The sequence below is a fragment of the Castanea sativa genome, chromosome 9 (genome assembly GCF_040712315.1).
Source record: "Castanea sativa cultivar Marrone di Chiusa Pesio chromosome 9, ASM4071231v1".
In the NCBI taxonomy this organism is placed as follows: domain Eukaryota; kingdom Viridiplantae; phylum Streptophyta; class Magnoliopsida; order Fagales; family Fagaceae; genus Castanea; species Castanea sativa.
The window spans coordinates 36766943-36839031 of NC_134021.1; the positions used below are offsets into that span (position 1 = coordinate 36766943).

Consider the following 72089-nt stretch of genomic DNA (forward strand, 5'->3'; position numbering starts at 1 on the left):
TGAGCAACCAAATGAAATCCTCAAGCCTAACATAATTGACATTTTGAGATGGCAGATAAAACACACACAGACGCATAAAGACAGAACTATCTGCTAAATAACAGTAGGGAGTTTCACGGAATCTAAGCATCTAAAATCTCAGTAACTTGATAAAAGAAAAGGAAAAAAGAGAAGATAATTTTAAATCTTTCATAGTACCTTCAATATTGTGATCAGGAAGTAACGATTTGAGATCTGAAGGGCACAACGCCAAATCAATACATATCTGGCGAAGTCGTAGGAGTATACTAAGTACAGCTGAGTAATTGGGCATCTGTCGACCAGCATTAAAATAATTCCGGAAAACACTCTTAGCTTCCCCTTCCATATTGTCGTACAATTCACGTTCTTCTTTAGAAAGTTCCACATAACAAATCTCTATAGTTTTAGGTGGCAACCCAACCAGTCCCTTGTCTTTTGTTCTTCGCAAAGAAATGGTTGCCATTAGAACCTGAAATTGTAACCAATTAAATTCAATAAACTGCATACATATGAATCAATCTGCAGAAGACAACGAAATGAAATAAAAAAGCAGAAAATAGAACAATTCAAATTAATCAAGACCACAAGACACTGTAAAAATTTCTATGAAGGAAAAAGAAAAAGGCAGAGCATTCTCTAAATTAGAAGTGTTACAGCTTTTCATTACAACAATGAGCCTTGGCTCAAATGGCACTTCCTCCCACAAGTGTGCATGGAGGGTGTTGTAGTGAGTTCAAAACCACTAGGTGAGCGTATCACTAACAAATCTAAAAAATAGAAATATAACTTTCATTACCTTTTGATCAAACCTAAATACCTAATAGGCTTCTTATTAATCCATGTTACCCACTTCATGCTATTAATCAGATATATTCACTGTTATTTACTTTTCCAATGAAATCAATTTGCTCTTCTCCAAACCTTTCATATAATCATTTTAAAAAATCTAATGCAGAAAACCTAGTCCATGCATTGCAAATTCTGCATATAAAAGTTCATAACATGTACTTCCTTATTAATCAAAAAGGTTCTCTTTCATCAACATGCGACAATGAAACAACTAATTAGTCGTGCAGAGGTATGCTTGCAAGACTACCTGCGCTTTGGCTCAGGTGGTAAAGGATGTGGTAGGGTTGGAGTTGGAATAGGTATTCTGTTCAAATCCTACCATTCAATCAAATATTAAAGAAAGAAATAATCCATTGCCCCACTTTGCCTTTTGTGCAAGGTGGTGAAAGACAAGTTGATGGACAACTCATCCAATAATGACCTCAAATTTTACTTATAAATATATAAACAAATAAAGACCTGAACTCTGCCAAGATACAATTGTAACAAAAATGGATTTTCAGACAGAAAACCTTCTATGTTCTATATTGCTGTACAATACATAGATTTCATAATCTATAGCCAATAATCTTAATAATTTACTTAAATTTAACCGCTTAAATAGATACTCCTCACATCCCAGTAAGAGTCCTCCTTCTGATTTTGATCTGCTGCAGGATATTGGTCAATTTCAAAAAGTGAAGATGTAATTTCTCTTCATTTCCTCAACAAACCCTCCATCCAACAAGTTCTCTTCATAGTTCGCATGACATGTTCCAATCAATTAGAAGCAAATTGGACTTATTTGGGATTTTATATCAGAATACATTTTTCTATTAAGAAACCGAAACCAAAAACAAAGGACTCTTGTGGCAACGAAAATTTAGATTCCAATAGCTGAAATTAAAGAGAAAGAGATTGAATTAAACCTGTTAGGAACTGTTCTCTGAAAACAGATTTCTGTTTATAAACAAAAGACTCCTTTTTTCCTTAAATATATATCTATAAAAATAAAAAGACTCCTTTTGCAAGGATAAATTGTTTCCAAGTCATGGGAAACATTAAAAGAAAATCTCAAATAACCAAAGAAATTGAAATCTTCAGAATGGAAATGCCAAAAACTATTGTCATTCACTTCTATACAGGTCCCATTATTCTAAGTAGAAAGTGCAACAGAAGTCCCAAAGAAAAAATCATTTAATCTTTGCAATTATGTTTAAAATACACAACTGTTGTGGCAAAGAGCCAAAAACCATATACTATCAAGCAATTGACTAAGCAAAGAAACAAAGTACTATGGAAGATCAGAAAACCTTTCACAATAAAAGTAAAGCATTTAGCCATATAGAACAATGATTTCCAACCTCAAAGAACGCATAATTCAGTAACACAACACTAACATCCCTTTTTAGTAAAAAGTAAACAAAATCTGTAACATGAAATTACCTGTAGACGTGAGAGGCCCTTTTGGTCCCCCTGAGAAAGTGGACGCTGTACCAAGCTTTGCCAATAGCTCTTAATTGAAAATGGCTCAAACCGCAAGAATGACATCAAAGAAAACAAATCAAATGAGCCATTCTGAATTGGTGTTCCCGTAACAACCCACCTCCGCTTGGCTTTCAAATCAGTGACAGCTTCACTTTGTCGAGCATTCACATTCTTTATCACATGTGCCTCATCCAAAATGACCCGCCACCACTCAATCTTACTCACAGGGGACCATGGCCGTTGAACTTCAGCAGCCAGAGTACTATACGTCGTCAATACTATATCATACTTCTTAAGCTCCTCAACATCACTTGTTCTCTCCCCATAATACATATACACTTTCAACTTTCCTCGCCAAGTATGCTCTTGTAGCTGTGTTACCCACGTCGAAAATACAGAAGGTGGGCAGACAATTAAAGTTGTCTTGATAACAAAATTACTAGAAGAGCCCTCACAAACATTAGCAGACTTCCGTATTACATTGGCATCTAATCTTGCATCATTAATTTTACGTTTCTTCCGTGACAAAGTACCCTTCTTACTTACTCTACCTCTCTTACCCTTCTTGCTACTATCCCCATCCTCCTCACCTATTTCATCTAAGTTTTCTAAATCTACACTACCACTACTAATTTCATTAACAGAAGCACTATCGAATTTATCGAATGCAATCAAAGACAGCAAAGTTAGAGTCTTACCCAACCCCATATCATCCGCGAAAATCCCACCACGCAAAGGCTCGGGCCGCACTTCAGTACTAAAATTCGTCAATATATTGACATAACTTCCATCTTTCTCCTCCCAAAACGGAGGCAATTCGTTCGAATTCTCTCTATTAACCAACCAACCCAACCCCTCTTTCTGATGCTTAAAGAGCTTCGATTTGATCACATTCGCGGGCGGTTCCAAAGCTTCCAAACGACCTTTCTTGCTCGCATTCTCATCCACAAGCTTGAAAATTTCATCCACGCTCTTGAATTCCTCAACACCCTTCTTCTTCTCCTTCACCACCGCCGCCTCCGACAGAGTAAAAGACTGATCAGAATCCGAAATCAAGGTCAGCCCACCTCGCGAAATAGCCGATTTCACGGTCTGAAACGCGTCGGCCCTCGCGAAAACGTGGACTTGGCAGGGAATCTTGTACCTATTCCCAGGCACGCGAGTGTTGGGCACAATGCCTTCGACGTGAATCGCAAGAGAGTCGATCAAAGGCGCCAAGACCGAGGCGACGTTGCGTTCGATGTGGCCGACTTGGACGGTGCGAGTGTTGAGAACCTTGATAGCGTTCGAATCGTAAGGATTGAGAGGCTCGCGAACCAAACCCACCATTTCTCGACCGCTTATAGTCCCCGAGTAGTGTTGGATTCCAACGATATTAGCCATTATGAAACCCACCATGAAAGTCTCCGGCGGAGGCTGTGACGGTGGAAAGTCCTGCAGAAGTGAAAACTCATCTGGGTCTTGCCACTGTTCTAGACTCAAGAAAAGTGATACTGGGTCCACTTCGTCTTCCATGGAGAAACAACAACACACAGACAGACAAAGCTTTGTTTTCAACTTCTGGGTTTTTAGAGAGAGAGAAAGTTATAGAGAGAGAGATGGGGTTTTGGGGGTTTGATGTATAGTATATAGGTCGCTGTTGGTACCGTTTCAGATGGGTTTGTTTAGTTTAGTTTTTTCTTTTTTAGTTTTTTTTTTTAACTTTGAATGAAAACCGAAAGGCGCGTTTAGAGAGAGAAACAAAGAGTAAAGAAGAATAGAAGGGACTCTCTCTCTTTCTCTCCCTGCGTCATTCTCCATCTACATCATTTTTTTATTCCACTTTCTTCGAGGTAATTCGACAGTTACCATTGGAGAAGGTGATTTGAATCTTTAAACTCAGAAGAAACCTGTAAATGACTCTCTAAATATGTCATTATTTCTTTTTTCTTTTTGGATAATTTGACGGTTTTAAAAAAATATTAAAATTTAAGACATCTTCTTTTTTTTATTATGGAATATTAAGACATGTTTTTTTAAAATAAAATAATAAAAAAGATTAAGACATATCTATTAAACTATATATAAAAATCTCCGTCTATATCATAAATGATTAAGACATGTCTATTAAGACAGTATATATCATGAGTCCATTATCCATAGTTCCCATATGACATATAGGAGAGCGTGTATTTTGAAGTGTAAAAACAGTAATTTTTAGTTTAAAAAAATATTGTTATCTAAATCTTTCCATTCTTGAATTTTAAAGGATCACATTTAATCTCTAATATAAAGTAATCCTCAATATTTTTTTTTAAAAAAATATATTGATCCCAAACTTTCAATTCTTGAATTTTAAAGGATTGCTTTTAGTCCTTTAACATAGAGTGATTGATTTTAATCTCTAGTATATTTTAAATAAATAACATATCAATTTTGAATTCAGTCACATTATCTATTAAAAGTGATTAGTTTAACAATATAGATTAAAATTTCTAATCTAAATAAATAAACAGGAATTAGAATTACTCATGGCTAAATTTTAGGTATTTACCACATATTTGAGACCTAATTTTCTTTTGGATTTTTTTTTATAAAAAAAATTTGAAGAATCCTTTAGAAAATGTAAATACTGTCTAATTGTCTATACGTGTTTGTCTGTGACTCTATGTGTCGCTGTTTGCTAATTTGAGCCGAATTCAAAAGTAAAAATATAATCAGAAGATGATGGAGGTGGACTCAGCACTCAACAGCACATGTAAGGCATGCGTTCTTGAGAAAGTGCTAGAAAATAAATAAATAAGAATTCTTGGGAAAGTGAAACTTTTTTTATGAAGGGAAAGTGGAAGTTTTTATAACAATGGAATTTTCCGATCAGGTTGGAATAAAAAAGATTTTGACTTATTTTTGCTATTTTTTTAATTGAAGATATTTTTTGTTTTAAATACATCATAATAAATAAGAATAGGTTTTAATTTTTACATTCTATTTACTTAATTAGTGATGTGACAATTTCTCATTTTAAAAAAAATATTCTAGTAAAAAAAAGCACCGGAAGAATCTGAACCCAATAAATAATTAGTGCATATTTTTATTTTTATGTTAGCTTTGTTTTTTTTTTAGTGAAGCATATTCTAGTTTGTAAGCTATTGAAATAGGCATGAAAGAAAGGTGGGTAGGGAGAGCAAAAGTTGCAAAAAGACATAGCAGCTAGCACACTAGTGCAAAGTCAAAAAGCTCCCAACCAGCAAAACCTCACTAGCTGATGATAGAAGTTGAAACTTGAAACAATTGGAAACTCCTAGGAACTCACTCTAACACTATAACACATACATTTATTCAACTACCATTTTAGATTCGTTTTTTAAAATAAAAAAAATCATTTGGCGACAACAAAGGAAAATGAAGAGGAAATTCTCCTCAATTTGCATGAACTTGTGAGGCTTGCTTCTTTATAATATCAACTTCTTCTTTTTACCAATTTTTGTTGTAGAGAATTTTTAATTTATAGCATCTGCTCTTAATAATAACTTTTTATCATTAAACTAAAATACTGATCAATTTTTAATATAAACAAAAATTAGACTCTCAAATTTCTTATTAGCTGTTGGAAAAAAAAAATTTATAAATAAAAAAACTACTTATTGTTTTACTTTAGTGGAACTTTGGAGGTGTGAAACCTGTTTTTTTTTTTTTAATATAGGGAAGTGTGAAACCTTAAATGATGTTGACGTCACTATGGTAGTTCCCATCATTAATAAGTTGGATTTTTTTTTTTAAAGTAGACGTTGGATTTTGAATTTGTGCCGTTATTTACAAGTATTAAAAAATAAAAATAAATAAATGCAAAAGAATATTAACAGGTGTGAAACATGCCTTCACTACAAGCACAAAGTTCAAAATATTGCTGGCATGAAAAATGAGCGTTTCATTATTTGTTCAAAGTCAAATTAATTTAATTAATTCTTGTAAGCAATAAAAAAAAACTCAATTCACTTAATTAAATTTGCTTTTAACTAAAAAAAAAAGGTTCAAACCATTGCTAGCATGAAAAATGAGCGTTTCATTATGTTCAAAAAATTAAATTAATTAATTATTGTAAAAATAAATAAACTCAGTTCACCTGATTATAATTGCATTTGACTAATTCTTATTTCCTCATGGAATTTTTTTTTTATATATACAAAATATAATTCTACTATAGCTTAATCTAAGTGTATATGTACCACCGCATCCCCTTGGTGCGATGGTCACTCCACAAATGTAAGTGCTTGTGGGGTATAGGGGGCAAAGGCCGAGGTTTAAGTCTCCAAGAGGGAGCTTCACACACATATACACTTAGATTAGGCTAGAGTAGAATTCTATCTTATATAAAAAAAAAAAGTGTATATGTGTGTGAAGCTCCCTTCTGAAGACTTGAACCCCGACCCTTACCCCCCACACTCCACAAGCATAAATACTTGTGGAGTGACCATCGCACCAAAAGTGTGGGGGCAAGGGCCTGGGTTCAAGTCTCCAAGAGAGAGCTTCACACACATATACACTTTTTAGGTTAGAGTAGAATTCTATCTTATATTAACAAAAAAAAAAGTATATATGTGTGTGAAACTCCCTTCTGAAGACTTGAACCCCGGCCCTTATCCCCACACTTGGAGTGACCATCGCACCAAAAGCGTGCGATGGTCCTCATAGAACTTTTTAAGATTAAAGAAATGATGCAGAATTGTTTTCATGACATGGAAACGCGTTAATTGTATAATAATAACAATAATTAAGGCGAAAAAAGGAATATGAGGTTAAATTCCTCCACTTAGAGCAACCACATCAGTCCATAGATAGTCTTGCAAAATACAAAAAGCAGTTCTTTTTACACATTTTGACCAAAAAAATACTAACATCAGTGGATGTAAAATTATGCAAAATTGTGCATAAATATACAAGAGTTACAGTAACCATGCAATATACACGATTACTGTAGCTCTTCTATGCATTATTTTAATAATTTCTAATTTCGCTCATTTTTGCTCTCTCTTCTCCATCTGCAAAACCAACGCCTTCATCATCTGCTTCTTCCTCTGATACACACACTCCCACAAACAAAAGAGAATTTATCACACGAAATTTTTTTTTCTTTTTTAATTATTCAATAGAAAGAAAAACCTTTTTTAATGGGAGAGGAAAATTTTGAAATAGATGACTAGAAGAGACTAGAGACTAGGGAGGAGTGTGTGACTCAAAAAATAATGAGAGGAGTAAAGACGGTGGCAGAATCACATTAGCATTATGCCCAAATTTTTATTATAAAATGTTGTAATTCTATGTATTATATATATATATATATATATATATATATATATATATATATATAGAGAGAGAGAGAGAGAGAGAGAGAGAGAGAGAGAGAGAGAGTTTCAACCTATGATATCCACTCCTGATAATAAATATTTATTGCCAGACCAAGATGCCAATTTGTTTTTTTTTTTTTTTTTGTAAATGAATTTCGAACCTAGATATTTTATTTGATGACAATAAACCTCACCAAGTTAAAACACCAATCATGCCCCTAAAAAAATAAAGTTAAAACACCAATTTTGTGGCAATTATCTTTCCAATATATATATATATATATATATATATATATATATATATATATATATATTTAAAGTCAAAGTTGAGAGAAATCATTACATATTTTAAAAATCTGTAACTTAAAAAAAAAAAGGTATAAGTTGTAACTCTTACCCTAGGTATAATTTGAACTTATATATGTATATAATTGTGATTATTTTTAATTGTACCCGTGCATATGCACAAGATTATACAATAAATATACTTTAATAATTTAATTGTGTGTCAATTATGTTTGCATGCAAATTTATGTGTTTAAGATTAGAAAATCAAAACTAAGAGAAAATCTAAATAGATTCTAAATTGAAGTCCAATTTTTCTCCACATATCCCATATAATTTTTTAATTTTTTAATTTTTGTCCCAAGTGAATTATTGGGCGTAAAAATCGAAGAGTCCAAATCTAATTAGATTTCTAAATTAGAGTTTAATTTTGAGTCACGTATCCTATCTAATTTTTTTAATTTTGTGGCAAGTGAATTATTTGATGCACAAACTAAAGAGTTCAAAACCAATTAGATTCTAAATTATATATATATTGACAAACCATGACATATTTTAAAAATCTATGACTTAAAAAATGAGTAAGTTGTAACTCTTATAGTATTAGGTATAATTTGAACTTATATATGTATATAATTGTGTTTTTCTTTTAATTGTACCGTGGATATGCATGAAATTATACACTAGTTATAATTATTTTTTAAAGAATTTCAACCTATAGTATCGGCACTAGTTGAGCTAACTGGAATCCACTACACTAATTATAATTTAATTGTGTGCCAGTTATATTTACATGCAAATTTATGTAATTAAGCTTAGAAACTATAAATAGATTCAATTTAAATTTATCATACTTCTATGCAATACTGTGAATGTGTACATCATTTATTGCTTTTTAAGAAAAAATGTTATATAAATCTCTATGTGCGCGCATGCGCTGTATTCCTACCTATACAGAGGTTACAAACTAGTTAGATTTTAATTTCAATCTAATTTTGTTTAAATATCCCTTAAATTGCCTTATAATTTGGTGTCAAATGTCTTTGTATTTTAAATTCTTCCAATTTCATTTCAAATGTCATTTCAATTATAATTTAATTTTGCTTCAATTATATTTACATGCAAAAAAAATATTCATCTACGTTTAAAAAATATAAAAAGATTCAATTCAATTTTATTATTCATGTATTTATTTGTAGTTGTAAAATACAATATATAGTGATATACAATGTCAATTTGCCATTATAAGCAGACACGATTACTAAAGGATCACTAAGAGCTTGTTTGAATTGAGGGAGAAAGGAGAGAAAGCATAGGAGAATATAATAAAATTAGCTCAAAATAGATTAATTTTAAACAAATTTTATTCTACTTCTCTCTTCTCCCTCCCTTCAAACAGAGGATAAATGGTTTTTTTGAGAGAGCTACCTCAAACAAAAGAAAGAAAAAAGGCAAAAGGTACTACAATCCTCTCACAAATATCTAAACAAGTGGTCAAAAAATAGTCTTAAATGATCAATGAGGTGACACTTACTATAATGACAGATTTTTGTGAGGGAATGTAACTTTCACAAATGACGTGCTTGTGAGGGATTATCCTGTTGCAAATGGGAAAATATTACGGTGTCTGACGGTAATTCTTTATCATCAATTGTATGCAACAAACACCGCCCATTGTAAACCATTTAATGTGAGCCACTAAATGGGCTTGGGACCATCTCCCACCAAAAGCTCATGAATTCTTTTCATTATATGTATATATATATAAGCTAATTTTTTATATTAAATATTTTAGATGGCTCCTTCAAAATTGATTTGTGTGTACTGTGAAGATATATATATATATATACACACATATATATTAGAATTAAAGTGTGAAGATATTTTTTAGTATTTGGAATGGATGGTTTCTTAATTATCTCTTTAAGCCTTCTTCTGTAATAGCTCGTAACTCATACCCTTATTACAAATCTTAACTTTCCAATTGATAGGGGCGGTTTTTGTGCATAGTCACGTGTTTTCAGCTAGAGGCGTGACTTTGCTAGACCTAGATTTGTTTTGGAAAATCCAATCTGAAACTCAACATTGGGCCACATAAACCAATGGCTTCTGGTGCATTTTAAGCCTACAAAATAGATAAAGCCCAAAGTTTTAGAATCATGATAACGGTTGAAATATATAAATAATATATTTAGCATAATAGCTATGATTAAATGATGAGTTGAACGCTATTATTATGTGTGTTAAGTGATGTCCAAGATTAGAAAGTAATTAATTAAGTGTCATATATCCAGTAATGGGATAAGTCCAAAATAGTTCATATCCAACTACGGTTCATGTTCAACATAATAAGGTATGTCCAGCAATGGTCTATGTCCAAATAATGTATGTCAAATAGTTTGTATCCAGTCATGGTTTATGTTCGAATAATATATGCTAATTAGTTGGTCCAGCTATGGTTCATGTCCAAATAATATATGTCCAGCGGTAGTTCATGTCCAAATGGTATATGTCCAACGGTGGTTTTATGTCTGAATAATATATGTTTGATAGTGAGATGGATTCAATTTATTAATATATATATGTTTATTAATGAAGCATTAGTGAATCCATGTTTATTAAATAGTGAGATAATATTAAATTAATTTGCATCCAGTGGTGCAATAGTAATGAGTTAATGTATACTTAATAATGTAATCTTGAAGATAGAAAAATATTGACTTATCTTATATGTTTCTGACTCCAACCGTATAACATCACTTTATTCTTTGTATGATTTGTGGCCACAGCCATATAGCATTAATGAGCTGACAAAATTCCAACGGTATAATAACATTAATCGAGTGGTATAATGATAATAAATAAAATATACTTAATTATATAAATTTGAAGATAAAAATATAATGACTTATATTCATAGTTTGTAGCTTCAGCCGTATAACATCAGTGGACTTATAACATTTTAGAAGCATGAGAAAATGAGTCCAACGGTATAATATGATATTATGAGTCATTTCATGGTAACTTCATGATTGAAGGGGAAAAATGGGTGCAACTGGAGGAAGAGAGAATATGGCCAACCATGTGCATAGGTTGGTTAGAAAAATTGGTGCAACTGGAGGAAGAGAGAATATATCCAGCTGCGTGCATAGGTTAGTTAAGTTTATATCCTTTATCATGCATTTAAATGATTTTTCTCATGTAATACTCTTTTAGTTTTTAGTCAAATGTAAGTGTTATTGCCTTCCATAAGAAGGACTTTTAGTATTAGAAATTTATGTCTTTCATGAGAATAACTTTAATATGAAATCATTGTGCCTTCTAGGAGAAGGACTTTTAGTCTTTAATATTCATATGCCTTTCATGAAAAAGGGCTTTTGTAATATGTTCTTGGAAGAGTATTTGGTATCTTTTAAGATATATGGAGATGGTAAGAAATATATATGTTTTGTAAGATATAGTGTTTGTAAGATAGATTAGAAATATACATAAGAAGTATGTGTGGATAGTTTGTGAGGAATGTATTTGTAAAATATATAGAAGAATGAGATAGATAATATGAAGGTTAAATATAGTAAATACATGAGCTTATAGTTGCTGCTAGAGTGGTTTTTTGTGTTAATATTGGTTATGTTGCTTTCTAAGAAGAGAGGTATTGTAAGAGAAATAGAAAAAGAGATGGAGATGTGTTTATGGGCAGCAAAATGATAATATTTTAGAATAATAGAGTGTGGGAGAGGTGGGTAGTGGATAATAGTGTGGTGAGTTGTGTGTTGCTTGGTCCTCTTTATATAGAGCCAAGTATGTAACTAAGTTTGAATTAGTTGAAGGAAAAATTAGCAATTAAGGAAAAGTTTTTGGCAAAACAAGTGATTTCCTTAGTTGTTTTTTTTTAGCTAAAAGAATAAATTTTGAGCCTGTAATGCTGCTGGAGCTGCTGTTACAGTTGTCAGTCACAACTGTCAATCACAGCTGTCAGCTCTACAGCAGTAGCTGCTGTAGCAACTGACACTGCTGGATAATGTCACCTGAATGACAGCTTCTACTGGAGGAAAGATTCAGTATTAAATTCATGGGTTTGACTGAAAATGTTAAGATAACTTTTATGGGATCCTTCTATTTCTGGTATTGTAGTTGGAGGTTAAATATTTGGCTTAAAATGATAGGATTTCTTTTACGGGATCCTTACTTCTTTTGGTATAGCAGGTAGTAGCTGGGATTAAACAATAATGGGTTGATGATGTCACTTTTGGATATGTGTCAACTGCTTAAGCTACTGATGGAGCTATTGTAGTTGTTGCTGGACCTACTACAGCTTCTACTAAAGTTGTTACTGTTTCTGCTGGAGTTATTGCAATTTCTGCTGGAGTTAAGGCAGTTTCTGCTGGAACTGCTGTTGGTATTTTTGGCTAAGTTTCGTCTTTTTGAAAATTATATGTTTAGTCTATGGTTTTATTACAATATAATTTTGGTAAGTAATAGACTAGTTGATTGATATTTGATGAAGTTTTAGAGATGTAATTATGATCTCTTTGTGTTTTGCCAAATCTTGGAGAGCATCTAATACTAGATATGTGATATTAATATAGATTTAGCCATGTGCTTGAGATTTATTTAAATGAAATAATAATATAATTTAAATGAAATAATATAATTACATTTTTAAATTTATATTATATGATGAATATTAATTTTTATGTAAAGAGCATGAGGAGTTTTATCATTTTAAGTGTTATGTGATATGAGAGGCTTACTAGATGCTACCTATTGCACACTAACCAGTCAGAGTTCAGGAAATTGGGAAGACATGCCAAGCAACGTGATTTCCTTTATCAACTTTGAACCATTGGAGATATACTGAACATATTTCTTAGCCCTCCAAACCATGACTCCTAAAATTCCCCCGACAAGACTCATGAGCTTGGATCATGAGCCAAAAATGAGATATTATGCCATGAGCTTGAACTGTGGGCTTTGATGTAATAATATCGCCATGGGTTTTGGACTATGGGCTTCGACGTCATTTTGTTAATATGGCTCTTTTGGGGTTTAGAAGAGATTTTTCCAAAATCCATATTTGTTGATGTGATGCAAGTTGCCAATGAAATAAATTCCATGTCTAATGAAAAATTTGTCCTCAACACCAATTAATTAAAATATTAAAATGAAATAAAACAAGACCAAAATAACATGAATTTCCCATGACTGAACAAAAGAGTCAAGTAAATCCACATTTTCTTCTGCACTATGTTTTGGAGATAAAGACAAAATAGTTCCTTTTTTTTTTTTTTTTTTACACTTTGCTTTTAATCAAAGATAAGTAAAAAGTGTAATGTTTTTCTTAATCCAAGCTTATATTTATTAATTTTGATAAATATTTTTTGTTATACATCAATTAGTTTATAATTAATAAATAAATAAATAAATAAAACTTCATTTGCAGGTTGCACATATTGATTAACTTTTTACACTATTGCTTATTTATTTATTTATTTTGCTAACTTGGTTATCCATAGTTCTTCTAGCATTTAACTATTGCTTCGAGTGTGTAGTCACTTTTCTTCAGGGACAGACCTAGGATTTCAACTTATGGGGGTCCGAGTATAACCAAAAAAAAAAAAAACTCGAAATAGGCATTTATATAGTATTAACAACTATAAATACACAAAATCATTATTTCTTAATACATTAAGGGTCCGTTTGGATAAAAATTATTTTGCTGAAACTGAAAACTGAAAAAACTGTAGCAAAATAATTTTTAAACGTGTGAATAATGTCGTAAGACCCATTTTTAATGAAAAAGTTGTTGAAAAGTGAAATTTGTGGGACCTGTGAACAGTGCACAGATGCATTGTTCACTGCTGAAAAGTCAAAACATGCTACTAGAAAAAAAAAAAAAAAAAAAAAGGAAAACGTAGACGTGGATCCGCAAACGCAGATCCAAACGGATACTAAGGGTCCGTTTGGATAGAACTTATTTTGCTGAAACTGAAAACTAAAAACTGAAAACACTGTAGCAAATAAGTGAAAAAATGTGGATGATAATTTAGGATATACAAATACTGTAGCTCAGTTGAAATTACTGTAGCATATAAATACAACATTTTTTCCCCCTTCCTTCTTCTATCACTTTTCAGAAATCCACACAGCGTAGCCTCTCGTTCTCAAAAATCCACAAGCTCAGAAATCCTCCGAGCAAACTTCATTCTCTTCCTTCCTTCTTCTATCACTTCTCAGAACTCCACAGCGTAGCATCTCTATTTCTCTCTCTCTTTCTGCGCTCATGAGAAGCTCTCATCTATTTCGATCACTTCGCCGCCTTATCGTAATCCATGGCTCGCCGCAGCTCCGGAGGTCAGTCTTCTCTTTCCTTTTCTTCAGATCTCTGTGTTTGTTTCTTTCGAAGCTATCTTGATTTGTTTTCAGTTTTCTATTTCTCTGTTTCATTTCTAGGGTTTCAGTCACGGTCTTGTTTGGTAGCTGAGAAAATTTATGGCAAGATAAGTTAGAATAACATTTTCCATTTTGATGAATTCTTACTCCCAATGGATTTTTGTTCCTTAGGCCGGGTTGGATCCATAGCCTATGAAATTATGATTTTTTTTTTGGTTGAAAAAAGGACCTTTTTTACTATCTTTTGTTTCTAGGCTAACTGAAAAAAGGACTCCTTGAAAGTCTTGGAGGCTGATATACAACATGCTAATGCTCTGTGAGTTTTTTGTTTTTTGTTTTTTGAGTGTGTGTTTTTATATGGGTTTGTTCTGTTTTTGTTTCCCTGAAGTGGGTTTTTTTTTTAATAATAATTTTGTATGGTTAGGCACTTAGGCTTTGGGCTTTTTGATGATCAACCTATGGTAAATTGTTCAGTTTGTTTGCTAATTGATGGAGAAAAAAAAGAAAAGAATCAGAACTCATTTAAGTGTTGTGTTATGGCTATATTATTATGCTGTACTTTTTATTATCTGATGATTTTTTTTTTCAAATTACTTTGTTTCCTCTTGGAATTATTAGAAGGTAAAAAAATCCAAGGGGTCAACACCTGAGTAGGACTTTTTTTTTTTTTTTTTCATGCCCAGTACCTATCATTACTTTGGTGCAAATAATTTATGGCTGGTGAATTGATTGAGTGTAAAGGTAGATGCTGCTTTATTAAACCAACTTTTGTCTAAATTTGGATTCTGGATTTTTAGGGCTGCTGTAATCCTAAGAGCCAAGAGTGGTGCACATCTTCAAATGAAATTGGTGTACAATCAATTGGCTCCTCTCTATCTTTTTTTACTACAGTGGCTGGATTGTTCTTGCACATGTCTGCTCCCCAGATATCTGAACTTTTTCCACATACTTGTATACAAGGTTGGTTCTTTTAATGTTAGCCTGTTGTAGCTGTGGGTTATCACAAAGTTTGCAATTTTTGCTTTAAATAACTTGAGCATGAATTTGTAGCTTACCATCCTATATTAACAGATATATACAGATGGCAGACCAAACATATCTACACATGGGAGGAAGGCAACAATTAGGGACTTTTATGGTATGTTAATTGCCTACTTTTGAATATGTTTTGTGCTTAGAAAGAAGAACAAAGAGAGGCAATTTGCCAATTATTATGGTTTATGCATATATTCTGACCTTTGTTCCAAAAAAATCCAAATTGCAGCTGTTATATTACCATCACTTCAACAGCTCCATGGTAGCTTGGAGGATTTTGATGTTACTGAAGAAGGGAATCTGCGAATGGAAATGTCATGCAAAAAGAGGCTGGAAGGAGATGGAAGACTCACCAATGTCAATTTGGAAAGAGAAGATGAATGCGGGATTTGCTTGGAGCCTTGCACCAAAATGGTCTTGCCTTGGAGGTTGTGAAGACTTTGACCGGAAAAACCATAACCTTGGAGGTTGAAAGCTCAGCCACTATTGACAATGTCAAGGCTAAGATACAAGACAAGGAAAGTATCCCACCAGACCAACAATGGCTTATCTTTGCAGGAAAGCAACTTGAAGATGGAAGGAGTCTTGAATATTTCTATGTTGGTGCTTTTGGGTTTTTGTCTATCTGTTATCAGTTTACTTGCCATTGTTTAATGGCTCCTAATATGTTCTAAACTTGCTTTAATTTAGTATTGTTTGGTTATGGTCGTGGTATCTTAAACTCGTTGAATGGCCTTATATTGGTCATTTTATTAAGTAATTTAAATAAAGTTTATTTTTTCGTGTATCATTTTATTGTTCTTTATTATTTAGTTTTTGCTGGTTTAGACTTTAGAATTTCATCTTTGTTTGTCATGTGTGATTAGCTCAATTCTGCCTACCAACAATACAAAAACAAATGATATTACATAAAAGAAGTTTGGGCGGCTTCACTTATGGTCCCCACAAACAAATTTCCATAATGTTAATGGTATTTTCAACCACACCAAAAATACTAATTGTGACAAAAATAATAGTCACCATAATCAGTTATGGTTCGCACATATCGATGTTGTGATACTGTCACGAACCTCTTTCATCTCAGGTTCGTCCAAGATTGAGATCATATGTGCCACGGGATCATAATGACCACTCTCACTAGGTCCAAATGTGCCCCCTGTAGATCTGAAATGTTCAATGTCATTGTTTATCTCATGTGCTCTAATGAAATTGTGAAGAACCATTGTAGCAACAATGATGTACGATTGAGTGCGTATATGAAATTGTGGCATACTTCTCAAAATTTTTCACTTATTCTTCCAAACTCCAAAAGTTCATTCTATGACCGAACGGAGTGATGAATGGAGATAATTAAATCTCTCCTCTGGACGATGCAGCACTTCATGAGGCTAAAATTCGGGGATGTGGTACCTTTCCCCCTTATATGGTGCAAGGAACCCTTTCTTCATAGGGTACCCTGAGTCAACTAGATAATACTTTCCTGCAAATGAACACGTTTAATACATTAGCATTTTCACTACATTAGTACATACTTTAATACTGTAATTAAATTACATATTTACAAACCAGCTGGAGCTTTTGGGAAGTTGTAACTCTCATTGTTGAGGCAGCTAAAAAAAATCCTCGTATCATGCGCTGACCCTTCCCATCCAACACATGCGAATGTGAACTTCATATCAAAGTCACATGTGCACATGCAATTTGTTGTGGTGATCCCCTTCCTGCCATAGTACGGGTGTTGCTCATCAACTGGTACGACCACGGGGACGTGGACCCCATCAATCGCACCAATGCAACCCTAACCATTGCCACAAAAATTAATCCATGTGAAATGAAATACGTGATATGAACATAAAGATAATTTTAATAAAATAGAGTCAAGATACGAAATTCACAAAGTACCTTGAAATGTGGCCAATATTGACTTGAATGCTGAATATGCTTTGGCACGTCCCAAAATGTGCGATCAGCAGGCTTGATAATGTCCACTGCCATAACGGTAGGGGTGGCAATTCGTGTTCGCATGTCGGGTTCATGTCGTGTCAACTCATACATATCCGACTATATGGGTCAACACTAACCCGACATGTTTGTTAAACGGGTCAAGATTCCTCAACCCTAACACCACCCATTTATTAAACGGGTCAGTCGTGTCGACCTGTTTATCCGATTTTATCAAAATGAAGAAAAATATTTATGGAAAAATAAGCAAATAAATATTTTAAATATAAAATTCAAAACTAATGAGTAATTATATCACAAATAATCATTCAAAACTAAAGCATATTTCAATATCATAAATAATCAATCACAATACGTCAAAGAAAATAAACTACAACAACTAATAAGTTTATATACTTATAGTTTGAATGGTATATTAGTAAAATTTCATTTAATTAAACGGGTCAGACGGGTTAAACGGGTTCTATAAGTTGAACCCTAATCCAACCCGTTTATCAAACGGGTTAGTCGTGTCAACCCGAATATGACACGAACCCATTAAGCCTCAATCCATAACCTGCTAATTTCGTGTCGTGTCGTGTCGGGTTCGCGAGTCGTGTCCAATTTTGCCACCCCTACATAACGGTGGCTAACAATGTAACTACCTTAACCACGTGTCGATGCACTGTCTCACCTGAGTGCTAAAATCTATCCTGCACTAATCTGTTACCCTCAGCATGACCAAGTACCACCAATGTCATTGCTAGAGACTCTTCCAAGCAAACTCTTCTGGTACCGTTATATCCATACTGGCGCAATGTATTACACAATTGTCGAAACACATGGCTTGACATTCTAAAATGTCTTCGACATTTCTCAGGATTTCCAGTTAATGTATACAATACCCATTCATACCCTATTTGTATATTCGTATGCAATGGTACTTTGGTCATATAGGTCTCCACATAAACTGCACATGCGCACTCGGCTAGATATGCTGCGAGTACAATGTCGTCGCTCATGTCGAAGTCATTGTCCCTGCATATTTTACTGACTTCAATTGCATGTACAAATACTAAAAACAAAAATTGTTAAACGTTATTGAAACTTTATTACTACTAGGGTCAAACTATGGTGGTACCAATTAATTAACAATCCAAATCGTATCCAAGATTTATACAAATTGTATATTCACATCTACAGAGGAAACTACAGAAATTCACTGGTGCTGGGAATCAGATGAGTCGTTTAGCAAATCCATCCTTTTGTATACCTTGAGACTGCTTTACAGCTAGTGAACAATGGTCTAAAAGATATTGAGCTTAAAATTCAGAGCCTTGAAATACGGAAGAATTATTGGTGCAGATATCGAGCTTAAACTCCCTTTACATTTCCAAAATCAACGTTGCTACATAAATGAAGGTTCTTTATTGGTGCAGATAGAAGTTAGAAGAATTATTTAAATACTTTGACATATTACATAAAAACAAAATGACTCATACATGTATGTGCAATTGTTAAAATTTTCATTTCTTTTTGAGTCAACAAACCCACAAATTCCACACCTTAACAAGTTCAACATAGAAATACCACCAGACATTTGCAGGTTTTTTTAATCAATTTTCAATTCACAGAACAGCTCCATTAGAACCACTTTCTCCAAACTCAGATCCAAATTACACACACCTATGTATATATTAAAAAGATACAAAATTTAGGCAAATCTCATTTCCAAAATGGGCTATATGTATAAAAAAAAAATCAAAATTTAAACAAATCCCACAAATCAACTAAAATTTAAAAAAATAAAGAAACTCTAGTAAAGGGGTGTTGCCTATATCAATTAGTGCTGCCTTATGCTCTTCGTTACCTTAAGCTCCATTTGGTGTGTTTATTACCTTACCAATTAAAAGAACTCCAAAAAGAACAGGACAACAAAACCCATCTCTTTTAATGCAAAATCAAACAAACAAAGACTTTGGCATAACTAGAGTTTAAACAAGAAGATAATAAGCCAGAATCTTTTTTTTTCCCTTTACTTTACATTTTAGTAGGCCTACAAGAAATAAGTACATATTGCAAGAATATGGTCAGGTTTTACTTGACTAACAAACTTGAATATGCCCTTATCTTTAAAAGTTGTAACTCTCATTTGCTCCACTCGCTGTCTACTAAAGAAACTCTAGAAAATTTTACAGTGTGTAGGTGGCTCTAAGAATCAAACTAGGGTTTTGGGTTTCACTTGCAAAATTTAAACCAACCTGCATCACCTAAAGAATCCTTTTTGCTCGTTTATAAATAATAATAATAAAAAAATTAAAAAATAGGGGAATGACTAAAAACTGTCTACACTAATCAGACAACATTTGCAGAGCAGAAGAAAACCATACCCGGAGGTCAGTACTTACACTCCTGCTGCATTAATTCTTCTCATTTGACAGCAATTTAAAAAACACCTAGAGATCTTATCCCCTTCTATAACCACCATGTAACACACTAGCTCTTTCGAAAACATTAATAGATTTCATGATCTAACCCCCCCAAAACAACTTCACAACTTAGAAGAATTATTGCTTCCTTGCTGGCTCAAAAGATGCTCTGTTTTAGAGGGAACCAGAAGACCTGAGTAGAAAAGTGATACATCACACCAGCCTATCCCTCCACATAATAGTACATCCCTATCTTTTCCACTAGCTTTAATTTTCAGTTAATTTCTCTTGCATAATTACCTTGATCACATATCACCAATTAAACATACACAACAAATTATACACCAATAAGATTTAACCAATAACATGGGCTTCTTACATCAGGTTTACAATTAACAAATGCCAATAGACATATACAGCAAACAAGCATAGATGTTTTGCACATTATTCTATAAATACTTATAAAAATATGAAGAGGGTATCCAAGCAAGCCCATTATTATCACACTCAAAATCATGCCTAAAGATATATCATAAACAAAATTAAAATAAGAAATATATGAGTAGAGCTGTTAGGTAAAAGAAACCTACATACCTTCCATGTGGTGAAGAGTTATATAGTTGTGGGAAGGATCAAGCTTTGAGGACTTAACTATGCCCAAAAAAAAATGTCTAAAAGGTTATTAGTATTAGAACATATGGAAAAATAAAAAATAACAAACTATAGAGTGTTTTACAAGGAAGTATTGAACAAAACACAACATTATCTATTGTCAAGACCTGCCATACTTTAAACAAAAACCTTTAAAAAAATAAAGAAAAAGTTTTACTAGTTTCAAAACTCACCAGTAAAAAAGAAAATGCAACAAACAAAGGAACATGTAAGCATAATAAAAGGGAAGAGGTAAGCATACACTACACATGACAATTAATTGGTAACCATTGTCTTACATACACACTCATGGTAAGCAGTAGTTTCTACCAATAAAAACAACAGAAATAAAACATAGTGCAACAAGTACAACACTTAAAAAACGATTACTACACCAATCCTATTGAGACAATCCCCTTTCCTTCACTAAAAATGAAATTCAGGGTGCCTTTGGTACTCATTTTGTAGCCACTTCAACTGGATGTCCTTGTCATCGCAAAGTGCTGCAAACATGTGCCTACCCTTCTCTTTTTCCATGAAGTAGATGGTGCTGAACAGATGAAGGTAATGACCCGAGTGCACCTCGTGAAGACTTAACACCATGTCCAGAATTGCTTTAACTTGAGTAGTTGCTGTGGAAGCAAGTGGTGTACGGGTGCTTACACTTCTACTTTCAAAAAAAACCTCTTAGATGCTCTTCAATGAGTCGGACATCTCTTGCACAACTGAACGCTTTTTTTTATTTTTTTATTTCTTGTAAATTGGCTTGAAAAGGTGGACACTGGTTGCCAAGCCTTTCCCCTTAGTCATTGTCGGTCCTGCCCTCGAAAATGATGGACCTTCAACCTCCATTGCATCAACATTTACAAAGGGTTCACATTGGGGGTCAACAAATTTTGTGCTATCAGCGGAGTTCCCAGACCCTTCGGTGGTTGCCTTTGGCATTTGAGCACTTGTGCAAAATGCATTTTTCCCCGTTGCAACCATGCCTCCATACATGATGTTTATCAAATCACGATTCGGCAAACGTTTATTTTTGAAGGTTTTTGCAGTGGGACATTCCTACATGTGGAGAAACAGTAGTTAGAACACAATAATATAGTTGTAGACAGTAAAGTATTTCACAATCATCTAAAGTGAACTAACCGCAATCTTTCGGGTCCACCACTCATCACTGGCCTGAAGCAGCCCAGTGCCAGCATCATAACCCAACCCAGTCTCATTGTCAAAACACTCGTTATACTGCCTCCACCCTTTTTTTCAGATGATCCCATTTGTTTTTAATCTGCAGGTAAGTCACCACTTTTCCTATGTTACCCAACTCAGATATCACTGCATCAACCCCAATTTTGGTCAGAAATCCTCCGTTCCTCTGGCCTTGTAGGACTTGAGCAGCACAGAACTCACAAAAAGCTTGTAGTTCCTTAAGGTCTTTCCAGTAAGCTCTCGGATCATTACTACCACCATCCTTCAATTTCTCCTTAACCATTTTTGCTACAACTTCCTTCTATACTCATTGAGGCATTTGAACAAACAGTTTGTGTGCATATGATATAATCAGTTAGGCATGATAGCCATGAAAAATGCAAAGTGAAATCACATACATCCAAATACAACAGAGGCAGGAAGAGAATTTACATGTGGTATTACATGAAGGATCAAGAAACCCACAATATAACCACACACAAAAGAATCACATGGGGACGATGAAACCAAACACCACACACAATCGTTGAACACAAAAAAAAAACCACAGATTGATGAAGCCTCATGGATCACAATATAACCACACCAACACATGAGAGAGCATGAGGAGTTAGACACAACTTACCCGTGAATGCAGAGACCCACAGTGGCGGCAACGATGTCCCAAGCGGAGAGAAGGTTCGCTCGCACGAAGGAAGAATAGAGGGGGTTTTTTTGAGGTGTTCCGCGTAATGGGTTTTCTACCGTGTGCGCTCTGTTTTGATGGTTTTGTGGTTGGTGGGTAGGTGCAATTCATTGAAGATGATTCGGACGGAGCATTGAAGAGCTTTGAAGCCATTACTGACACGGTAGTTGGGAGAAAAGAAGAAAGCTGAAGAAGAGAAAAAAGATCCGTTGAACAGAGAAAACTCCACACCGTTTTGATCAGATGGAGCTGTGCTTGTGCAATGGAAAAATGGAAGCTGTGCGCACCGTCTCGCTTGTGAACATAACACGCTCGCCTTGGACATTTTTTAATGAAACGGTGCGTCTCATTGTTTCAGCTCTTTCAAATGAATTTTGTTGGCTTTGAAGGTGTCCATGAACAGTAGCGCACACGCGTTTTTTGTTTAATGAAACGGTGTGTTGTTGATTTGTTTCAGCTCTTTTCATCCCGCGTTTCCCCTCAACGTTTTTGTTCTACTGTACAGCTCCCAGCAATTCACAAATGCAAAACGCACAGACGCAGCATTAATTTGGATCCAAACGCTCTCTAAGATACAATTATCCACCAACAAAAACAAAGAAAAAAACACACAAAATAATATTGTTTTTTAATAATAAGGTGACTAGGATTTTTTATTTTTTTATTTTATGTTTAAGCTTTTTTTTTTGTTAAGTTTTCCAGGGTTGGATGGTTGCATGCTAGTTGAGCTAAGTTGACTAGACATTTTATGTTTAAATGCCGATGCCACATTGGCATTTTTTAAATTTGCACAGTGGCCTTTCTATGTTGTTCATTTTTCATTTATAAAACTGACGATTCATGATAAGAAGAGAAATCTGTGTATACTACCTATGTTTTATATGTGAAATGAGTAAAGGATTGACTTCTGTCCTTTTGCTTGGCATTTGTTAGCCGCTATAGCGATCCGAGTCCTCAACCGAAGCAAACCCATCAATGCAGGCAATATGAAAGGAGAGCCTTAAGCCTGACAACTAAAATCGGGAAAATTTTGTATTTTGAAAGAAGATATGATTTGACGTTTCTGCGCCTGTGGCTTGAGTGTCAGGCTAGTTTTTTGTAGCCCTGAAATGTCTTAGGCCCCTTTTCTTACTCTTGTACTTTTTTCATTATTATAATAAAATTCTACCATTTCAATCCCAAAAAAAAAAAAATGCCAATGTGGCATTTTAAAAATCTATTAACCTGGTAAGACCATGTGGCATTTTAAAAAATAAAAACAATTTTTTTATTAATCAATTTTAAAGAAAGAAGGAAAAGATTTAAAAAAAAAAAAAAAAAAAAACAATCTCAGCCCCACATCCAATCCCTAACGTAAGTACTCAACATCGAGAACAAGATCAACAACAACAAAAATTGCAAAACTAGTCTTAACACCCAGAGTCTCATCCCCAAACCCTAGCCCACAAACCAGTCAACAAGCTTTGTACTCACATTGACCAAACTTCCCCAGCTCCTCCTTAGATGACATCAAGCTTCTAGTTGGGTTCCTCAATCTCGGTCATTGCCGCCGCCCCTCACCACTTTCACCTTTGATAATGGTTCCCCTCCTTAAGACCTTTTTGCTCTAGGCTCCATGGCCAAGGCCGACACACACTCTCTCTCTCTCTTGCTCTTGGTTCTTGCGTTAACGGTGGCTTGGTTGGGTACGTAGGTTGGGGCTTCACAGTTTAGCTGAGGCTAGCTGTTTTTGGATTGATTTGAGGATGGTCCAATTCATTCAATGCTGGTTGTATGTTAGATATTAATTCCAAAATGTAAGGTGATACTTTTGTGGATTGGACGTGGTTATGGTAAGGGCTTTGAGTGAGGTTTGGATAGTTTCATGTATATGTGTCTTCTTCAAAACTAATGATTGATGATCTTGACTTTTTCCTTGGTTCAATGTGGTATATTTTGCTCCTTCTATTCAGAAGATGATAGTATACTTGATTCGCTTGATTTCCATGGAGAGCTTTGACTGGGTTCCTTTTCAAGAGAAACACGTCTCATATTTGTAACAAATAACAATAAAAAATCTCATTTCAATTTTTGGTTCATTTGTAGAAACAAATAACAATTAGAATGAAACCAACTTTCTCCATCCGGGTTTTTTTTCCTTCCCTGTTTGGTTACTGAGAAAGTCATTGCTAGCCAATGAAAATTTACAAGATTTTGCGTGTTTTAAAATTTCAATTTCTTATTAGCTTTTTTTATTTTTATTTATTCGGATGTTTCTCAATTGTGCGGAGGTGAAATGTTGTAGAATGTATTTATGAATTGAAGGTTATAAGATAGAAAAATCAAGAAAGTGTTTTTGTTTTTTTTTTTTTTGAGAATGAAGTGTTTTTGTATTTGATTGTCAATAAAACATGAGAAAATGTAGGAAAAAATTGTAATGTTGTATTGTTGTTAGTTGCTAATTTTTTTCATGGGAACTAATATTTTTTTAATCTTTCTTTAAATTGAGAAACCAAATTTTTTTTTTTTAATTGAGCTTTTAAAAAAATGTATTTAAATGCCAATGTGTCATTTTAAAAATCTATTGAAAAAACTTAATATTAGTTTATTTTACCATCTCAGCTTCAATGTGCCATGTGTACACACCAATTACCAAGTAGATATTTTTTGTTAGCACTTTAATAGTAGGGATCAAATTGACTTTAAATTAAAAATAACAATGACCAAATTGATTTTATCAAAATATAAGGATTAAATTGACTACAATTCAAAAATATAAGGACCAAAATAGTGTTTCCGCCAAATAACAAATCTGTGACAATACGCTTACAATAGCTTTTCCTCCATCTGAAAATTTTGGAATGGGTAAGCTTGATAGTTCGAGTCTTTTGGGTAAATATTGGTAAAAATGAAGTTTTTTGGGGTTATAGTCACTGTTCGAAGTTATTTGGGAAAATGAGGAGAGAGAGTGAATTTCGGTAACAGTGTTGCCGAAATTCGAAGAAAAGTATGAGAGAGAAAATCCAAACTGAGGAGAGAGAAATTTTGAGAATTTCGGCAACAGTGTTGCCGAAATTCCTTCTGCCCAAACCCTGCCCGCTTCACTGAGTGCCCATGCGCGTGAGTGCCAAAAGGAAAAAATAAAAAAGGTTTGTGGCAATCCCATTGCCGAAAATGGAGGGAAAAGAAAAAAAAAACAAAGAATTACAACAATGGGATTGCCGAAATAGGGGGGAAAGAAAAAGAAAAAAAAAAAAAAGTGGCCATGTAGTGCCAAAATAGGAAAAAAGGAAAATTCGCAATGGGTTGCCGAAATAGGGAAAAAAAAAAAAAGGTGGCCATGTAGTGCCGAAATAGGAAAAAAAAAAAAAAGGAAAATTGGCAATGGGGTTGCCGAAATAGGGGGGAAAGAAAAAAAGAAAAAAAAGAAAAAAAGAGGAAATGTGGCAATGGGATTGCCGAAATAGGGGGGAAAGAAAAAAAACAAATGTGGCACTACATGGCCACCCTTTTTTTTTTTTCTCCCCCCTATTTCGGCAACCCCATTGCCAATTTTCCTTTTTTTTTTTTTTTTTCCTTTCCCCCCTATTTCGGCAACCCCATTGCCAATTTTCCTTTTTTTTTTTTTTCCCTCTTCGGCAACCCCATTGCCAATTTTCCTTTTTTTTTTTTTTCCTATTTCGGCACTACATGGCCACTTTTTTTTTTTCTTTTTCTTTTTCTTTCCCCCCTATTTCGGCAATCCCATTGCTGTAATTCTCTTTTTTTTTTTTCTTTTCCCTCCATTTTCGGCAATGGGATTGCCACAAACCTTTTTTTTTTTTTTTCCTTTTGGCACTCACGCGCATGGGCACTCTGTGAAGCGGGCAGGGTTTGGGCAGAAGGAATTTCGGCAACACTGTTGCCGAAATTCTCAAAATTTCTCTCTCCTCAGTTTGGATTTTCTCTCTCATACTTTTCTTCGAATTTCGGCAACACTGTTGCCGAAATTCACTCTCTCTCCTCATTTTCCCAAATAACTTCGAACAATGACTATAACCCCAAAAAACTTCATTTTTACCAATATTTACCCAAAAGACTCTTGATAGTTCAGTAAGCACATATGTATAGTATAGAATTATACACCAAAACAGGATCAACCTAATATTTTAATTTAAAAAAAAAAAACAGAATATCCGTGTAATCATTCCAAAGCTTGTCAACATTAATATATATATATATATATATATATATATATATATATATATATATATCAGTTAGTCAAAATAATTGGAATATGCTTAACAAACGATCAATCAAAATCAGAGGTGGAACTAGGACTTCAAGAACGAGGGATTAAAATAAAATTTTAATTAATGAAGGTTATTATAGAAATATGAAGTATTTGGGATATATAAACTTTAGTCACACTTTGTTTGTTTCAGCATCAACGTTTTTTGGAAAATTATTCATTTTTCAAATAGCATTTTTTAGAAAACTATATTATTTTCCAGTGTTTGGCAATGATTTTGAAAATGAGCTTGAGAATGTTTTCTGGTATTTGGTATGCAAATTTTTATTTTTTATATTTTATATTTCTTGTGTAATTTAAAATGTGTACTATGTAAACCAACTAATGTAATCAATATAAATATAAAAAATCAAGAATAAATTTGGTTTTTATACTAAAATTTTGACAATAGATACAATCAAAAGTAGTTGTCAAATTTTCATGATCTCTACCACTCATTTTGCTCATATATATGGACAGGAATGTTCACACACACACACACACACATATATATCAACCATTTGTCTATACACATAAAATTGACAGGGAAATACATTTTTAATATGTACAAATAACAATAACTTTTAATTGTTTGCTCTTTTTGTTGGTACATTAATTGTCTACTATAGTCAACCACAAGTCTTTAATATTACTCAAAGTTATGTATTTATATAATGCATCTATATAATATATCATCACTACATAATATCTGCATAATGTATCTGTCAACAAAAAAGATTATCCTATGTAAAAGCAATTTAGAGCCATATAGGCACTATGTTTAAAATTTTCGTCTTTTACTTCATTCATTCATTCTTCTTTTTATTTTTATTTTTTTAGTACTTTTATGTGCAAAAAAAACTTCTACCTAAAATCCATCAAACCAAAAATTTCTTAGAGAAAAAATAAAATTAAGTTTGAAATTCAAAGTAAAGAATTGAGATTTTGGTAGAGAGGAATGAAATAATTACCGTTGAAAATATGTTCTCTTTTGCAAGTTGGTAGAGAGAAATGAAATAATTACTGAGCAATGAGGGGAAAAAAATCTAATTAGAGAACTGTGTTATAAAGGAGAAGAGATATATGGAGAGAGAGAGAGAGAGAGAGATCTATGGAAGAGAATAGACCAGAGTTAGTGACAGTTAGGGTGTGAGGAAAGAAAAAGAAAAGGGAAGAGAGAATGAGTGAGAGAGTGTAACATGAGAGAGATTGTTTTCCAAAAGAATTTTTTGGAAAACAACCTATAAAAAACAAGCCTTATTTTTATTAGGATTTTCCATTGACTAAAGATAGTTTTTCATTGACCAGTTTTTTTTGTGCTACCAAACATTGAAAAATGTGGAAAACTATCTTTACAGAAAGTTTTCTAGCAAAATAAATAGAGCGTAAATATAAGGGTGAAAGATGAATTTTTGGTAAGTTTGGGAGGACAATGCTTTATTTGGTTCCACCCCTAATCAAAATACACATTTACATGGAAAACATATTTGGAATGCAATTTCTATCTCAAAAAAATATATTTAGAATGCAATTTTATTATAAAAAAAAGGTGACTAAAAAAGCATTTCTTAATTGAAAATAGTTTAATGTAATAGAGATGGAGAAAACTTCCTATTGGCTTAGAGCATTCTCATCAAACATGTCAAAAAAATATAGCATTTAGCAAGCAAAAATGGCATTGTGGCACTGTAGCACCTTTAGGTGAAATATATAGAAATCTACCACTGTTTCGAAAATAAGCAGTAATCTACCACTTTTTTGATACTCGAGTTCATGAAACTCCAGCTCTCAATGGTATTGGAGTTTATGGAACTCAGTTCCATTAAAAAAATTTCGGCTATTTTTTCAAAGAACTCAAGTTCATGGAACTCGAGTACCATTTAGAACTCAATTTCTCCAAACTCGAGTACCAAAAAAATAGCAGATCTCTACATATTTTCGAAACAGTAGTATATTCATATTTATTTCTATGAACAATGGTAGTATGCCATTTTGGCCACATTTAGCATCTTAAATCACTACTTTATCTATTTTAACATTCCACTTTATAATACATTCAACATTAAAGGTTTTTTTTTTTACCACTTCATTAAAATATTTTTTATTTTTTTTTTCTAATTCCTTTTTTTTATCCAATAAGAGAGAGAGGCATGGCACAAGAGAGAGTGAGAGAGAGAAAAAAAAAAAAATAATAATAAAACTCTAGCAACTTGCTACAGTAAAATGTTAAAGATGATACTCCACTATAACAAAGATGTTAAAAATTTAAAAAATAGCATACTTGATCTGGATGATATTGTAAGAAAATAAGAGCTAAAATTAAGATTTAGGAAGGTGGATACTGGGTGGTGTTGTTAGAACTTAGAACTAATTCAGAAACGGTGATCGGTAAACTTGGCGGACACCTTGTCCAATCAAAACCCAAATAGAGAAATTATTGAGACTATTAGACAACTTCTTGGCATGTTATCAAATGTATGGGTTTGGTTCAGCTATTTGTTATTGTTTCTCGCCTGTTTCAATGCAAAAATGCAAAAAACAAAAGTCAAGTTATTGAACAAAAAAAAAAAAAAAACATGATTTGTAAATTTGTTAATCACATTCTGAAGCCGCAGACCTGATTTTCTTTTTCTTGCTTTCCTTCACAATTTTGTCAGTTATACATATTTATACAATTACAACACTCTTCTATTATAATGACTTAATATACTCTTTAGAAATGAGGGGGAACGGCAACAAGATTTTTGATGGTGACCAAACATTGATGAATATCCTTACAACTTGAAAGACACTATGCTAAGCTAAGAAAGGGAAAACTGAGTTAAGGCCCTTACCAGCCTAGATGTTGACCAAGGAGACTTTGATGGTAATGTCAGTAAAAACCAATGGGAGAGTGGGGGCACCAAACTTCCTTGGCCATAACTATGTTAGAAACAGATTCCCCGCTAAAGAGCACATAGAGTCATAGACTCCCTCCTAAATAGGGCACCAAATGACCAAACTCCTTTATAGGGTCAAATAAAAGATCAGTACTAAAGACCGACAGACCCTGTCGGTTAGGATTAGACCCTACATTTCAAATCACAAAGTATTTTCAAACTTATTCAAAAACATGTTCAGAGTTTTCAATTCATTAAATTAAGTGAAAGTTCACAATTTTCATTTTAGAAGTCATCACTATTAAACTTCAGATACATTGTTTCGCAAAATGCCTAAATCCTAGGATGTAAATAAGTTTGAAAATTAGATTATCATAGTTAAAAAAAAAAAAAAAAATTCCCTAAAATGCATAACATAAAAATGAGATGAATCAAGACTCAAGATGAGTCCGCAACACTACATAGCTTGCAAGAAAGAAAATCTTAACAGCTTATGAAGAGGATAAAGTTTTCATTCAAACTGGGTTGGAGGAGACAGCCCCTTAGAAGTAAAATAGGTCAAAGGTTTTTATTTTTAACCTGTCCAGAGCTATTGCAATGGCTAGGACTAACTACTGCAACAACTTTTACATTAGAAAATAAAAGAAACATGCAAAATGAGGGCGCATTATTTAAAACAAAAATATTCTTGTAAACATAATTACATATAGAAATACAAAAATCATTTTTGGTCTATTTTCTTTTCTCCTTGATCATTATCTCGACTCAAGCTAACAATCTCACAAGTTACAAACTAGCTAGTTTGAAGGTTTAACTGTTTAATGATATTGTAAAAGAATGAAAATGAACAAAATTGAATGAAATATATTTGAATAATAGCAATGAGCGGAAAAGAAATTAAGAAATGGAATGGAATTAAATGTAATATTGTTATTTGGATGTTTTAAAACAAATAAATGAAAATGAATAGACTAATGTAAATAACCTTGTTTGAGATTGAAAGTTATATAGAAGAAATGAAATTGAATCATTTTAAAAGAATATTACACTAAATGTAATATTGAGAGGAATGAAAATTTGGGATTCAAATCTTCTAAATTTCATAGGGTACTCTACTTAATAAATTTCTTTAAATCTTAACCATTCTTTAATGATTTAATGGTTTAGATTTTGCCATGTCAGTATTCCACTAATAATAATCTTAATTGTTTTGTTTTTAACAACATTTTATTATTTTAAGAATATTGTTAGTGGAACGCTGATATGATAAAATCTAGACCATTAAATCATTAATGTGTGTGGTTAGGATTTAAGGATATTTTATTATTTTAAGAATATTGTTAGTAGAACGCTGACATGATAGAATCTAGACCATTAAATCATTAATGTGTGGTTAGGATTTAAGGAAATCTATTGATAGAGTACCTTAAGAAATTTAGAGGATTTGAATATGAAAATTTGAAATTTTAAAGGAAAGAGAAAAGAATGGGTGTTTCTTTTTATCCTTTTTTTTTTTTTTGCTGAATATTTCTTTTTATCCATTTCATTTCCTCTTACTTAAACTCCCAAATAAATTAATGAATTTTCTATTCTCTAAATTAAAACTGATAGGTCAAAACGTATTGACCCCTTGTGATAAATTAGGTTGATTAATTAGCCAAGTTATTAATTAATCAAATTAACATGCAAACGCGTGGTAGTACAAACAAATCACCAATAAACTAAAGTGCAGTGGAAAATAAATTGACACGGTGATTTGTTTACGAATGAGGAAAACCTATACGGCAAAAACCCCACCGAGTGATTTTAAGGTCACCACTCTCGAAACTCTACTATTATCACAACAAGCAGTTACAAGTAAAAGAATCCCAAGTACCTTACCAACCTACAGTTGAACGCTTATCCCAATACCCAATTGAACTTGTTTTGTAGTGACAGTTTCTCCTTTCAATGCACGGCTCCCAAGTACGTGACTAACAAATTGTGCGGATCCCAGTACGTGACTTCAATCACCAACTAGAGAAGATTGTTGGCTGCAAAGTTCTTCAATTCATCCACACGATGAAGATCAAGAAGATGCTTAATTACAAAATCCAACGGTGCAAAGACACAACAACTTTTTCACAAGAGAGATGAACTAGGGCAAGAATTTCGTCTCAAGTTACAATTTGCATGAACAAGGATTTCTCAATGCTTGTGCAATTTGCCACACTTTGAAGGCCCTTAGAATAATCCTTTTATATGTCTAAGGTTAGGAGAAAAGAAGGCCCAAAGACACATCCACGAATTAGAATAAAAACAGAACTTAGAATCTGTTTTTTTTTTTAAATCTCGATAGCTACAGGTGTCGAGGTGCTGTCGAGCCTTGAGGCTAGAACAGCTTCTCAAAACTCGATAGATACAGCTGTCGAGCCAGCTGTCGAGTTTCAATGAAGAGCACTTCTAAGCTTGTTTCTTGGACAGACTTGCATGGATTTAACACTTGATCTTGAAACCTTGTTTCTTGAAGTATTAACCACATCCTAAATCTACTCAATTACAAGTAAAGTGCGTTTTGACAAAGGATTAGCCAATTACATAACTAATGAACGACATATGTTCTAAACAAGTGAAACACATATGTCCTAACAATCTCCCCCTTTGGCAACCCGTGACAAAACTACAACCAACAAATGAACATATGAGAGAAGTCATAAATCATTCAACTCATATTCACTTGTTGTACACAATAAAATTTATCCTAACACAAACTCTTGAAAAACTTTGCAAGAAGAGAGTTTATGACTAGTAGACTTTGACAACCTGTATTTCTGAAACACTTTAAACAAAACTCATTAAGGCATCTTAGTGTGAAATAGAAATAATAGATTGCATACAAATAAAGAAACATGTGTATAAAGAGAGAAAAGAAACAACACATGTAGAGATAGGTGAAAGAACATACATCATCACATATATAACAAACATAAGCAGCACAATGTATGTAATAGTGGTCACAAGACCTAGGTACAAGAAGAATGTGTATCTAAAGTAGAGAAAAGAAAACGATACAAGTAATCCTCACTACATCCCTCAGCACTCAACACTCCCCCTATCAAAAATGTCCTATACAAGCTCTTCCCCTAAGTATGACTACTCTCATAACCCAAAACTACTTCCCCTTTTCGTCACGAGTGACAAAGGGTAGAGTGTCAAGTAGACATCTCATCGGTAGAGCTAGCATCTCCATCATCATCATCTGAAGCATCATTGTCATCACCATCACCATCAGACTCAGAAGCCACAGGAGGTGGTGGAGGAGAAGCCTCGGGAGCAAAACCACCCATGGTCGCCTGTCGCCTAGCAATGCAACCAACACGAACATTCACCTGATACAACTCTGTAGAGAGTGTATCCAGGCAAGCATCCATGCTTTGAAGCTACGCCATGATGTCTCCCAGTGACGCATCGCTTGTAGAAGAGGAGGGAGCGGATGAGACACGAGCAGATGTGGATGGAGCAGAACGGGAGGAAGGAGTAGCTGAACCTGTCTGACGCAACCTAAGTTGTGCCTCACTACGTTTTACTGTAGCGGTATTTATGGCAACCATGACATGAAAAGGGTCAAAGACAGGAAAAGGAATGGAAAAATGGCGTAAAATCCTCGTGATAGCGGAAGGAAAGACGAACTTGTCATAGGTAGCCGTATCCTTATACACGTCCATGATAGAAAAGATGAAATGTGAAGGAAAGTCAATGGTAAGATCCTCAATAAGAGACAACAGAAAACGAGCACAAGGCTCTGTGATAGAGTTGTAGTGAGAGAGAGGATGCAAGACAAAAGTCATCACTATGTTTAAGAAACGAGGACTTTTAGCAAAAGGTCGACATGACGTAAACTGGTGCTCACCCCAAACAGAAGGGCGCTCACAAAAATCAGAAATCATCTCATCTTTGGACACAGTCCGTAGACACTCACAACCAGGGTAATTAGGATGCGCAAGCCTCGGTACTTGGAGCACATCGGATACCAACCCCGGTGTGACGACTATGCGCGTACCTCGAACGCAAGTGAGAAAGAGAGGTACTGAATAATCGAATCCATGCATGTTGGAGTAAAACTCCTAGATCAGCACGGAAGGACAAGTGACTGGGACGTTACATAGTGACTCCCATTCCCGTTTGTGAAATACATCGGGAAGGTCAGTGTCGGCAAAGTTTGCCAGAACAACTTGGCGTTTCGAATGAACACCTTGTTTAGAGAGTTTCTCCGAGAAGTCCTGATGGGCTTTCTCGTCACGGAATCGAATAGAAAGAGGAGTAGGATCAGAAGATAAAGAGGCCCTAGAACGAAGAGGGTGTTGGGTCGGAATAGACTTACGTTTTGGTGCCATAGACACAACTAACGCAAACAGAAAGAGAGGGGGAGGGGAGAAAGAAATACTCAGAAAAGTTCCAACACAATTCAAATATAACAAGTATATTGAAAAGATAGAACGTATGCATGGGGAATGCATGAACATATGACATGCAATATGAAAAACATCATGCGCTCAGCCCAATCCAATCCTACCAGCACACTAACATTTTGCACACATCTAAATGCATGAGAATACTATTAGAATGCGAATGTGATGTAATGCATGGAGTTTTTAAAATCAAAACTACAAAACCCATCAAAAATTTCAACACAAACTCACCAAATTTGAAAAACCCCAAAATTTTTCAAAGACCCCAAAACCTAGGTTTCAAAAACATGAAATGCATGTAGAATGAGGGATAAGAAGCTTACCAAGTGAAGAAAAACTTGATGAAGCTTAGAGAAACCTTGAGAAATGGAGTTGGAGTGAGAGAGAGAGAGAGGTTAGGAAGGTGAAAAGACAGTTCTATCGAGAGAGAGATTGAGAGAAATAAAAAATGGATCGCACAAAACCTTTATATAGAACCTCAGTAAATCCTGACAGATACAGGTATCGAGAGGTGTCGAGACATCCATCGAGGTAGGTATCGAGAAATACAACGTTGACAGATCCAGCTATCGAGAAGGTGTCGAGGAACAAGACAGGACATAAGAACAGATGCTCGATTGATCCACTAGATGTTGAGAAGCTATCGAGAGGATAAGAGGTTTCTTGATTGATCCAGAAGGTATCGAGAAGTTATCGAGATTGCATAAGAAACAGCTGAGAAGCTCGACAGACAGCCAGGTATCGAGGAGGTGTCGAGCCAACTTTTCAAAACAGTTTTTTGAGAGGGGAAAAACACAGACATGAATGCAATCACGCATGCAACTCAACCAATGATCAAATCAACATATTAGACTTTCAAAAACATCTCTCAACAACAATCTTAAGCACATGGATCTAAACACGTACTCACACACTAAACAAGTCTAACCAATTTTATATTTCAAAAACAAGTTAAGACAGTTTAGTGGGCATACATCAACGCATATAAACCTTGTGATGGCTAAATCACATTGTACTTGCACATGTATCAAAAGTAACAAGGAATATTGCGTGTTGTGTGTGAAAACATCGCAAGATTGCATAAGTGTTTCTATGTTATGATGATTTGAGGTATGAGAAAATCACTTTAACTCACACACAATCATAACTGTTTGATGGAGACTATCACCTTTGAGGTACATCCTATAACTCCCACATCTCCTAGAAAACAAGCTTGCAATTATATTTAAAGCATTTTGTTCTTTTTGCTTTTATTTTCTTTGCATATTTTCTTTTTATTAAGCAAATCATGCATGGGTATATGAAAGTGAGAAAAGAAATACCCAGTTATGTTAAGCTTTCGACATTGCACTTTTGCTAAGCCAAAACATACAAATGTCATTGATATTCCACTTTTGCTATGCCTAAGCACACAAATGTCATATCATGATTGGTGAGTAACAATGGTGAGATGGTTATTTATGCCTTTCTCTTAGGATTTTCTAGTCCTACCTGTCAAAAAGAGTGATACGAGTGTTAAGTTCAAGAGATCACTTTATCTTACTCATCACAAACAAAGAGCTACAAAGCTTACTTGCTTAGTTGTGCATAAGAATGCTCATCTAAGTTACAAAAGATACAAAGTTTAGAAAACTCTGTTTCAAAGGTCATTTTAAGGTTCACAAGAACTGATGTACACAAACACACACTGTTTTTGTATTTTTCAATTTTTATTTTATTTTATTTGAAAAACAAAATAAAACAAAACTGAAAACACACAAACAAAAACATTTTAAATAAGATAAAACAATGCATAAAACTAGACTGACACAAAAATATTAAAGCAAAACACACAAGTAATGCAAAAACAAACATAATAAGGGGGAGAGAGAGAAAAAGTGAATAAATCACTTGGAACCCTTTTCCTTCCACACCTTGGAAGGATTGAAACCATTCAAGTTCGAAAGGAACATGAGAGCTTTGAGAAGATCTCCAAGAGGAGCAAGAGAGATTTGAAGCTAATTCTGGTTCCCAGATGCTATCATGCCATTGCTCTGTTGAGTGGCTAACCACTTATAGCAATTTGGTCGAGTATGACCGGTAATGCTACAATGATGACAGAGATGTTGCTTCTTCTGTTTAGGCTTTTAAGAGTTAGTCTTCTTAGTCCTAGGGTTTTTAGTGTCTTTCTTCTCAAGCTTAGGGGGTGCTCCTAAGATAGATTTACCCTTGTCTAGGTTCTCACTTGCTAAATCAGTTTTAACATCATTGTTATCAATTTTAATATTATTAGCAGGGGGAACAAAAACAGTAGTACTTGTAGAAGCAATATTAGAAGAAGAGAATTCATACCCCAAATCTGTTTGATCAGAAGCAGATTTCTGAATGCTGAGCATCTTATCCAGCTTCGCACTTGATGCCCTCTCCAATTGAGCTCTAACTTGAAACAATTCCGCTTCAAGCTTCTTGATCTTCTCAGCCAAGAAATTGTTCTCGAATCTCAGTTCCCTAATAGTTTGATTAGCTTCATCAAACTTTGTGGAAAGTTCCTCACGATTAAGCTCCACATCACTGAGTTTCTTGGTGGCTAGCCTATAGAGTTTCTTATGCTTCTCGGAAAGCTTGTACAGTTTCTTATAGGCTGTATGGATATCATCTTGATCATCCATCTTTTCAAACTTGGATTCCACCAATTCCTCTTCTTCATCCACATCTTCAACAATCCCTTCAGTAGGATTTATAGTGGTAGTAAAGGCATTCAAGATTCCATCATTCTCATTGTCGGAATCATCCTCAGGCTCAGTGTCGCTCAAAGTAGTAGCTAGTGCCTTGCTCTTCCCAATGCTCTTGAGATATGTGGGACATTCCTGTTTCATATGACCAAACCTTGGACATCCGAAGCACTTGGGTCCAGCTGGAACAGTGTACTGACCGCCATCCCTAGCATCCTTCTTCCCTTTATCTTGACTCTTGAACTGAAATGAGCTAGATTGCCTACGGTCCTTGTCGAAACCCTTTCCATTGGCATTTTTCATGAATTTCTTGAATTGTCTGGTGATGTAGGACTTCATCTTAGAGTCTTCATCGTCTGATGACTCATCTGTCTCACTGCTCTTGGCTTTCAGTGCCAAGCTTTTGCCTTTACCCCACTTGCCAATTCTTGTCAATCCTAGCTCATAGGTTTGCAGATTACCAACTAGCTCAATCAGAGGAATCTTGTCAATATCCTTTGATTCTTCTATCGTCGTGATCTTGGCATGGAATCTCTCAGGTAGAGATCTGAGCACATTCCTCACAATCTTGGGTTCAGGAATGGTTTCCCCAAGATTGAAGGCTGAGTTCACTATGTCCTTGAGCTTGGCATAGAACTCATCAAATGACTCATCCTCCTCCATCTTAATTTCTTCAAAGCTTGTAGTGAAGCTTTGTAGCTTCGAATCTTTTACAGCCTTTGTTCCCTCATAAGTTGTCTGGAGGATGGTCCATGATTCCTTAGCAGTTTTAGTGGAGGATATCTTCTTGAACTCCTCATTAGTGACCGCATTGAATAAGGCATTCAATGCTCTGCTGTTGAAGTTTTCTGCCTTTATCTTGGCTTCATCCTAATCGGCTGGCGCTTCTTTAGGCTTGGTCCAGCCTATCTTCACAGCTTGCCACATATGCTCATCTACAGACTGCAAGAAAGCTCTCATGCGTGCTTTCTAGTATGCATAGTTAGTACCATCAAACAGTGGAGGTATAATATGAGACTAACCTCTATCCATGACAAATAGGGGTCAATGGATCACACATCAAAGATTAAACCTAATCAAAGTGTGCCTGGTCTGATACCACTTGATAGGCCAAAAACGTATTGACCCTTTGTGATAAATTAAGTTGATTAATTAGCCAAGTTATTAATTAATCAAATTAACATGTAAACGCATGGTAGCACAAACAAATCACCAATAAACTAAAGTGCAGCGAAAAATAAATTGACACGGTGATTTGTTTACGAATGGGGAAAACTTTCACGGCAAAAACTCCACCGGGTGATTTTAAGGTCACCACTCTCGAAACTCTCCTATTATCACAACAAGCGGTTACAAGTAAAGGAATCCGAAGTACCTTACCAACCTATAGTTGAACCCTTACCCCAATACCCAATTGGACTTGTTCTATAGTGACAGTTTTTCCTTTCAATGCATGGCTCCCAAGTGCGTGACTAACCAATTGTGCGGATCCCAGTACGCGACTTCAATCACCAACTAGAGAAGATTGTTGGCTACAAAGTTCTTCAATTCATCCACATGATGAAGATCAAGAAGATTCTTGGTTACAAAACCCAATGGTGCAAAGATACAACAACTTCTTCATAAGAGAGATGAACTAGAGCAAGAACTTTGTCTCAAGTTACAATTTGCATGAACAAGAATTTCTCAATGCTTGTGCAACTTGCCACACTTTGACGGCCCTTAAAATAATCCTTTTATATGTCTAGGGTTAGGAGAAAAGAAGGCCCAAAGACACATCCACAGATTAGAATCAAAACAGAACTTAGAATCTGTTTTTCTTAAATCTTGACAGCTACTGGTGTCGAGGTGCTGTCGAGCAACTGTTGAGTCTCGGGGCTAGAACAACTTCTCAAAGCTTGATAGATGTAGCTGTCGAGTTTTAATGAAGAACACTTTTAAGCTTGTTTCTTGGACAAACTTGCATGGTTTTAACACTTGATCTTGAAACCTTGTTTCTTGAAGTATTAACCACATCCTAAATATACCCAATTACAAGTAAAGTACGTTTTGACAAAGGATTAGCCAATTACATAAATAATGAAAGACATATGTTCTAAATAAGTGAAATACATATGTCCTAACAAAAACTTCTAGTTCGCTCAATATTAATCATATTAAACTTTGATGAATGATTTGAATCTCTAGGAAATCTAGAACAAATGTGGTTGACATACCAATTCGCTCAATATTAACCATATTAAACTTCTAGATTTCCACTTCGAACAAATGTGGATGTTAGAAAAAGGGTGTGGGGAAACCATTGAGGTCGTGTGGGGAGAAGATGTGGATGTAGCATGGGCTGAGAAAATTCTACATAAAGTGGATAAGTGTGGATTGAGATTAACTGAATGGAGTAAAAAGAAATTTGGTAGTGTACGGCTGGAGCTTGAAAAGAAGAGAAAACAGATGGTTCAAGTCGAGAAAAGAGCAATCAGATGTGGAGATGCTAGGTGGCTGAAAAAACTAGAAGTTGAAATAAATATTCTTCTTGATAAGGAGGCGAAAATGTGGTCCCAACGGGCAAGAGTGACTTATTTGAAGGATGGGGACAAAAACACAAGATTTTTTCATAGCAAAGCATCACAGAGAAGGCGCAGGAACTATATCAAAGGGCTTTTTGACTCATCGGGCCAATGGACAACTCAGCCAAACCGAGTTGTAGACACAGCTGTCAACTTCTATCAGCAACTTTTCATCACTAGTAATCCTGAAAATTTGGAGGCAATGCTGACTGAAATCCCTCAGTTGGTGATAGCAGATTTGAATGCAGCCTTGACTAGCACTTTTACAACAGATGAAGTGGAACGAGCACTAAAACAAATAGAGCCTCTCAAATCACTAGGACCCGACGGTATGCCTCCTTTGTTTTATCAAAACTATTGGTCTTTAGTTGGTAATGATGTTAAGGAAGCTATATTGTTGTATCTAAACAAGGGTCTCTACCTAAAACACTTGGTCACTCTTTTATCACTCTCATCCCAAAGTGAAAACCCCGAATATATTTCACAATATAGACCTATTAGTTTGAGTAACGTGCTATACCGGGTATTCTCCAAAGTATTGGCGAATAGATTAAAACTTGTGCTCCCACATATCATCTCCGAACAACAAAGTGCATTTCTGACTGACCGGTTGATTTCAGACAATATTTTGGTGGCTTTCGAGACTTTACATTACATGAGAAATCATTGCACAGGAAAAACTGGATATATGGCTCTCAAGCTCAATATGAGCAAGGCCTATGACTAGGTGGAGTGGAATTATATGGAAAAATTGATGGTGAAGATGGGATTTTCTAGTAGTTGGGTAAAGCTCATGATGGAATGCATAACCATAGCCACATACTCCATCTTAATAAACAGTGAACCACATAGCCACATCACTCTATCTAGGGGACTTAGACAGGGTGACCCACTTTTGCCTTATCTATTTCTCTTGTGTACAAAAGGGCTACATAGTTTGATAAATCTAGCCGTGGAGAGGGGAGAGTTGAAAGGTGTCTATTTGTTGCAATGGCCCTAAACTAACACATCTTCTGTTCGCAGATGATAGCCTTGTTTTTTACAAGTCTACCGAAGCGGACTGCCAAAGACTCTTGCACATTTTATCTACCTATGAGCAAGCATCATGCCAGCAAGTTAATAGATCCAAAACAAGTATCTTTTTTAGCAAATTAACCTCTTCAGCAATGCAGTAAACAATACAAGATAGATTGGGAGTGGCTAGTGTGGAGCGTTATGAAAAATACCTAGGGCTGCCATTTTTTGTTGGCTGAAACAAGAAGGCAAGTTTTGACAAAATCAAATAGTAGGTGTGGAAGAAGCTTCAAGGATGGGAAGGCAAGCTATTGTCACAAGCGGGTAGAGAAATCCTAATAAAGTCGGTGGCTTAAGCTCTACCAACATATACCATGTCTTGTTTTAAATTACTCATAGGATTGTGTCACGACATGAGCCCTTATAGGTAGATTCTTTTGGGGACAGAGGGGTGAGAATAGAAAAACACATTGGCTTTAATGGCAAAAACTATGTAAGCTAAAAAGTCAGAGGGGGGGGGGGGTTGGGCTTCAAGGACCTCTCTCAATTCAGAGACTCCTGCATGACACTCGCTCTTTGTTTTACCAGATTTTAAAGGCTAAATACTTCCCTGATTGGTCAATTATGGAGGCAAAGAATCCAAGCTCAACTTCATATGCGTGGAAGAGCATTATTAAGGGCAGAGAAGTCATCAAGAGAGGCACGGTGTGGAGAATTGGAGATGGACCTCAATCAGAATTTGGTAAGATAGATGGTTACTTGGTAGACAGATGGGGAAGATTATATCTCCTTGCTGGCCTGAGGTATCTGAAGCAACAGTTAGCATGTTTATCAATCAAGCAACTTGTTCATGGAAGACTGAAGTGCTGGAACAATATTTGCTAGAATTCGAGGTAGAAGCAGTTAAGTCAATCCCTTTGTGTTGAACCCAGCAGCAAGATAAGCTCATCTAGCCCCTTAATCTGAATGAAGCATACTCAGTTAAGTCAGGATATAAATTCTTGCAATCTGAATCCCAGAATCAACAATCTGGTACCTCTAATCCTGAATCGGAGAAGCCACTATGGCAGGCTATTTGGGGTTTGCACATCCTAGCTACGGTGAAGAATTTGGTCTGGAAAGCTTGCCGAGATGCTCTCCCATCAAAGGCCAATTTGGTGAGGAGAAAGGTGATCGAAGATGCAACATGTGATCTATGTCAAGAGTGTTAGGAAGATGTGCTCCATGCTTTGAATAAATGCCCAAAACTGATGGAGTTTTGGCAAGAAAATCCAAAATGGCAAACTAACTATATTCACAAATGTAAAAGTTTCTTTGACATTATGGAATTTCTTATTGCAGAAAATTGGGATCCTGCCTTGTTCTCCATGATAGCTTGGGCGTTATGGAATAGACTGAATAATCTCGCCTTCGTAAACCAACAGTGGTACTATCACAGGTGTTGAAACAAGCCAAGGAGAGATTGCAAGAGTTTTCCAAACAACTAAATCCAGCTCCCCCATCCACGGTCAGACCTGCAACTTGCTAGAGACCTCTTGATAAGTCATGGTTTAGGGTGAATTTTGATGGAGCATTATTCTGTCAAGAATGTAGGGCTAGCATTGGAGTAGTCATACACAATGAGGAAGGTGTAGTCATTGCCTCCCTATCATAGTAGATGCACCTACCCTCAATAGTTTTGGAGGTGGAGACCTTGGCAGCTAGAGGGCCTTGGAATTTGCTATGGAGATAGGAGTAGATAAGGTGATCCTTGAAGGAGATTGTGAGATCCTTATCAAAGCACTTCAGAGTAACAGCCACTCATTGGCACAGTTTGGACACCTAGCAGAGGATGTTAAATACCTTGCCTCCAAGCTTCAAAGCTATAATCTATCTCACGTACGTAGGCAATGTAATGTCGTTGCTCACACTTTAGCTAAAAGAGCGATTTTGAACCCTCATTTATTAGTTTGGATGGAAGATGTTCTACTAGACGTTCTATCTGTATTACAGGCTGATTTAGAAGGTCTTTCTTAATAAAATGCGGAGCCTTTTTCTCAAAAAAAAAAAAAAAAACTTCCAAATAAATAAATAAAAGAATATTTTAAAATAATCTTTTCATTTCATTCTATTTTATTTTATTCCCTCCTCCAAATGGAATCTTGTATGTTCTTATTGGAATTTTTTTTTTTAATTATGAGATGAATCAAGAGCCCCAAAGAGCCGGTATATCCTGTACCCGGCATATATGCCGGGTATAGGATATAATTTTCGCAAGTACCAAAGTATTCGAATGCCACATAATGACTGAATTTTGCGTGAAACCATAATGGATAATTTTGTGCATTACTGCATGACACGTCCTAATAAATCAAAGGACAAGTGCTTTGGTAGAAATGAATGCAATATATATTTGGGCTGGCCCTTGTTCATTTTCCCATAAAAATATATTCGGCCTGCACTTATTTTTGAGTCCAAATATACGTAATAAGTACTTTTTTCAGAAAATTTAAAAATTTCATGAAACAAATGGCAGCAAGTGACAAAATAACTTTGGCAATACTCTTCCATATGGAGGATATTCCAACTAAACACATTAGTTTGTCGATGACATCAGACCTTTAAAATAAAAATTCAATACCATACTTGCCCAAGCATATGTATCTTTTTTTTTTTTGATCATCAAACATATGTATCGCGGTGAAACGTAAAACTAAATAAGTCAAATTATATAAATAAATCCTGTATAGGGTAGACGGCAGCTTAAAGCAAAATAGGTACTTTCTCAAAAAAAAAAAAAAAGGTAAAAATAATGAATATTAATGTGTCTATTAGAAAGGTAATAGATATTATATTAGCTATGATAGGTTGACTAAAAGGAATAAATATATATATATATATATATATGATTGGGTTCCAGTTAGGCAGTAACTATCACACTAAATGTGTGCGGTAATCACTTCACAAGTATAAGTATTTGTGGGGTACAGGGAGTAGGAGTCGGGGTTCAAATTTCTAAGAAAGAGTTTCACACACATATACACTTAAATTAGGTTAGAGTAAAATTTTTATTTTGTTTATAAAAAAATGGTAAAATTTATGATTATTAAATAAGAGATTTAAGGTTTTATTCTCTGCTTACACCAAAAACTGATTGGTGTCTTGATCTCAGGATAAAGAGCAAAATCACATAAATGGATGCTATAAGTTGAAACTTAAAATATATATATATATATATATATATATATATATATATATATGTATGTGTGTGTGTGAAAATCACACTTATGATTTGTTGTGAAAATGTTATAAAAATAGTGTGACTGAACGATCTATAGCCAGCCCAAATGTAATTGTGAATAACGCCGGGTTGGTTAAGTTTAACAAAGCCTAAACCTTATTTGTTAATTAATCATTTTCACAAGTATTACCTTGCCAACCAACATGAGAGAAAGAATAAAGGGGTGTTTGGTACATGATTTTAAACAACAATTTTCAATTTTTAAGGTACAACATTACACGTATTTTTACATACTTTTTCACCCACACGTATTTTCAAAAAAATCTTTTAAACTTAAAAACTGTTGTTTAAATACACATACTAAACGAGCCTTAAATTTGTAACGAACTAACATAAGACATGTTTTTTAAAATATAACCAACAGGAGTGAAACATATCTCCACGTTTAGGAGAATTGATAACAATTTCTGACTAATTAAACATACTAGTTTGTCGATGATATCAGACCTTTAAAATAAAAATTCAATACCGTATTTGTTCAAACATGTGTCATTTCTTTTTTGGATCATCAAACATATGTAATTGTGATTAAGGCCCGGTTGGTTGAGTTTAACAAAGCCTAAACCATATTTGTTAATTTAATCATTTACACGAGTATTTTAAACTTTTTTCCACATAATGAGACACCACCCCTAACTCTATAAATAAGGACCATCACGTTCTTCTATCACAAGATTCACAACACAAAGAGCTCTTGTTCTCACTCTCTTCTTCGAGGTCAATCATGCAGTCTCAGCAGCAATGGATGGTCATGGGCATAATATGTGCATCTTTGGTGCAGATTTTTATGGCTGTGGAGTCTTTTCCCATAGCTGATAGAATCACAAGTCTGCCAGGGCAACCACAATTTAATTTCCAACAATTTTCCGGCTACGTCACTGTGGATGAAAAGCAACAGAGATCTCTTTTTTACTACTTTGTTGAAGCTCAAACTCAGCCTGCTTCAAAGCCCCTTGTTCTCAGGCTGGATGGAGGTAAAACTCTCTGGCTGAAACTCAACCTGCTCATAAGAACTCTTAAGTTGCTTTTTATTTCCTAAATGTATTAATGCACACTATAATTCTTTAGTTTGATTTATGAAATTATAATAGACATGTAACTTCTTTTTGATGTGCAAATACGTTTGCCTTTTGTTTGATGTAGGGCCTGGTTGTTCATCCATTGGAGCAGGAGCTTTCGTTGAGCATGGCCCCTTTAGACCTAATGGAGACTCAGGCAATCTAGTAAAGAAGGAGTATAGCTGGAATAGAGGTCTGCTAATATCCAATTTTTATCTTTTTCTTATATTATTAAAAAATATTTTAACCACGTATATATAGACACACATATTTATACATACACATTTAATTTTGGATAAAATTGCCTACCATAACCTTTCTCAAACTTAACAAAAACAAGAGTTTTGTGCACTAATTACGACTTTGTCTGAAAGGGGCATATTATCAATTTTTAAGATTTGTTTATTTTATCTATTGTGGATGATTGAAAAATGGAATTTAAGTGAGCCATTATTAAATTCTTTAGTTTCTCTTTGTTACATTTACAGAAGCAAATATATTGTACTTGGAGTCACCAGCAGAAGTTGGTTTCTCTTACTCTGCTAATGCATCATTTTACACCAATGTGAATGATACGATAATAGGTTTTTATTCTTTGGCCTTCTTCTTATTATGATCATATGTACGAATCAGTCAATTTCTACTTAATGAATTTGTTTCAACTAATTTTACAATATATATTATTCATAGTGAATAATACTACATGCTTGCAAATAGTTTGCGAACATATATACATTACTACTAAAGATTTTAAAGGTAAATTAAAGATATAACAACTGTGAGTTGATGTTAAAGATGAACAAAAAGCAATTTACATTCATTATCTGCACAACTTACATTACATTCAAATATGCCGTTACCCTTTATTATAATTATCAAATTCTATAGACTTTGGGCTGTTGTTTCTATAAATATAATTGTTCTTTTTATGAACGAAGGTTAAGGATTTAGAAGTTGCCATTTTCTTTTTATATGGGAAACAATCCAGAAAAAATAAAAAGCTTAAAAAAAAACACAACAACAACAACTAAAAACACCTAGCCATAAAATTTTAGTAATATTTAATCAGATGATTAGTATGAGTTGTGTATATAATACCAAAGATATTTGATATTTGATTGATGTAATAACATTTTCCTAGAAAATTTTTAGTGCACATTTTCCCCCAATTAATAACTTGTCACAATTTTTTTTTTCTTCACAATGGAATAGACTGTTTTGTATAAAAAAAAAATACATTTATAAGAGATACTTATTATTCTACTAATAACTATGTTAGTATATTGTTAAATTTAATTCAATAGCACAACCGCGTATATTAAGCATGATGGTCACTCCACATGTATTACTGTCCGTTGGGTTTGGGGGCAAAGGTTGGTGTTTGTGTCTCCAAGAAGGAGTATTACACACATACATTTAGACTATGCTTAAGTAGAATTGTACCTCAGAATTTTAAAAAAATTCTTTGAAAACACAATTATGAAATATATAATGATACAAATTAAATTATAGTAAATTCCAATTAAGAACTTCTATAATAATCTAACTTCAATTTTAATATAAATAAAAAACTATAAAAGAGGGCTAATCTTTTTTTGAATTTTCCTTGATTTCATAATATTGTACTAAACTTATTCCTCCCTTTTTGTTTTACACATAATTATTCTAGTGTAAACTATATAATTAACTGCACGTTTAAATTTTGTTATATATTGAAAACCTCATTATAATACTTTCCTATTATATTTTCTTTTAATGATATATGTGATAATTTTATACACAAAGGCAACCAAAATAAATATTATTACATTAACAATTGTCATAATTGCTAAGTTTTATATTTGGACAAAACATTAATGAGTGAATCAAATCTTACAATACTTTATGGCAAATATCAACGGTCGAAAAAATGATCAAAAAAAAAAAAATCTATTCTTGCCATATATTCAACTAATGTCCCCATATCCTTCTAAAAAAAAAAAAAAAAAAAAATCAATGTCCCCATATATTTAAGAGTAGCCATTCACTACCGAATTGCACATTGTCTCACCTCTCGTTTATCGGCAAGATTCATCAAGACACCTAAATCATGAGAACTTTCTCTACCTATATCCTTTGTTTGCTTGTCCTTTTCATTTTCATTGGTAAGCACAACATTCAAATCCTCATGGTCTTCTGCTTTTCTAGTTTACATCTAGTTCAAATATTTTCTTTTACTTCAAGATTGACCGACATAACTCATTATCTTTTTAATTTTAACGGACACAGTATGTCCTTAATCATTCTCATCTTTTGTTCCTCTGTATAATTGTGGCCATAAGTAAACTATTATGTACTTATTGTTCCTCTTATAAATATGTACTTATTGTTTCTCTTATAATTCTGACATCGTATGTACTTATTGTTCATCTTATAAATATTTGAAATTATTTTTTTATTCGAGGCGAAACACCTATTTAGTACTTATATATTGTCTATATATTTTTTTGGTCCTCAAGTTTTCATAATGTTCATTTTGTTTCTTATTTCTTAGTAATTGATAGGAGATATGTTTTCCAGTCTATAGATTTGTATCTTTTATAGAAATAGAGACATGGTCTACTAAAATGTGAAACCACAAAAATAAAAACTCCAAAAGCCATTTTTAGGAGTTAATAAAATCCTTTAACGGAAAAAGAAAAACTTGATTTCTGTTATGCTATATTATTTGACAACAAAACAAATAATTCAAGCGTGTACGATTATGTGAATTATGTTCTAATTAAATTCTATTCAATCTTGATCATAGGCAACAATCCCGTGGTGGTGGATGCTAAACAATGCAAGGTGCTTCAATTCGTTTTCAGTCCTGGATCAGATTGTTTGCCCAGAGACTGCAACGCAGAATGCATAACAAAGGTCGGACCTGGATCTACTGGACTATGCAACGCATCTATATTTTGCACTTGTTTCAAGCCTTGCTAAGTCGTTTCTATTTATTTAGCAGAGCTGTAATATTTATTTCTGAGAGTAAACGATTATGTAATGCAAAAAATAAATCAATGTTTGGATTTGTGCCCTCAAATCCCATTGTTTGACATTAACGAATAAAAATAAATTAATTTTTATATGTGGGATTACTTTAAAATGAATAGTTGGACATTATCTTATAGTGCATGAGATGAATAGTATTTGAATTAGGAACAAGGATGTAATGTGGGTGCCAAAGATCAAAATCACCGGTTCTTCCTCAACTAAAAAACCTTAATTCATTGTCAATGAATAATTTGGGAAATTCGCTTGTAAACACTGTAACTTATCGACTAAAAATTTAATCTTAATCATGTGTTGGCGTACATTCAACGTAAAAGACATATAGTATACGATCGTTATTTATAATATTAAGAGCTATTATATCAATACGATAACTCACGACTTCTATTTTCGTAGAATCTCAATCTTGAGGGAGTCGTAATCACTATCACAAAATGTTTTTTTTTTTTGACATATCAGGCGTAAGATCTCATTAATTGTCAAAATAACTATGTGTTGGAAATCATAAGTAGTGAGGCGGAAACATATATTCTCAAAGGGAAATCGATTACATATTTCTCAAGATATAAGCATTCCCTTGAGAAAGTAGACTTAATCCTTCAACCACTAGGTATAATTGCATGAAGAAACAAAGAATGTCGAAATTTCTAGGAAAATAAATATTTTATTTTGGGAGAATACTTTCAATAAAATCTTACAATTAAAAACTATATATTTCCTAATTATAATACAAATTAAAACAAAAAAAAATATTTCTATTGTTGATATATAATTGATACTTCTCGATATTTTAAACACAAGTATTCAAGTTCAAATCCAACATCATCTGATCTAATAGTTAATGATTGTTTGGATAAAAAAAATACACACACACACACACACACTTGTATACACACAACTTATTTGTCGAAATATCTATTTCTTTCTTGAAAGAACAATTTAGCTTCCAATATAATTATCAAATTCTATAGACTTTGGGCTGTTGTTTCTAAAACTAAAATTGTTCTTTTTATGAACGAAGGTTAAGAATTTAGAAGTTGCCTTTTTCTTTTTATATGGGAAACAATCCCGAAAAAATAAAAAGCTTAAAAAAAAAACACAACAACAACAACTAAAAACACCTAGCAATCAAATTTTAGAAATATTTAATCAGATGATTAGTATGAGTTGTGTATATAGTACCAAAGATATTTGATATTTGATTGATGTAATAACATTTTCCTAGAAAAATTTTAGTGCACATTATCCCCCAATTAATAACTTTTCACAATTTTTTTTTTCACAATGGAATTGACTGTTTTGTATATATAAAAAAAAACATTTATAAGAGATACTTATTATTCTACTAATAACTACGTTAGTATATTGTTAAATTTAATTCAATAGCACAACCGCGTGCTTTAAGCATGATGGTCACTCCACATGTATTACTGTCCGTTGGGTTTGGGGGCAAAGGTTGGTGTTTGTGTCTCCAAGAGGGAGTATTACACACATACACTTAGACTATGCTTAAGTAGAATTGTACCCCAGAATTTTAAAAAAATTCTTTGAAAACACAAATATGAAATATATAATGATACAAATTAAATTATAGTAAATTCCAATTAAGAACTTCTATAATAATCTAACTTCATTTTTAAGATAAATAAAAAACTATAAAAGAAGGCTAATCTTTTTTTGAATTTTCCTTGATTTCGTAATATTGTACTAAACTTATTCCTCCCTTTCTGTTTTACACATAATTATTCTAGTGTAAACTATATAATTAACTGCATGTTTAAATTTTGTTATATATTGAAAACCTCATTATAATATTTTCCTATTATATTTTCTTTTAATGATATATGTGATAATTTTATATACAAACGCAACAACAATAAATATTATTACACTAACAATTGTCATAATTGCTAGGTTTTATATTTGGACAAAACATTAATGAGTGAATCAAATCTTACAATACTTTATGGCAAATATCACCAGTCGAAAAAATGATAAAAAAAAATCTATTCTTGCCATATATTCAACTAATGTCCCCATATCCTTCTCAAAAAAAAAAAAAAATAATAATAATAAATCAATGTCCCCATATATTTAAGAGTAGTCATTCACTACCCAATTGCACATTGTCTCACATCTCGTTTATTGGCAAGATTCATCAAGACACCTAAATCATGAGAACTTTCTCTACCTATATCCTTTGTTTGCTTGTCCTTTTCATTTTCGTTGGTAAGCACAACATTCAAATCCTCATGGTCCTCTGCTTTTCTAGTTTACATCTAGTTCAAATATTTTCTCTTACTTCAAGATTGACCGACATAACTCATTATCTTTTTAATTTTAACGGACATAGTATGTCCTTAATCATTCTCATCTTTTGTTTCTTTGTATAATTGTGGCCATAAGTAAATTATTATGTACTTATTGTTCCTCTTATAAATATGTACTTATTGTTCCTCTTATAATTCTGACATCGTATGTACTTATTGTTCCTCTTATAAATATTTGAAATTATTGTTTTATTCGAGGCAAAACACCTATTTAGTACTTATATATTGTCTATATATATTTTTTTGGTCCTCAAGTTTTCATAGGGTTCATTTTGTTTCTTATATCTTAGTAATTGATAGGAGATATGTTTTCCAATCTATGGATATGCATCTTTTATAGAAATAGAGACATGGTTTACTAAAATGTGAAACCACAAAAATAAAAACTCCGAAAGCCATTTTTAGGAGTTGCTAAAATCCTTAAACGGAAAAACAAAAACTTGATTTTTGTTATGTTATATTATTTGATAACAAAACAAATAATTCAAGCGTGTACGATTATGTGAATTATGTTCTAATTAAATTCTATTCAATCTTGATCATAGGCAACAATCCCGTGGTGGTGGATGCTAAACAATGCAAGGTGCTTCAATTCGTTTTCAGTCCTGGATCAGATTGTTTGCCTAGAGACTGCAACGCAGAATGCATAACAAAGGTTGGACCTGGATCTACTGGACTATGCAACGCATCCATATTTTGCACTTGTTTCAAGCCTTGCTAAGTTGTTTCTACTTATTTAGCAAAGTTGTAATATTTATTTCTGAGAGTAAACGATTATGTAATGCAAAAAATAAATCAATGTTTGGATTTGTGCCCTCAAATCCCATTGTTTGACATTAACGAATAAAAATAAATTAATTTTTATATGTGGGATTACTTTAACATGAATATTTGGACCTTATCTTATAGTGCATGAGATGAATAGTATTTGAATTAGGAACAAGGATTTAATGTGGGTGCCAAAGATCAAAATCACCAGCTCTTCATCAACTAAAAAGCCTTAATTCATTGTCAATGAATAATTTGGGAAATTCGCTTGTAAACACTGTAACTTATCGACTAAAAATTTAATCTTAATCATGTGTTGGCGTATGTTCAACGTAAAAGACATATAGTATACGATCGCTATTTATAATATTAAGAGCTATTATTTTAATACGATAACTCACGACTTTTATTTTCGTAGAATCTCAATCTTGAGAGAGTCGTAATCACTATCACGAAATGTTTTTTTTTTTTTGTTGACATATCAGGCGTAAGATCTCATTAATTGTCAAAATAACTATGTGTTGGAAATCATAAGTAGTGAGGCAGAAACATATATTCTCAAAGGGAAATCGATTACATATTTCTCAAGATTTAAGCATTCCCTTGAGAAAATAGACTTAATCCTTCAACAACTAGGTATAATTGCATGAAGAAACAAAGAACATCGTAATTTCTAGGAAAATAAATATTTTATTTTGGGAGTATACTTTCAATAAAATCTTACAATTAAAAACTATATATTTCCTAATTATAATACAAATTAGAACAAAACAAAATATTTCTATTGTTGACATATAATTGATACTTCTTGATATTTTAAACACAAGTATTCAAGTTCAAATCCAACATCATCTGATCTAATAGTTAACAATTGTTTGGATAAAAATACACACACACGCACACACACACTTGTATACACACAACTTATTTGTTGAAATATCAATTTCTTTCTTGAAAAAACAATTTAGCTTCCAATATAATTATCAAATATAGACTTTGGGATGTTGTTTCTAAAACTAAAATTGTTCTTTTTATGAAGGAAGGTTAAGGCTTTAGAAGTTGCCATTTTCCTTTTATATGGGAAACAATCCTGAAAAAATAAAAAGCTTAAAAAAAAACACAACAACAACAACTAAAAACACCTAGGCATTAAATTTTAGAAATATTTGATCACATGATTAGTATGAGTTGTGTATTTAGTACGAAAGATATTTGATATTTGATTGATGTAATAACATTTTCCTAGAAAAATTTTAGGGCACATTTTCCCCCAATTTAAAACTTGTCACAATTTTTTTTTTCATAATGGAATAGACGGTTTTGTATATATAAAAAAAACATTTATATGAGATACCTATTATTGTACTAATAACTATGTTAGTGTATTGCTAAATTTAATTCAATAGCACAACCGTGTACTTTAAGCATGATGGTCACTCCACATGTATTACTGTCCGTTGGGTTTTGGGGCAAAGGTTGGTGTTCGTGTCTTCAAGAGGGAGTATTACACACATACACTTAGACTATGCTTAAGTAGAATTGTACCTCAGAATTTTAAAAAATTTCTTTGAAAACACAAATATGAAATATATAATGATACAAATTAAATTATAGTAAATTCCAATTAAGAACTTCTATAATAATCTAACTTCATTTTTAACATAAATAAAAAACTATAAAAGAGGGCTAATCTTTTTTTGGATTTTCCTTGATTTCGTAATATTGTACTAAACTTATTCCTCCCTTTCTGTTATACACATAATTATTCTAGTGTAAACTATATAATTAACTGCATGTTTAAATTTTGTTATATATTGAAAACCTCATTAGAATATTTTCCTATTATATTTTCTCTTAATGATATATGTGATAATTTTATATACAAATGCAACAACAATAAATATTATTACATTAACAATTGTCATAATTACTAAGTTTTATATTTGGACAAAACATTAATGAGTGAATCAAATCTTACAATACTTTATGGCAAATATCACCAGTCGAAAAAATGATAAAAAAAAATCTATTCTTGCCATATATTCAACTAATGTCCCCATATCCTTCTCAAAAAAAAAAAAAAAAAAATCAATGTCCCCATATATTTAAGAGTAGTCATTCACTACCTAATTGCACATTGTCTCACATCTCGTTTATTGGCAAGATTCATCAAGACACCTAAATCATGAGAACTTTCTCTACCTATATCCTTTGTTTGCTTGTCCTTTTCATTTTCGTTGGTAAGCACAACATTCAAATCCTCATGGTCCTTTGCTTTTCTAGTTTACATCTAGTTCAAATATTTTCTCTTACTTCAAGATTGACCGACATAACTCATTATATTTTTAATTTTAACGGACATAGTATGTCCTTAATCATTCTCATCTTTTGTTTCTCTGTATAATTGTGGCCATAAGTAAATTATTATGTACTTATTGTTCCTCTTATAAATATGTACTTATTGTTCCTCTTATAATTCTGACATCGTATGTACTTATTATTCATCTTATAAATATTTGAAATTATTTTTTTATTCGAGGCGAAACACCTATTTAGTACTTATATATTGTCTATATATTTTTTTGGTCCTCAAGTTTTCATAATGTTCATTTTGTTTCTTATTTCTTAGTAATTGATAGGAGATATGTTTTCCAGCTATAGATTTGTATCTTTTACAGAAATGGAGACATGGTCTACTAAAATGTGAAACCACAAAAATAAAAACTCCAAAAGCCATTTTTAGGAGTTAATAAAATCCTTTAACGGAAAAAGAAAAACTTGATTTCTGTTATGCTATATTATTTGATAACAAAACAAATAATTCAAGCGTGTACGATTATGTGAATTATGTTCTAATTAAATTCTATTCAATCTTGATCATAGGCAACAATCCCGTGGTGGTGGATGCTAAACAATGCAAGGTGCTTCAATTCGTTTTCAGTCCTGGATCAGATTGTTTGCCCAGAGACTGCAACGCAGAATGCATAACAAAGGTCGGACCTGGATCTACTGGACTATGCAACGCATCCATATTTTGCACTTGTTTCAAGCCTTGCTAAGTCGTTTCTATTTATTTAGCAGAGCTGTAATATTTATTTTTGAGAGTAAACGATTATGTAATGCAAAAAATAAATCAATGTTTGGATTTGTGCCCTCAAATCCCATTGTTTGACATTAACGAATAAAAATAAATTAATTTTTATATGTGGGATTACTTTAACATGAATATTTGGACATTATCTTATTGTGCATGAGATGAATAGTATTTGAATTAGGAACAAGGATGTAATGTGGGTGCCAAAGATCAAAATCACCGGTTCTTCCTCAACTAAAAAACCTTAATTCATTGTCAATGAATAATTTGGGAAATTCGCTTGTAAACACTGCAACTTATCGACTAAAAATTTAATCTTAATCATGTGTTGGCGTATGTTCAATGTAAAAGACATATAGTATATGATCGCTATTTATAATATTAAGAGCTATTATATCAATACGATAACTCACGACTTCTATTTTCGTAGAATGTCAATCTTGAGGGAGTCGTAATCACTATCACGAAATGTTTTTTTTTTTTGACATATCAGGCGTAAGATCTCATTAATTGTCAAAATAACTATGTGTTGGAAATCATAAGTAGTGAGGCAGAAACATATATTCTCAAAGGGAAATCGATTACATATTTCTCAAGATTTAAGCATTCCCTTGAGAAAGTAGACTTAATCCTTCAACTACTAGGTATAATTGCATGAAGAAACAAAGAGTGTCATAATTTCTGGGAAAATAAATATTTTATTTTGAGAGAATACATACAATAAAATCTTACAATTAAAAACTATATATTTCCTAATTATAATACAAACTAAAACAAAACAAAATAATTCAATTGTTCATATATAATTGACACTTCTAGATATTTTAAACACAAGTATTCAAATTCAAATCCAACATCATCTGATCTAATAGTTAACGATTTTTTTGATAAATAAATACACACACACACACACACATGTATACACAAAACTTATTTGTTGAAATATCTATTTATTTCTTGAAAAAACAATTTAGCTTCAAGTATAATTATTGAATTCTATAGACTTTGGGATGTTGTTTCTAAAACTAAAATTGTTCATTTTATGAACGAATGTTAAGGCTTTAGAAGTTCCCATTTTCTTTTTATATGGGAAACAATCCCGAAAAAAGAAAAGGATTAAAAAAAAAACAAAAACAGCAACAACCAAAAACCACTAGCTATCAAATTTTAGAAATATTTAATCAAATGATTAGTAGGAGTTGTGTATATAATACCAAAGATATTTGATATTTGATTGATGTGATAACATTTTCCCACCAAAACTTTATTGCACATTTTCCCCCAATTAAAGACTTGTCACAATTTTTTTTTTTTTTTAACAATGGAATAGATTGTGTTGTATAAAAAAATTACATTTATAAGAGATACCTATTATTATACTAATAACTATGACAATAAATTTAATTCAATAGCACAACCGCGTACTTTAAGCATGATGGTCACTCTACATGTATAACTATCCATTGGGTTTGGGGGCAAAGGTTGGTGTTTGTGTCTCCAAGAGGAAGCATCACACACATACACTTAGACTATGCTTAAGTAGAATTGTATCTCAGAATTTTAAAAAAAATCTTTGAAAACACAAATATAAAATATAAAATGATACAAATTAAATTATAGTTAATACCAATTAGGAACTTCTATAATAATCTAACTTCATTTTTCTTATAAAAAAAAGTATAAAACAGGGCTAATCTTTTTTTTTTTTTTCAATTTTCCTTGATTTTGTAATATTGTACAAAACTTTTTCCTGCCTTTCTATTTTACGCATAATTATTCTAGTGTAAACTGTATAATTAACTGCATGTTTAAATTTTGTTATATAATTAAAACCACATTAGAATATTTTCATATTGTATTTTCTTTTAAAGATATATGTGATAATTTTATATACAAACGCAACAACAATAAATATTATTACATTAACAATTGTCATAATTACTAAATTTTGTATTTGGACAAAAGATTAATGAGTGAATCAAATCTTACAATACTTTATGGCAAATATCACTAGTCGAAAAGATGATCAAAAAAAATTTGTTCTTGCCATTTATTCAAGTAATGTCCCCATATCCTTCTCAAAAAAAAAAAAAAAAAAAGTAATGTCCCCATATATTTTAGTGTAGTCATTCACTACCCAATTGCACATTGTCTCACTTCTCGTTTATTGGCATGATTCATCAAGTAACCTAATCATGAGAACTTTCTCTTCCTATATCCTTTGTTTGCTTGTCCTTTTCATTTTCGTTGGTAAGCACAACATTCAAATCTTCATGGTCTTCTGCTTTTCTAGTTTACATCTAGTTTAAATATTTTCTTTTACTTCAAGATTGACCGACATATCCTATTATCTTTTTAATTTAAAAGGACATCGTATGTCCTTAACGTTTCTCATCTTTTGTTCTTCTGCATAATTGTGGCTATAAGTAAAATATTATGTATTTATTGTTCCTCTTATAAATATGTACTTATTGTTCCTCTTATAATTCTGACATCGAATGTAATTATTGTTCCTCTTATAAATATTTGAAAATATTGTTTTATTCAAGACAAAACACCTATTTAGTACTTATATATTGTCTATATATTTTCTTTGGTCCTCAAGTTTTCATAACGTTCATTTTGTTTCTTATTTCTTAGTAGTTGACAAGAGATATGTTTTCCAGTTTATGGATATGCATCTTTTATAGAAATAGAGACATGGTTTACTAAAATGTGAAACCACAAAAACAAAACTCCAAATGCCATTTTTAGGAGTTGATAAAATCCTAAAACGGAAAAACAAAAAGTTGATATGTGTTATGTTATATTATCTCATAACAAACCAACTAATTCAAGCTATTACGATTATGAGAATTATGTTCTAATTAAATTCTATTCAATCTTGATAATTGGCAACAATCCCATGGTGGTGGGTGCTAAACAATGCAAGGTGGGCCAATTCGTTTTCAGTCCTAGATCGGATTGTTTGCCTAGAGACTACAACGCAGAACGCATAATAAAGTTCGGATCTGGATCTACTGGACTATTCAACGCATCCATATTTTGCACTTGTTACAAGCCTTACTATGTCGCTCCTATTTATTTAGCAGAGTTGTAATATTTATTTCTGAGAGTAAAAGATTATGTAATGCAAAAACTAAATCAATGTTTGGATTTGTGCCCTAAAATCGCATAGTTTGACATTATCTAATAAAAATTAATTAATTTTTATATGTGGGATTACTTTGACATGAATATTTGGACATTATCTTATAGTACATAAGATGAATAGTATTTGAATTAGGAACAAGGATATGATGTGGGAGCCAAAGATCAAAATCACCAATTCTTTCTCAACTAAAAAACCTTAATTCATTGTCAATGAATAATTTGGGAGATACGCCTGTAAACACTATAACTTATCAACCAAAAAATTTAATCTTAATCATGTGTTGGGGTAGGTTCAATGTAAAAGACATATAGGACATGATTGCTGTTTGTTATATTAAGAGTTGTCATGTGAATAAGATAACCCATGACTTCTATTTTTGTAGAATCTCAATCTTGAGTGAGTTGTAATCACTATCACGATTTTTTTTTTGACATATCAGGCGTAAGATCGCATTAATTGTCAAAGTAACTGTGTGTTGGAAATCATAAATAGTGAGGAGGAAACATATATTCTCAAAGAGAAATCAATTACATTTTTCTCAAGATTTTAGCATTCCCTTGAGAAAATAGACTTAATCCTTCAACTACTAGGTATAATTGCGTGAAGAACAAAAGAACATCATAATTTCTAGGAAAATAAATATTTTATTTTGAGAGAATACTTATAATAAAATCTTACAATTATAAACTATATATTTCCTAATTATAATACAAATTAAAACAAAACAAAACATTGCTATTGTTGATATATAATTGACACTTCTAGATATTTTAAACACAAGTATTCAAGTTCAAATCCAACATCATTTGATCTTACAATTAACGATTTTTTTGAAAAAATAAATACACACACACACACATGTATATACACCACTTATTTGTTGAAATATCTATTTATTTCTTGAAAAAATAATTTAGGTTCCAGTATGTTTATCGAATTCTATAGACTTTGGGATGTTGTTTCAAAATCTAAAATTGTTCATTTTATGAACGAAGGTTGAGGCTTTAGAAGTTCCCATTTTCTTTTTATATGGGAAAAAATCCCGAAAAAAGAAAAAGATTAAAAAAAAAACAATAACAACAACTAAAAACACCTAGCTATCAAATTTTAGAAATATTTAATCAAATGATTTGTACGAGTTGTGTATATAATACCAAAGATATTTGATATTTGATTGATGTAATAACATTTTCCCACAAAAACTTTAGTGCACATTTTCCCCCAATTAAAAACTGTTAACAATTTTTTTTTTAATAATTTAATAGAAAGTGTTGTATAAAAAAAATTGCATTATAAGAGATACCTATTATTATACTAATAACTATGTTAGTATATTGTTAAATTTAATTCAATAGCACAACCACATACTTTAAGCATGATGGCCATTCTACATGTATAACTGTCTGCTGGGTTTGGGGGCAAAGGCTGGTGTTTGTGTCTCCAAGAGGGAGCATCACACACATACACTTAGATTTTGCTTAAGTAGAATTGTATCTCAGAATTATAAAAAAAAAAATCTTTGAAAACATGAATATAAAATATATAATGATACAAATTAAACAATGGTAAATACCATTTTAGAACTTCTATAATAATCTAACTTCATTTTTATTTTATTATTAAAAAAAAAGTAGAAAAGAGGGCTAATCTTTTTTTGAATTTTCCTTGATTTCTTAATTTTTTACAAAACTTTTTCTTGCCTTTCTGTTTTTCGCATAATTATTCTAGTCTAAACTATATAAGTAAGTGCATGTTTAAATTTTGTTATATATTTAAAACCTCATTAGAATATTTTCATATTATATTTTCTTTTCATGATATATGTGATAATTTTATATACAAACGCAACAACAATAAATATTATTACATTAACAATTGTCATAATTACTAAATTTTATATTAGATTTTTTCTTTTCAATGCAATTATTTATGAGGATGTTTATTTAATCACTTCATACATGGACATTTTGAAACTAACACTAGTTCTGCTTTTCTGAAGCACAAGACAATCTTATATTCCTGCAAAACTGGTTGGCCAAATTTCCAGAATACCAAGACAACGATTTTTTTATCACAGGAGAGAGTTATGCAGGTAAATTCTTATTTTTTTCCTCTATTTAATGAAGACTATCTATTTATTGTAGTGCAAACAACTAGAAAGTACATTCTGGTCATGTACATGCACACGTTATTAAGGGAAACTGCAATACATGCAGAACATGAAGCATAATACAATATTATTTTGTACAAATAAAACGAAATCCTTTTTATTGATTTTTTCTAATCTTGTGACATGAGTTTTTAAAGATTTATATTTGTTCTTGTTATTATTTAAGATTTATTTTTTAATTCATTTCAAATTAAATAAGGATTTTTTTATATAATATATTTATAAATTATGATCTATTCTAATATTAAAATATTAATATTTATACATGTATATTTACTGTTTAGGCATGTATTTGATAGTTTATCTTGATTGTTATCTAATATTTAAGTACCATAACTTTACCCCTAAATAAAAATTATGGCTCTGCCATTGGATACATAATAAAAAATTGTGCACTACATGTTGTGCGTGCACTAAATCCAATGTTCCTTTTTTAATAATAATAATAATAATAATAATAATAATATTATTATTATTATTATTATTATTATTATTATAACATGTAAGACACGATTTATGAAACCATAACATGTAAGACACGATTTTTATATACAAAATATATAAATTATAAAACAAATAGATATCCCTATTGTTCATAAAAAAAATAGATACCCTTATTTAATTTCATTTGAAGAAGAGATAAAAAAAAATGTCATGGTAATAATTTATATGATTTTGATGTAATTTGACAGTGGAGATCAAGATTCAGTTATACCATTTTTCGGGACTCGAACATTGATAAATGGATTAGCAAAGGAGTTGGGACTAAATACAACTGAGTCTTACAGAGCATGGTTTGAAGGAAAGCAGGTAAATGTATTCATATTCTTTTTTGTTCAATGATTGGTGCCAAATGGTATTTTTTTTTTCTTGATTTACTATTGCTTGTAGGTTGGTGGATGGACACAAGTTTATAGTAAAACCCAGCTATCCTTTGCCTCCATAAGAGGAGCTTCCCACACAGCTCCAGCTACACAACCAGAGAGATCATTAGTGCTATTTAAGGCATTTCTTGCAGGGCTACCACTACCAATAGCATGAACACATCAAAACTATTAAAGAAATAATAATGTAATAATATTATCAATTTTAATCTTTCGGGCTTGGGAATTAACCACTCCCTGCATACCAATTATTATCTCTTTTAATAAAAGTGAGTGACTTTTATTCTAGATACAGCTTTTTTCTCACTATTTTTTTAAAAAAATAAATATATTAAATACTATTATTCGTGAGCACCCCTCGAAGCACCTCATTGACTCTCGGAACGCCGCTCTAATCTTGCCATGTGACTGATTGTGCTTGCATGTAGTATGCTACTCGTTTTAATTAGTAGAAAGCAATTTTTAGTTAAGTTTGGTCTCTTGTCAATATTTACATGTTACTCGAAGTGAAACTTGAGATGCAAAACCCAATTCGAATTAAAATATATGACTTTTAGAATGAGGGTTTGGGGTTAAAAAATGACGCAATTAATGATATTTTTTGAGGGAATGCAAGTTAACAATGACAGATGAAAAACCTATATATGTAAGTGACTGTACATGGTCACTTATATACAGTGGCAGGGCCATGAATTTTTTTAGGAGGGCCAAGTTAAATATAACAAAATTATTGAATTTAAAAAGAAATTCAAGACCCAATAGGAAATTTTATTTTATGAATTAATTTTTAACTTAATATTGTTGTGTCCTATTTTTTATTTATTTATTTATTTTTTGTGTTTGTATCAAACTCATTTATTATTTTAACCACTCAAACCAAAATATAAATGCAAACAACGGTATGTTAGCATTCTCATCAATAGTTTTAAAAAGTTTAGCATTTAACACCTAAAACCCAACTTTATAGCATTTAACACATCACTTTACAATACACCTAACATCAAAACTTCTATTTTTTTTTTTACCACTTCATTAAAATGTTATTTATTTATCATTTTTTATTCTTTTTGAGAGAGAGCAAAGAGTGAGATCTGAGGGGAGAGAGAAGGGGAATAAAAAATAATAAAAAATGAGTAGCAACTTGCTACAGTAGGGTGTTAGGAATAACATCTTACTATAGCAAGGTGCTAAAAAATTTAAAATTTAGCACTATTGATGTAGGTTTTTTTTTAAATTATTTTTTATTTTATTATTATTTGGTTTTGTTGCTAAAAATAGCTTTTAGCATTTATCCCACCTTCGATGAGAATGATCCTAATGATATATAACGACATTTATAATCTTATATATTATTATATAACATAAACTCAAAAATAGTATAATCTAAATACATACATACATACATACATATATATATATATATATATATATATATATATAACCGAAGTTTTTGAAACTCTCACAATTTTCTACGTCAGCATAATATTTAAATAAAATTATCATTTTATTTAAATAAAATTATTTTTGTTTAGTACAAACTTAACAAAAAATAAAACTCTATCACTCTAACAAGTCCAATTTAAACTCATCATTATCATTTTTTTAAATAAAATTATTTTTGTTTAATCCAAACTAAATACCTTAGGACTCTGTTATTAAAAAAAAACCATGTTAGGACTCATAAACAAAGTCACATTAGAATTTATCTCTTCCTTATAAAAACCCTACATGAAACTAACAGAAAACAAACGTAACACACTTGAACTCGAAGCTTTCTTGGAGCCCTTTTACATGAAGTTTTCTTGGAGCCTTTTAGTAGGACACCAATCACCATCTTTATGTGTTTTTAGTTTTAGTCATTGTTATTGATTCCGTTCCGTTCCGGCCGGAACGGCCGGAATTTTTCGTTCCGGTATGCAAACCGGTACCGAGATACTTAACGTTCCACCTCGGGCCAAATTTCGGGCCATTCCGGTCCATTCCGGCCATTCCGGCCAATTCCGGCCAATTCCGGCCGAGATGTGAATTCCGGCCGGTACGTGATTTGGCCTATGGAAAAAAAAAAAAAAAAAATTTATTATTTGATGGCTAATATTATGTTATAAATTTTGTTGGCTTATTAGTTATTAATTATTATGGGCTTATGTAATGAGTAATGATTTGTATTATTTGAAATTTAGTTATTTATTTATTAGAATTGACAATTTTATGTTTTACAAGAATATATATAATTTAATTTTTAGGAACCCGAAACACCTTAAAACGGTACGCCGAAATCGGCCGGTACCGAAATATTCCATTCCACTAGACAAACCGAAACGGGGTCCGAAACGGTATTAATAACAATGGTTTTAGTCAATTGTCCTGTTGAATTGAAGAACAATTATACAAATATGATAAAGAACTATATATATTCTAGCCTTGTCAAACGCGCCTTAAGCGTGCGATGAAGTTTTTTTTTGTTAGCGTGGTCCTATTTTGTAGATTTTATTTTTATTTTTTATATATATATATGTATAATTATTATTTTAAAAATCTAATTTATATGTGGATAAAGAAATTTCAAAATTAACAAGAGAGTGGTCCTATTTTTTAGGCAATATTTTAGTGGGAGTTAAAGTTGCATTTTTACTGGATTGTTTTTTAGTTTTGTCTCTACTTAAACATAAGACTGTATGAGCATTTTTGAATTAAAAAATGAGGAATCCAAACAAGGAAAGCCCCTTAAATAATAGTGTATATATATATATATATATAACCGAAATTTCTGAAATTCTTACAATTTTTCACGTTAGCACAATATTTAAATAAATGTATTATTTTATTTAAATAAAATTATCATTTTATTTAAATAAAATTATTTTTAATTAATCCGAAGCCTTTGAATCTCTCACAATTTTTCACTTCAGCACAATATTTAAATAAAATTATCATTTTATTTAAATAAAATTATCTTTTTAGTCCAAACTTAACAAAAAGTGAAACTCTATCACTTTAACAAGTTCAACTTAAACTCAAACTCATCATTATCATTTTTTTAAAATGAATTTATTTTTGTTTAATCTAAACTTAACAAGGAGTGAAACTCTATCTCTCTAACAAGTCCAACTTAAATTCAAATTCAAACGTTGATAATTTATCTTCAAATTTGCGAGGTTAATTATGAACACTATAAAAGTAATGCAAACCCCAATATTTTTTTTTTTAAAGCCGAGTAAAGTTATGAGTTCTTCTTATGTTATTTTCTTCTCCTTTACTTTGTTAAAAAAAATATATATATATTTTATAGTTTTTCATGTATTTTTTAAAAAATAATTTTTGTACATAAACCCCCCAAACTTTCTTTAACCGTTTTTTACAAAATAAAAAAGTTTGCAATAATTGAAATTATTCTTTTGAATGTAACTCATCTTTCTCTTATATTTCTCTATTGTTTAGTCATGCATATTTTGTTTTGTTTCAATAATTTCTAAGTAGTGAATTATCTGATTCTTTAATATTTTTTGGTCTTTCAGAAGTTTTAATATCTGAATTTTTGAGTTATTTTTTTGTAGTATCTGAAATTGTTTGACAAATTTTTTGTAAACCATTGCACGATCAAACAATGGCTTTTTCATCAAATTGTAACAGAAATTGAAGTCACACAAGAGTAAATCATACAATAGTGTAGTTTTTTTTAATCAATTTTAGATTTTATAAAATTATTTTAGTTTACTTCACAAATAGGTAGGTACCCATGCATAGCACGGGTTAGCGACTAGTATATTATATAATTAAAGTAACGGACAAGAAGCCACACTTGTCAAATTTACAGCCACAAAAACGTCATTATCATTTTTTTAAAACAAAATTGTTTTTGTTTAATCCAAACTAATAAGGAGTGAAACTTTATCTCTTTAATAAGTCAAACTTAAACTCAAACTCAAACGTTGATAATTTATCTTCAAATTTGCGAGGTTAATCATGAACACTATAAAAGTAATGCAAACCCCAATATTTTTTTTTTAAAGCTGAGTAGAGGTATGAGCTCTTCTTATGTTATTTTCTTCTCCTTTACTTTGTTAATAAAAAATTATTTTATAGTTTTTCATGTATTTTTTAAAAAGTAATTTTCATACATAAACCACCAAACTCTCCTTAGCCATTTTTTACAAAATAAAAAGTTTGCAATAATTGGAATTATTTTTTTGAATGTAACTCATTTTTCTCTTATATTTCTCTATTGTATATTTTGTTTTGTTTCAATAATTTCTAAGCAGTGAATATTTGATTCTTTAATATTTTTTGGTCTTTTAAAAGTTTTAATATCTGAATTTTTAAGTTATTTTTTTTGCAGTATCTGAAATTGTTTGACAAATTTTTTGTAAGCCATTGCACGTTCAAGCAATGAATTCTTCATCAAATTGTAACACAAATTGAAATCACACAAAAGCAAATCATTCAATAGTGTAGTTTCTTAATCAATTTAAGATTTTATAAAATTATTTTAGTTTACCTCACAAATAGGTAAGTTCCCGTGCATAACACGGGTTAGTGACTAGTATATTATATAATTAAAGTAACGGACAGGAAGCCACACTTGTCAAATTTACGGCCACAAAAATGTCATTCTCACACTTAGATACTGTATTTTGAAGTGTTGTGCAGTAGTAACACATCACACAGAGTTATAGAAAACACATATTTATAAAAAAATAAATTAAAAAAAAAAAAAGAAAAAGAAGGAGAAGGTAACAACACACAACAAGAGAGCGAGATAGAAAAGGAGAGAGATACTAGTGATTCCTAAAAGGGCTACCAGCGTTTGATGGTGTGGAGGGTGGTCTGAGGAATGAAAGGGCTAGATGGGGTTTTTTTGTTTTGGGTTTTCTTATATCAAAATTAGTTTTCTAATTGATTTTGTTGGGTTTTGCTTTTCTTGGACTACTTCCGAAATTTGAGAATCAAATTTCTATTTTGAGATAAAAAAATTCAAAATCTTAGGGGGGCCAGTAAGTAAAGTTTTATATAATTTATAATTTTTATACTGCTTTTATGATATGAGCAATTGATTGAGTTAGTGACTTAGGACCTATTTGGTTTAAAATTTATCATCACTCAACTTTCATTACTCAATTCTCATCACTCATCACTTAAAATACCTCAATTTCCCAAATCCCTTGTTTGACACTCATCACTTAGTTTTGCCCTTACTTTTTGTTTTTAAAAATAATAAAAAAAACTGAAAAGTCACGCAATGCAGCTGGGCTTTCTTTCAAAAAAAAAAAAACCCAAAAGTCAAACATTGTAGCTGAATAGTGAGAGAGTTGTGAGTTTAATTATGAAAATGCTATTGGAAACTGAGGCTATGTTTGGTAACAGTTTTTATTTTATATTTTCAAAAACTTGTTTTTGGGAATATAAAGAAAAAAAAAATTTCTTGTATTTTTCAAATAAAAAACATGTTTGGTTTGTTGAAATTAAAAAAATAATTTTTTGAAGAAAAAAAAAAAGAAAATACTAAAATATGTTGTTACTATGATTTGAACTCTAATGCTAACTCATTAAATGAGACAGATTCATTAAATTAAATGCATGTTTTCATTGAGTTTTGAAAATTAGAAACTGAAAACAACCTTTTGCATGTTTTCAGCTTCCTTTACATATTGAATTTTGGAAATAGTTTTTGTTTTCTGTCCATTTTGGATTGCCAAACAAGTATTTTAGTCTCAAAAATAGAAAATTGTTTTTGGAAACAGAAAATAAGGGGAAAAAACAATTACCAAACATATCTTGAGTTTTGGAAACTGAAAACACCTAAAATGTGTTTTCAGTTTTCATAACTCATCACTCAAAAATCAGAGAATTGAGTGATGGAAACTAAGGGTGAAAACCAAGCCAAACAAAAAAATTTGTGTGGGTCCCATGTGTTTTGATAACTTAGTTATGAGTTTTGGATCATATCACTCAAAACTCCTCTAAACCAAACAGGCTCTTAGTGTTTAGTGCTGATTGAGTCAATGATTGATGGAGAAGTTAGTGAAGAAGTTAGTTAGGGTGACAGCTGTATACAATAGTTAGGATGGCAGTTAGAATGAGCTAATGATTGTAACTAATTGGAAATGATTGTAACTAACTGAATGGTATATAGAGAACAAATGTGAGACTGGGAGGGATAATAAAAAATAACACAAGCACATTCTTTGTCTCCTTTTTCTCTCTAATCTCTCTAATTCTTCTATTTCATATTCTCATTCATTAGGAGGCCAGTTCCCTCGAAAAACTACTGAATAAAACCAACACCATTAAGGTGATTTCTATCAATTTGGTATCAGAGCCTATTCTTTCTTCATGGTAGAAACACGATCCTTGGCTGCTCTTAATGAAAAATACAACACTCTTTCATTCTTCTAACTAGCACAAACAAGAAATACGAGGAATTTACCAGAAATTGGATGCTATGGCTTCTAGGCTACAAACCTTGACAAAGACTGTGCAAGGACTCACTGATGCTAGAAATCAATGGCAACAAAGGACTTCACCCTCATCTCCTGATACCACGACAACACAATTGGACTCACTTGTAGCAGATTCGAAGATAGTGAGATTGGAGTTTCCAAGATTCAAATGAGAGAATCCCTCTAGTTGGGTCTATTAAGGCTCACCAGTTCTTCCAATTGTACAAGACACCCATCAATCAAAGAATTCTTTTAGCTTCTTACCACATGGAAGATGAAGCTTTGATTTGGTTTCAAGATACTGAGGAAACAGGGCAATTCACAAGTTGGGAAGCCTTTGTAAGAGCATTGCATACCAGATTTGGAACTTTAGTCTATGATGATCCAATGGAAGCTCTAACAAAACTAAGGCAGGTTAGTTCTGTGTCTTCTTACAAAGCTCAGTTTGAAGCTTTATCTAATAGGATTAAAGAATTTTCTGAAAAGCACAAACTTAGTTGCTTCTTAAGTGGTTTGAGGGATGAAATCCATTTGCCTATCAAGATGTTAAATCCACAAAACCTTAATTCTGCCTTTGGTGTTGCTAAGATACAAGAAGAATACCTCGTTAGTAACAAGAGAACTACCAAACCATGGATGGATATGTCTAAACCTTCCATTCTTGGTCCACCACCAGCAATCAAGAATGATAGGAATGATGTCAAAACTACTAAGTTCCCTATTCAGAAACTACATGCTGCACAAATTGAAGAAAGGAGAAAAAAAGGGATATGTTTTCACTATGAGGAGAAGTGGCATGCAGGTCACCAATGTAAGGTTCCAAGGATCTTTCTTATGGAGGGGTTGCAAGAGCTCAATTTTGGAGTTCAGTTGCAAGAAGTGGTGTCTGAAGAAGCAGGTGGACTGGAACAAGATATGGTAGAGGGTGTTGCAGATTTGAAGGGCAATGTTGCTGACATTACTCTTCTTGCCCTACTTAGTAGTCCTTCCCCAGGTAAAATAAGGGTTTTGGCAAGGATTAGACAACAAGAAATTGTCATTTTGATTGACAGTGGGAGCACACACAATTTTTTGGATGAGACTATGTGGTTGGCATTGAATTTGCCCTTATTATAAGAAGAAACATTTGAAGTTCAGATTGCTAATGGTGCCTTACTTAGAACTAAAGGGGTTAGCTATGGGGTTCCACTTAAGGTTCAAGGGCATAATTTTAAGGTGGATTTGAATATACTGCCCCTTGGTGATTGTGCAGTGGTTTTGGGAACACAATGGCTATATTCTTTGGGGCTAATTGAGTGGGACTTCAAACACCTTACTATGCAATTTTGGTATGAAGGTACTTTTGTCCTGCTTAAGGGCTTACAACCCTCAAAGCCTTCTCTTCAAAAGGGTGAAAGGTTTTTAACACCTGCTGTCAAGAAAGGGTTATTGCTGCAAATTGTATCCACCTCATCAGTAGCCTCAACAGTGCAACATCATCCTGCTCTAGCTTAGCTTCTCCAGGACTTCAACAACGTTTTTGAGGTACCTTTTGGACTTCCACCACTCAGGAATCATGAACATCAAATTATCTTGAAGGAATGAAGCCAACCAATCTGTGAAAGACCCTACAGGCACCCTTTCTATAAAAAACCTGAAATTGAGAAGATTGTGAAGGAGTTACTTGAGGCAGGTTCTATTATTAGAGCCAGTCAAAGTCCTTTCTCTTCACCTGTTTTATTGGTTAGAAAGGCAGATGACAGCTAGCATATGTGCATTGATTATAGGTCACTTAATAAAGCCACTATCAATGATAAGTATCCTATACTAGTGGTAGATGAATTGCTTGATGAATTTGCTTGCTCACTCCCAAGTGCAGGAGATCGTAGTAATATAATTCTCAGAGTACCGAGGTCGAACCACAAGGAGCAGGGTAAATTCAGAGACAATATAAACAATATGGGTGAAGAAGAAAAGTACTTTTGCTTGGTGATTGTTAACAAGAATATTAATAAAAGCATTTAAATCAATAATGTAAATACTAGGGCATCGGGGTGTTTCCCTATATCGATATGAGATTCTTTGTGATCTAAGAAAATATCTATTTCATAATTGATTGTTCTTATACAATTAAAAACTTATGATTCGGTTGAACTGAGACAATTCAAGAACGCATGATAACCTCGATTAATAATGCGGTTAGAATAGTTTTTCAAAAAAACCCATTCACCTTAAAATATGATTTCTATTTCAAACTATTAGAAATTCATCTAAATAATAAGAAAAACATGATTGAACTTATTGAAAGCATGGAAGAACTAATACATCAAAAGAAATCTAATTGAACAATCAAATATGTTGTTGATAAAATCTTAGAAAGAATTACATTGAATATTCATACCATATAGAAGAAACATAACCCCTAGCCCTAGAAAAGAGTTTAGGCTACCATTAGAGAAAGGAAAAGTACAAGTTTTCTCTGCCCAAAATTCGTTCTCTCAGCCTCCCTACAAAACCCTAATATCAAAGTGTCCAAAGAAAATAAAACTTTTACTATTTTAATTTCCGTCCAAGTTTACAGCGGTAACTTGTGAGTTAATTCGGCCTTCAAAAATTGAGAATTTCAAAACACTCAAAACTGGAAAGTTGTAGATAATTAAGTCACAGTTTTAACCCATTTAGCCTTGTGTCAATTGGATTTTTGAGGAGAGAGATACACCCAAAATACTAATCGGTGCTCAGATCAGATTTTTCCTTTTTAGATTCTGCCTCTTTGATTTCTTTCCTTATTTGAAGCTTCCAATCAGAGTAGACGACCCAAGCACTCCAGCTGCACCTCCTTAGACATTTAAGCATGGTCCTTTAGCTCCACTTAATTCTAGTTTGGCTTTTATTCTCTCACAAATTCCTGTAAACTCATCTTTCTCATATGATTTCCTGAAAGTAAAAAATTATACACAATGAATGGCATCTTATTCAAGAAATTATGTAAAGATAAATAATAGAGACTAATGCAAATCATGGCTTAATTATACAAATTAAGCATAGTAATAAGGAGATAACGCCCACATAAATACATAACAAGTATACATTTTAAGGTGTTATCACACTCCCCAACTTAAATCTTGCTAGTCCCTAGCAATCCACAAAGCACCCATGTTTGCTAAAAGTGAAAAAAAAAAAAAACTAAAATACAAGCCACTTTTGTAGGCTACACGATTGCACTTCCCATGTGCAGCAAGTCTTTGAACCCCTAGGTCACCCTAGTGGACAAGTTTACTCTCGTGAGGGTTTGCAGTGACTCTACCCACAAAAGTCAAAGGTTTCCTGAAAATTCCTGCAGCAAATGTTAGTCTGCTTTATCATTATATCATACAAATGAACTTTCAATTTTGAGTTGGGATACTATTCATCATATTTAAGAGTTTTCACTAGCTTCACTTTTGGAGTGTGTGTGCGCATAGCCCATCCAATCAAACCAGCTTTTCCAAACATGCATAAACCAATAATAATTTAGATTAGAGCCTCTACTCCAAAACCTCTCTTAAATCATCAACACTCTGAAAGAACACACATAGAAGTAATGGTTTCTCTCTTCGAATCACATGTGAACAAAAAGGACGGAAGAAATTTTAAGAATATCACATGTGCATACAAAAGTAGCCGCTAAAACAACGGAAATAGATCTCTTAGAAAAGATGTTTAATTCCTGGAAACAAGAGATTAATACCATTCTCATCCCTAGTTTTTATCCCAAACACATACCAGCCATGCACCTTTAGGATCAAGTAGGACTTTAGGCTCAGTGGTAGTATAATCTTATGAAGGCAACTGCTCTCTTTGAAATATGAGGTATATGAATTAAATGCAGAAAATTCAAGTCAAACCCAACGCATTGCGATAACAACTAACTTGAATGAAAATAACCTTTACTCAACCCTTCTGAAATACATGAAAGATGTGTAAGACACCAATGCTTTATTGATTGATTATGTATGTCTTCTCTTTCTTTTTCATTTTTTTTTTTTGAAGAAAAGAGAGACAATGGTGGTATCTAAACACATCAATTGCTCAAAACTTGAACCCCCATGAGAATACCCATAAATAAAAATGTTTTGTGGTATTGTAGAAGTATTTCCCATGGCTTAAATGATGGTGGCAATGGTTAATGTACAGGTAGGTTGAATATTTGTTTAGCTAGTGACAAAAATTGGTCTTAAGCTCTCATCTCCTAAAAGTTCACAGAAACCAGCATGCCTGAGGACAAAAATAAGTAGGATTATGGTATATCTCCCTATACTGTTTCTAGTAGTCAACCAAAAAATATAGAGATCTTTTACAAATATTGAAGCATATGAAAGAAATTTAAGAGTTTAAACAAAGATATACTCTTACAAAGAAAAGTAAGGCTCAAGAACTCTCTATATGAGTTGAGTTTCAGCTTTTATCTAGCCTGTTCATGATCCATGCATATCCAACATCTAACCGTCCACTAACCTGGCTATTGTGCTCAAAAGTTTCCAATTGTGCTCTTCATGAAAAAGTCTTAATATAGCAAATAGTATAACCAACTCAGCATTATTCATTCCATCACATAATATAAAAATAAAGCTTATAACTCTTCTGCATTCAAATTCAAGGTTTTTTTTTTAGAATTGAAAAGTTGCAACTAAAAAGAAAGAAAAGAAAAGAAAAGAAAAAAAGAAAAAATCATGCAAGCTGCAGCAAAATGTGTAAACCTCTCCCCCTAACTAAAATATTGCATTGTCCTCAATGTATCAAAGCCAAAATAAATTCAAGTATAAAGGGAAGAAGTTACCTTAAGCATTTATTTTTTATTTTTGAAATTTCTTTCATACCTGCAAATGTTAGCTCACAAAATAAAAATAATAACCAAAAAAAAAAACAAAAAACATAAATAAAAAAAAAAACAAAAACAAAAGGCAAAAAGAAGAAAAAAAAAACAGAAAGAAAAGAAAATTAAAACAAATATTGTACAACTTCATAAGGCTCTTTCAGAATTCACGTAGCATCCCAATAGACAGGGATCTCTATTGACATAGTCTCCTCCTCAAGTATAACTCCCCCTAAGAATGGTTTTAACCTTTGTCCATTTACTTTCAAAATCCTACCATCTCTAGGGTCCTCAACTACCATAGCTCCATGGTTAAACACTTCCCTTACAATGAAAGGGCCATCCCACCTAGGTTTTAACTTACTTTGGCCTAAATATTCAAATTTAAGACCACCGGGCAGTGGCTTAAGCTCTAGCTGTGGTGCCTCTTCACTTGAATGCACGAGCTTTTTTTCATTCTCTGGTAGCTCCTCAAAGCAAGGCTTCAATCCTTTATTAATTTCCATCATCTGTTGTTCTTCCAAAACCTGTGAAGAATCCAACAAAGAAAAATTTTCAGATACATGAATATCACATTCTAAATCATAAGAACCAACAGAATTAATAAGAAGAGTTTCAAGAGGATCAAAAAAACAATTCTTATTAAACTCTTCTTGAACCACCGCCTCAATGAGGTTCACATAAGCATAGTCATCATCCTCATGTGGTTGTTTAGCCACATGAAATATGTTTAGCTCCAAAGTCATGGAACCAAAAGTGAGTTGCATTCTTCCATTTCTACAATTAATTAAAGTATTAGCTGTGTCAAGAAAAGGTCTACCCAAAATAATAGGGGTATGAACATTAGGATGTAAAACAGGTTGGTAATCTAGAACAATAAAATCAACTGGATAATA

General features: G+C 32.6%; 3 protein-coding genes and 1 pseudogene across 3 annotated transcripts in view; 2 read left to right on the plus strand and 2 right to left on the minus strand.

Moving 5' to 3' along the window:
- Window positions 1-3999, minus strand: part of LOC142610552 (putative SWI/SNF-related matrix-associated actin-dependent regulator of chromatin subfamily A member 3-like 1) — a 9604-nt gene extending 5605 nt beyond the window's left edge. Inside the window, exons 1-2 of the mRNA XM_075782389.1 lie at window positions 2296-3999; window positions 199-490 (exon numbers count right to left, since the gene is read on the minus strand). Coding sequence (XP_075638504.1) covers window positions 199-490; window positions 2296-3852 — 1849 coding nt within the window. The 5' untranslated portion in view covers window positions 3853-3999. The remainder of the gene's footprint in view (window positions 1-198; window positions 491-2295) is intronic.
- Window positions 4000-14278: 10279 nt separating this feature from the next.
- On the plus strand, window positions 14279-15809 carry LOC142609147 (E3 ubiquitin-protein ligase AIRP2-like). Its single transcript, XM_075780766.1, has 6 exons — window positions 14279-14300; window positions 14400-14422; window positions 14609-14655; window positions 15137-15299; window positions 15411-15477; window positions 15604-15809. The coding sequence occupies exons 1-6, from the start codon at window positions 14279-14281 to the stop codon at window positions 15807-15809; spliced, it is 528 nt and encodes a 175-aa protein (XP_075636881.1).
- Window positions 15810-20821: 5012 nt separating this feature from the next.
- Window positions 20822-22439, minus strand: LOC142609791 (L10-interacting MYB domain-containing protein-like; annotated as a pseudogene).
- A 21716-nt stretch (window positions 22440-44155) lies between these two features.
- LOC142609149 (serine carboxypeptidase-like 45) lies at window positions 44156-60079 on the plus strand. The gene is made up of 6 exons (XM_075780767.1): window positions 44156-44405; window positions 44575-44682; window positions 44978-45073; window positions 58868-58967; window positions 59731-59848; window positions 59930-60079. Exons 1-6 carry the CDS (start codon window positions 44156-44158, stop codon window positions 60077-60079), a joined length of 822 nt encoding a protein of 273 aa, XP_075636882.1.
- Window positions 60080-72089: the final 12010 nt, after the last annotated feature.

What these genes read in the sequence shown, in the direction of transcription:
- LOC142609149 (XM_075780767.1), top strand. Translation starts at nt 44,156, where the DNA reads ATGCAGTCTCAGCAGCAATGGATGGTCATGGGCATAATATGTGCATCT. An exon ending in TGTGAATGATACGATAATAG is followed by an intron (nt 45,074 to 58,867) that starts GTTTTTATTCTT and finishes GCTTTTCTGAAG; the next exon opens with CACAAGACAATCTTATATTC. An exon ending in GAGAGTTATGCAGGTAAATT is followed by an intron (nt 58,968 to 59,730) that starts CTTATTTTTTTC and finishes GTAATTTGACAG; the next exon opens with TGGAGATCAAGATTCAGTTA.
- LOC142609147 (XM_075780766.1), top strand. Translation starts at nt 14,279, where the DNA reads ATGGCTCGCCGCAGCTCCGGAG. An exon ending in TCCACATACTTGTATACAAG is followed by an intron (nt 15,300 to 15,410) that starts GTTGGTTCTTTT and finishes CTATATTAACAG; the next exon opens with ATATATACAGATGGCAGACC. An exon ending in AACAATTAGGGACTTTTATG is followed by an intron (nt 15,478 to 15,603) that starts GTATGTTAATTG and finishes TCCAAATTGCAG; the next exon opens with CTGTTATATTACCATCACTT.